General features: G+C 34.8%; 5 protein-coding genes and 1 pseudogene across 6 annotated transcripts; 1 reads left to right on the top strand and 5 right to left on the bottom strand.

The window, feature by feature from the left end:
- Positions 1–1421: 1421 nt before the first annotated feature.
- Positions 1422–3931, bottom strand: LOC110808391 (protein TILLER ANGLE CONTROL 1). Of its 2 annotated transcripts, none has more exons than XM_022033880.2 (5): positions 3835–3931; positions 3695–3740; positions 2769–3457; positions 2268–2382; positions 1422–1646 (listed from the first exon to the last, which is right to left on the bottom strand). In XM_022033880.2, the coding sequence occupies exons 1-5, from the start codon at positions 3838–3840 to the stop codon at positions 1630–1632; spliced, it is 873 nt and encodes a 290-aa protein (XP_021889572.1). In that variant the 5' UTR covers positions 3841–3931; the 3' UTR covers positions 1422–1629. The 2 variants fall into 2 exon arrangements, with proteins under 2 accessions (XP_021889572.1, XP_021889574.1); XM_022033882.2 differs by having other exon boundaries at positions 1422–1643.
- A 43990-nt stretch (positions 3932–47921) lies between these two features.
- Positions 47922–49926, bottom strand: LOC110808402 (serine/arginine repetitive matrix protein). Its single transcript, XM_022033895.2, has one exon. The coding sequence runs from the start codon at positions 49827–49829 to the stop codon at positions 48345–48347; it is 1485 nt and encodes a 494-aa protein (XP_021889587.1). The 5' UTR covers positions 49830–49926; the 3' UTR covers positions 47922–48344.
- Positions 49927–51893: 1967 nt separating this feature from the next.
- On the bottom strand, positions 51894–53392 carry LOC110808388 (plant/protein). Its single transcript, XM_022033877.2, has 4 exons — positions 53090–53392; positions 52720–52980; positions 52457–52616; positions 51894–52263 (listed from the first exon to the last, which is right to left on the bottom strand). Exons 1-4 carry the CDS (start codon positions 53279–53281, stop codon positions 52085–52087), a joined length of 792 nt encoding a protein of 263 aa, XP_021889569.1. The 5' UTR covers positions 53282–53392; the 3' UTR covers positions 51894–52084.
- Positions 53393–55327: 1935 nt separating this feature from the next.
- On the top strand, positions 55328–57309 carry LOC110808396 (P-loop containing nucleoside triphosphate hydrolases superfamily protein). Its single transcript, XM_088219922.1, has one exon. The coding sequence runs from the start codon at positions 55497–55499 to the stop codon at positions 56961–56963; it is 1467 nt and encodes a 488-aa protein (XP_088076048.1). The 5' UTR covers positions 55328–55496; the 3' UTR covers positions 56964–57309.
- Positions 57310–57704: 395 nt separating this feature from the next.
- LOC110808390 (uncharacterized) lies at positions 57705–58607 on the bottom strand. Its single transcript, XM_022033879.2, has one exon. It carries the CDS (start codon positions 58473–58475, stop codon positions 57906–57908), a length of 570 nt encoding a protein of 189 aa, XP_021889571.1. The 5' UTR covers positions 58476–58607; the 3' UTR covers positions 57705–57905.
- Positions 58608–66348: 7741 nt separating this feature from the next.
- On the bottom strand, positions 66349–68032 carry LOC110808397 (cytochrome P450 71B37 pseudogene; annotated as a pseudogene).
- Positions 68033–72089: the final 4057 nt, after the last annotated feature.

The raw sequence follows: 72089 nt of genomic DNA, 5'->3' as shown, positions 1-72089 counted from the left end.
GTAATTTATCATTTTTTTTTTAAAAAAAAAAATTATTTAATTATAAAAATAAGGCTACTTATTTGTAGATTGGAAAGTTTATCTCTGGAAAGATCGCAGCTTTTAATCTTATAATGGAAGAGAAGGTGACACCAGCATGAAATGAGAGACAATGGGCCATTTTTCATGAAAATTTTTCCTCTCTATTAATTTTCTCTAATGATATTTAATCTCGTTGATGAAACACGTGACATGTATATATGTAATCATAAACAAGTGATTATATTAGTAAAGTTAATTATGTAACCATAAATTTAAAATTACATAGAGATAAACTAAGTTAAATTATAATTATGTTATATAAGGGTAAAATTTAAAATATTATTATCTACTTAGGTTTTATCTATTTAAAGTTAAAAATAATATTGAAATTTTAATAACGTAAAAGCTTTAACTTAAAAAATATAATATTAAGATATTCTTATCTATTTAAAGTTTAGAATTTCCATGATATTAAAATTTTAGATTGAACATATAAATTTTATAAAGATAAAATTTAAAATATCATAATCTATTCATACTTTGGATTACAAATATATTATTATTAAAATATTATCATCTTAAAGTTTAGTATTAAATTTTTTAATTAAAAATTTGCATTATTTAAAAATAAAATTTATAATATTATTATTTATTTAGAAAATATTTTATATCTGAATTATTTGATATATATTTGATTTTTTAATTCAATTTAAATAGAAATAACTTTACATACTTATTAATCATTTATATAATAAATATCTTAATAAATTTATAACTAGAGATAAAAATCTCATATTTATATATATATATATATATATATATATAGATAGAGAGAGAGAGAGAGAGATTGTCTTTTTGTGTGTAGAAGAAGGTGAAAAAAAAAATGTCCAGTGTGGATACTATTTTTGAAAAAGAATTAATCTTTTTAATCTAATGTTATACTAGACAACACGTAAAATTAACTATAATAATTAATTAGCGTATGTTTAAAATTAGAGAGATTCATTTATATTTTTTTTTTTAAATATAAATGGTTAAATAAATTAAAAAATAATATAAAAGCCTAAATAAAAATAAAAAAAAAAAGGAAAATAGTATACGAGCTTTTGTTTTTATTTAACCCCATAAAAAATAAAATTGAAAGATGAATGAAATATAAGAAATTGTTTTTGTAATTTAAAATTAATAAAACAGAGTCTCTCTCACCACCAAAGACAAACTTGGGTTTAGGCCTTAATGTTCATCATTTTGGAAATTCGTTTGACGTACGAAATTAGACAAGCTTAATTAATATATTGTTTTGTTATAACATTAATTTAAAATATTTAATTTATAAAAAGATGCATTCAAAGGTCAGAAAAATAAAAAAAGAATGAAAATGTTGTGAATGATACGACAAGGAAATTAAAGCCAAATCAATAAAAAGAAGAGAAAAATTACACAACAAAAAATCACATGCATGAGTACATACACAACAAATTAAAACCCATTAACGATATATTAATGTTCTTTTTAAAAATAAAAATAAAAATAAAAATAAAAATACCCAGCAACCAAACACGGTCATAGCAGATGATGAATAATTAATAGGTTATCTTCCCTTGGACCTCAAGCTGTACCATCTGCTGCAACACACAAATAAGCTTGATGATGATGATGATGATGATGATAACCAATATATATAAATAAAGGTGACTATATAATTATGTATAATGGAGAAAAGGGTCCTACATATGATTTGACAAGTAAGGAGTAAAGGAGACAAGGCATGGACCCAGATGGTGAAAAACACAAATTGCATGCGTTTGGTTGATTACATGTTGGATTTTATTTTGTTTGAGCCATCCGGGATGTCTAGCCCACCACTACCATCATTGGACCATCATCAGATTCAACCTCACCTAACTCTTGTACCTCACTAGTACGTACAACAAGAAAACGTTACCCAACATACACACACACACACACACACACACACGTATTAGCATCATCTCATATACACTTCTTAAATACATTCAAAATGATTTTTGAATTTTTTCTAGTAAAAACTTCATATGTTTATTAATTATATGACATTCATGGTGTTGTTGTCTGGTTCAATGATTAGATGGTCAATCTTGGAATATTTAAATGCACCTAGCTAGCTTGTTGTTATAATAAAAAATATATAACCTAATTGAATACATATATATAGACACACGTTAATTAATGATGAGATTAGAAGAAAATTGTTGATTATGACAGACCTGGAGGTTGAAGAAGAGAGACAGTATCAGCGGAGAGAAGTTGGATGTCATTGGATTTATGAGACTTGCCTTCAAGCTCTGGGTGGATCTTCCTCTTCAGCATCCTCTTCATCATCTACACCCAATAAACAAAAATATCTCTTATTTCCGTTATTATGTAATATATATATTCACCATTCTCGCACAGCCATTTGTATATTATTATCTATTAATTAAGACCATAATTTGGTTCAAGTCTTTTCAATTCCCCTTTTTCTTTAACTTTTCAAAGTCCTTAATTCTCTCACGATGATAACAAATCATTACACGTTAAAAGAGATTATTAAATCACTGAGACTTAAAGATATAGAATTAACTTTTTACAAAATAATTTATGAAAGAAACACTATTGGAATAAATTAATAACATATAGTCGTGTATATGTAATTTGAAAGAAAAGACATGCATATAAGTACGTAGACAAAAAGATAGAGGTAAAGGAAGGGTATAAAATCAGCTCACTTGTTGAATTTTCTTGATGGGACGTGAATCGTCTCCAACATGAGGAATCAGTTTCTTAGCGAAGGACAGTCCATTCTTGGTTCGAATACACGCTTTCTTCGTCACCTCGAACTCATCACCACCTTCAACCTTCTTCTCCATATCATCAGAATCCGCCATGAACAGCTCTGCAAGTGTTGTTCTTCTCTTCTGTACTGCTTGTTCAATCTCTGTCGTCACATGCACAATTGCTCCTAATTCAACGCTCATGATTAACTCATCACCTTTTCTCAACCTTTCTTCATCATCCATATTCGATCTACCTTCGTCGAATGTCCTCAAAATTAATGGGTTTACTTCTTCATCTTCAACCTTTCTGCTTTTGTTGTCTTCTTCTTCGTCTTCGTTGTTGTCGTCGTCGCTGATGGAAAATTGGTCTGCATCTTCATCATCATCATCTTCGGCGGGATGAGTATTTTCTCCTTCATTGTAATCCTCATCAAGTTCTTCTTCTTCGTCGCTCCCTAAAAAGAAATGTTGTTTTTGTTTGTGGGTATTTTTCAAGGGATCAAAACCAAAGGTGCCAATTGTCAGAATGCCATCTTTCCAGCCTTCAAGCACATCGACAAAGGCTACTTGTTCTAGTAAGGCTTGTGTATTGTTGTCAATGGCGATTGATTCAGTCTTCTTCACATTTTTAGCAAGCCCATCTGTCCAAAACAGAAATAAAATAATCTTAGATGAGAGCAGACTAATGCAAAACAGAGTAGTGATAATAATAGGCCTTTCATATAATGAATATATTCATTATATGCATGATCAAATACCATTCTATTTTAATAATGAATAATATATGGGACTTACCGTAAATCCCATTCAACCCAAATAGAAGAAAAAAAAAACCTTTTTAATACTATATATGGAGTTGAAGTTAACAAAGTTCAAACCTTTGATCACGCTCTGATGCAGCCTCCTTTGAACCCAATTGAAGATCTATTGACAAACAAAAGGAAAAGCATTAAGTTTACGGGCGGAAGAAAATTTTTGAGAGAAATTGTGTAGATTATGATGCAAGTTTGTATGTAACCTTCATTTTGTGTGATAAGCCGAAGTTGTGTTTTGGGAAGGAGCAGATATTGGTACAGGAGGAAAATGGTAGGCAGTCAAAGATAAGTAAGTAGGGGAAAATGGAGATCTGAAGCGGGGACCAAAATGAGTGGAGTACTGAGATGGTGACACGTGTAAATGTGGAAATGTAGGACCCACAAAATAGGCCTGTCTTGTGGTTGCATGGCATGTTTCGTGGAGTCTCCATTTTGGGTCTGGTTGGCTTGATCGATATGTCGAAATTCTCCAAATCATCTGTACAGACACTTCATTCCTCTTTCTCTCTCTCTCTCTCTCTTCTTTCATGAACATGCAGTGAAAGATTATTATTTAACTAATCTTTCCCTTTTCATTGATTAATTGTTTTTTTTTTAAAAAAAAAAAATTAATAGGAATTTGCAAATCCTAAGTTAATTTCTACTTCACAGGTTTTCTCTATTGCTTCATGTATATTTGTTTGTAGTAATTTATATTGCATAGTCTATTATTATTATTATTAAGTACAGAAAGTATATATTTATGTTAGAAAAATTAATTTCTTAAGCATGTACAATCATAAATAAAGTAAAAACATAAAAAAAAAAAACAACACAATATTTTATGTGATTCGACAGTATACCTATATTTACAGACAAGACTAACAAAAAAAGTATTCTATTATAATAAAAAAAGAGTACAACATTTTTAAGTTAGCAAACTTATATATAGGGAGGCTTTTAGGATTTTTTTATATCCCAAAAATACACATAATATTAATTTTTATGATAATTATAAAAATATCATCATTATTAAAATATCAAAATTTAAGCCATATCAACAAAGCTTCCTCTTGGCTTGAATTCTCTTCAACATCAAAAGAAATGATCTTCTTATCGTTATGTTTTGCCATGATGCCTAGTCGAGGGCACTAGTGAGTATTACATACTCCAACTAAGTCTAGGCAATGCCTAAACTTGTTAATTGGGATTACCTTGGTCATCATATCCGCGAGATTCTCCTGTGTAGAGACGTTCTGCACAACTATAATACCCTGTGATACAATGTTCCGGATGAAGTGATATATGACATTAATATATTTTGTTTGCTCATGGTACATCGAGTTCTTAGTGAAATGTATGACGCTTTGACTATCATAAAACACTGTCAACTTTTTATGTGTTAACTTAAGATCACTCACCAAACCTTACAGCCAAATAGCATCTTTTACTACTTCTTTTAGAGCCATATATTGAGCCTCTGTGGTAGACAAGGCTATTATAGCTTACAATGGTACCTTCCAGATGATAACACTTTTAGATAGAGTAAACAGATAATCTGTCATATATCTCCTCTTATCCAAATCCCTTACAAAGTCTGAATCCATATAGCTTACAATTGAGTCATTCATCTTAGGTTTGTCAAACATTATACCTATGTCTACTGTTCCCTTTAAGTACTTTAAAATTCATTTAACTATTTGCCAATGTTATTTTCCAAGATATGCCATGTATCTATTCATTACGCTAATTATATGTAAAATATCAGGAAGAGTACAAATCATGACAAACATGATGCTACCTATGACACTCGAGTATGGAACACTAACATATGCTTCATGTCTTCATCTGTCTTCGGTGACATGTTTACATACAACTTGAAGTGAGTACCAAGTGGAACAGTTATGGGTTTTGCATTGGTCATGTTGAAACGTTGTAGTACCTTTTCAACACATGATTGTTGAGACAAGAAAAGTTTTCCAGCACTTCTATCCCGAGTAATCTCCATTCCCAATACCTTCCTTACAGTACCTAAATCTTTCATCTTAAATTCTTCACCCAATCGCCTTTTCAAAGTATCAATCTATGATATGATATGCTTTTAACAATAATAAACATGTCATCTACATACAATAGCAAATAAATAGCATAATCATCTAACAGTCTCCTGTAATACATGTAATTATCATAGACACTACGAATGAAACTATTCTATCCCACTACTGTATCAAATCTCTTATACCATTGTCTAGACGACTATTTTATATCATACAAAGATTTCTTAAGTAGACAAACATATTTTTCCATACCTAGAATAACAAATCCCTCGGAATGACTCATATATATCTACTCCTCCAATTCACCATGTATAAATGCAGTTTTTACATCTAACTGCTCCAACTCTAAATCATGAAGAGCAACCATAGCAAGTAAGACTCTGATGGAATTATGTTTCATAACTGGAGAGAGTACTTCATTAAAGTCGGTCCCTTTTCATTGAGTAAAACCTTTAGCTACTAATCGAGCCTTGTATCGATGTGTTTATGTCCCCATAATGCCTTAATTCTTCTTGAAAACCCATTTACAGCCTATTACCTTATGTTTCTTTGGTAATGGCACGAGTTCTTAAGTCTGATTCTTGTGAAGTGACTCAATTTCTTCACCTATAACACCAATCCATTAATTTACATCTAAACTAGAAATAACTTCACTATAACTTCTATGTTACTATAAAATAATTGTCTCTGCTACTGCTAAGGCATACGCAATTAAATTTTATACTTCTTACGGTGGTCTAATATGTCTTCTCTTCTTATCTGTTGCAATGCTATAAGACTCATGTTGATCACTAGTACTATTTTGTACTTTGTTTGACTGAGCTGCTAGAGTCTCAACTTTTACCTCCACTTGTTCTTCAACACTGAGATCTAATTCTGCTATTGCATTCTCTTTCTGATTGCCTAGTAAAGTAGACTCATTAAATGTCACATCTTTACTGATAATAAATCATGAAGGCTTTGAATCACTGAACTACAACTTGTAATATTTCACTCCATATGCATACCTTAGAAATATGCATTTCTTCGCCCGCTCAAGTTTATCATCTCTTACATAAGTATAAACAAGACAAGCAAATACTCTCAATTAAGAGTAATCAACAGGTGAATCAGATTATATCTCAAAAGGAGTTTTGCACTCAATATATGTCGGTGTAGATCTATTAATTAAGAAAAAAGTGGTATTCACAGCTTCTACCAAAAATTTTTGTCCCAAGCTTGAATGAGACAACATATTTCGTACTTTATCACAAAACGTTCTATTCATGCATTTTGCAGTACCATTTTGTTGTGGTATTCTAACACAAGTGAGGTGTCTCATTATTCCTTATGTACTGCAGAAGTCATCGAATACATGATTGCAAAATTACAACCTATTGTCAGTCCTCAGACATTTAATCTTTCTCTCTGTCCGTTTCTCAATCATGGTCTTCCATATGACAAAAGTTAAAAATGCATCTTCCTTAAACTTCAGAAAGTATACCAAACCATCAAAAGATAATCATTAATCAGAGTTATAAAATACTTGGTACTATTTTTTAAGGGATTTTTGTATGGACCCCATAAATTAAAATGGATATAATCCAACTTATCATTGGTTTTGTGTGTTGCCTGTTTGTTGAACTTTTGTTTGTTTCCGAAACACATAATGTTCACAGAAATCTATAGCTTCTTTTTTATAACTGTTGAACGAAATTATGTTTACCCAACACAAAAAGTCCCTTGTCACTCATATGATCTAGGCACATATGCCATAACTTAGTCTAATTTTGATTACTATTGATAATGCTATAGTAGTTTCCTGTGAAACTGTATTGCCTTATAGAGTACATAATTTAAATTTCAAACTGCCTTTCATGAATACCATTGAGCCCTTGCACACTTTAAGAATACCATTCTCTACATCAAATCTATACCCTTGAGAATCCAGGGTAGAAAGAGAAATCAAGTTCCTCTTTATCTAATGAACATGCCAACATTCGATGGTTCTGATAGCTCCATCAAACATTCTTAATCTGATGTCACCAATTCTATTTATAATCAATGGACTATGATTCTCTATGTACATAGTGCCATTCATCTATTTGTATGTAGTAAACCAATGCTTGTGGACACATATGGAATGGAGCACCAGTATCAAAAATCTAAAAATTCTTTCCATGATAAGAACTCACAGATAAGACTTCTCAAACACTACTGCTATCACTATCATTAAAATTATTTTCATAAACTAAATTAGTAGAGTTCTCTTGCTTCTTTCCTTTTTTTTCTTTCAACTTGGGACAATCTCTCTTAAAGTGACTCTACTTCCCGAATTCATAATAGTTTGCCTTCTTAGCTCTAGATTTTAGTCTACCCCTTGATTTATTTTTTCTTTGTGTTCTTTCCCTATTCACCAAACTATCTCTTTCTATTCTATACTCTGAGAAGTTCTTTTTCAACTCCTTTAATTTTAATGCGTTACTGACATTATCCAGTGAAATACTGTTCTTCTTATACAATAGAATGTGAACAAAAGACTCATAATACTGGTAGTGAACACAATACAATTAGAGCCTGATCCTCATTATCAATTTTGATATCTATATTGTTCAAATCTATAATGATATAATTAAATACAACAAGATGCTAGTGAATGGGTATACCTTCAGTTATTTTCAGATTATACAATATTTTATTCAGATAAAGGTAGTTTGTTAGCGATCTTGTAGAGTATAATTCTTTTAATTTCTTCCATGCAGCTGGAGGAAAAACTTTCCCAGCAATTTTTCGCAGAATATTATCAGTTATACTCATGAAAATCACATATAAGGCTCTATCTTGCAGATTTTTTTTTTTTGCCTCTTTCATTCCATATGGAAATCTTTCTTTAATTGCCTTCCATAAACCCTTTAGTACTAGTGATGATTTCATTCTAATTTTTCATAAACTGAAACTCATTTTACCATCAAATTTTTTTACCTTATACTTCGTGGATGTCATTTTCAATTCATAAACTGTGCACAAAAAATAAACAAATAGATAGAAATAATACTGTAAGAAAAAATTAAAAATCACTCACAGGAGGATACCACTAGATAGAAAACCACTGTATGTAACTAATAGATCATCTCATGCACCTCCACAGGCCGTTACACATTCAGCCATCGGAGCTGCCACCACCACCACCAGCCATCCTTTGTCGCCATTAGAAATTTCCAAAAAAACCACAGAAAATACTGGTAGTTCCAAACTCAGCACTGATATGGTGAAATCGCACCGAGGGACACCAAAAATAACCTTCGCACATATCGGGCCACCGTGCATCTTCTTTTTCCCTGATTAGCTTCCACTACTTGATCTCTCTCCGGCTCTTCTGGTTTCACTGGTCGCCGCATGTCCTCGCCAAACTAAGCTATCATCGCTGTCGCTGGTCTTGAGGAAAAGAGAAAGAAACTCAGTTATTGTTGGGTTTTGTTTTTTTTTTGTTTTTTTTTTCTAGTTTCCCAAATTCTTTTTGTTACTTTCTCTCATAACAAAAATGGTTTCTCTCCCTAACCTAGTTTAAATCCAAGCTCTGATACCACTTGTTGAAAAAATTAATCCATGAAACATGCACAATTACAAACAAAGTAAAAGAAGAAAAGAAAACAATAGAAAATTTTACGTGGTTCGACAATGTGTCTACATCTATGGGCAAGATCGACAAAAAATTTTTTTTTTTACTAAGATTAAAAAAGAGTAAAACATCTATAGGTTAACAAATCTGTATATAAAGAGGCTTTTAAGGTTTTTTTATGTCCCCAGAATACATATAATATTAATTCCTAAGATAATTACAAAAATACCCTCATGATTAAAATCATCAGAATTTAAGCCATATCAATAATTTATCAATTAAATGATATATGCAAACTAATTATAATACAATACAAATAATCTCTAAATAAAAAATATGCAAGAGCACAAATCGAACTTGAACTAACAATCTTTTGAAATATACCAACTATTAAACTAACTAATAATTATTATATCACATACTTTATTATGTCAAAAATATGCAATGCATTTATTGATATATAGATATAAGTTGATGCCAAATTAAATATACATATTATGCACAAGAGTTTAAATTCAAAACAATAATTTTTTTTACAATAATAATAATGATAGTCTTATCAAAGAATTGTGTTCTTTTGAATTTTATATCTCTATCTATCTCACCCCTAGATCTCCCTGATTCTCATAGTTCTTAATATATTTTAGAATATGTTTGAAATAAATCTAAAATTTTTGTGAACAAATTTACATTTAAGTTAGAAAAAAAAAAATTAAAAAATTTATCCTTCCAATTAAGAAAAGAAAAACCTAATATTTCTAAAACTTCATGTATAATTTGACCAAAGGGCATAATGCAAATATTATTTGATTGATATTGAGAAGGAAATAAGAATAATTAATTTTTTTTATTAAAATGGTAAAAAATACCTTATTTTTTCATTAAAATGGTAAGAATGCCTGATTTTTTCATCAAAATGGCGAGAGCAAAAAGAAGGATAAATCAGTTACTTTTCTTAATTTAAGAAAAAAATTTGACTAATACTTAAGGCAAATTAAATGAAAGAGAAAACTTTCTGTCAATTAGGTCAAAAGTTAGAGACTCCTTTTAAAGAGGAGAAAGTTTACAATGCACTTCTGTATTGTGATAACGATGATCCTTGGACTAAACGGGTCTAAATATGAACTTGATCAATAGTAAATATTAGTAATTTATGAAGAGAATGCTATTCAATTTTGAGAGAATTTTTATGCAAAGAGGAAATTTTAAAGTCCTTGAATGATTTCTTTATTAACTTTTTATCAAAGAGAGGCAATCTCTTGTTAATTAGTCCTTATCAACTTAAACATTTTGGATTAATTTTTGTATAGGTGTTATTATAAGATTTTATTAGAGATTTTAGGTAATTGGTTGAGCAGGTGATATGGAGTATGGTAAGTGAGTCCTAATTTATAATAAAGGGATACATATGTTGAATTTATTAACAATAATATGCCAATAAGCAAATTATATGAGATGTATATAGAAAATTGTTGCAATGATCTCAAACCCAAAGATATTGTAATTATTATTTGAATGATAATAAAGGTAGAATTCCATTGGTATGATTATGTTACAATTAAATGAATATTCAAATTCATACAAATAATAAATATCTATGAGCTATATAATGAAAATATAACCATGATAATGTCATAAAAATAACACCTATCACAAACAAACCCTTGCAAAACCTGCTTTATTGGATAAAGATGATGACAACAAGTTATAAAATGAGTGAATAAACAATAAGAATATATCAAGATGCAAGAAAGAAGATGAAAGACAAAATCCTAAACAACTTCCTCTAGGGTTTTTTGTAGTTGTTTTATTTCGAAATGAAGGAAAAAGAATATATATATATACATAAACCGAAATGTGTATTCTAGCGCCACATATACAAACAAATCAATCTTCTAACCCTAATCGAAAATGAAACCATTTGCATAAAAACAAATATATACATCATACATAAAGACACAAACATGCCTTTCCCCAGGTACCTTCACCCAATTTTGACATTCCGAGGCTCAGTGATTTAGCTACCTTTAACACTCCCGCCACAAGATGGAGAATCAATGTTTCTCATTCACATTTTGAACATGTACAAATATAGCAGTGCAACTGGAAAGGCCTTAATAAGAGTATCAACTACTTGTTGTATGCCCATAACTTGTTATGTTCTTGAGCTTCCATCTTGAATCCTCTCACAAATCAAATGACAATCAAATTCTATTTATTTTGTTCTTTCATAATAGTCTAGATTGGTTATGATGTGCAAGATAAATTTATTATCACAATATAGAATCACTCTTTGTGTGTGCCCTACTCTTAAATCTAACAACAACTATCTTAATCACATCCCTTCACAACTTGTTGCCATCATTGCTCGATACTCATCCTCCACATATGATCGTGCCACAATTATTTATTTCTTTGATATCTATGAAATTAGTGACTCTTAAAGAAAGATGCAAACACTTGAGACTATTTACATGTATTAGGTTATACACCCTAGTCAATGTTAGTAGGCCTTGATTTGTAACTTCAAAAAAGATGGGTAAAATAGTCCCTATCTTCCTATTCCTTTCACATATATGAATACCTTATAAACAATATTTAAGTGATGATAACAGGTTGTTCTATGAACTAGTTGAACAATTAGACTGAATATAAAAAACATGGTCTTGTGAGCGTTAGATATTTTAGTTTGCTTAAGAGTCTTCTATACATAATAGGATCAAAAATTAATTCACTAATCACTCTTGGCAGTTTCACATTTTGATATAATGGCAGCTTTAAAGATTTTACACTCAACATATCAGCCTCAGTTTAAAGGTCCAGAGCATATTTTCATTGACATATATGAATTTCATTATTTGATTCGAAACTTCTTTTCCTAAAAAATATTTGACATTTCCTAGTTCCTTGATTTTGAACGTCTCGTGCATCACCTATCTTAGAGCTTCTATTGATTTTAAGTCATTTCCTACTACAACTATGTCATCATATAAATTAACGCAATAGTAAATTTTTCTCTGTCATTTTTTATAAATATGTTGTAATTAGCCTTTGATTGTTCAAAATCTTGTTGAAGGATGAACATAGAGAATTTTGCTTACCATTAATGTGAAGCCAACTTCAATCCATATATGTTCTTTATTAATCTACACACTTTTGATCTTTTTTTATTGGGGTTGCTAGGTGGCAATTTCATAATACATTTTCACAAATTTTCATGTGGAAATGCATTGTTAACATAAAATTCTCGAATATGCCTAAATGATATCCTTTTACAACTGCCAAGGAAATAACTAATTTCATAGTGATAATCTTGGCCACTGTTGAAAAGTTCTCGTGATAATTCAAGTCCTCTTCTAGATAAAACATTTAGCCACTAACCTTACCTTAAATATCTTTATTGTGCCATTAATATTGAATTTAATTTATACACCCATTTATATCCTATTTCTTTCTTTGTTGGGTGATAAATCTATGACCGTTTAGGTTTATTTCTCTCAAATGCATCAATTTCATTCTATATAATATTGATCTAATTCACATCTTTACAGGCCTCTTCGTAGAACTAGGCTCTCATATAAAATTTTTGTGTTTACTCCTAAACTTGTTATAAGCGATACAATATGAAGTAGAGATTAATGTGTATATGGTTGCCTTCCACTTCTTTAATGGCTTTGAATGGTCACCTAAAGCCATTGTTTGTTGACATATATAGTCTTTTAAATAAGGTGGTGGTCTTCTGATCTTGTTAGACTTCCTTATGCTCTCCGGCGAGATGGCTTCATCCCCATGATATCTTGATGTCTTATCAATACTCTTTTCATCTAAGGGGGATATGAAGGCCTTGATGTCTCTTGAATTGCATGATCCCTGTTCATTTCTATCTCATTACTCCTGAAGTTCATATCACTGTTAGTGTTATTAATCAGATTAGCCTCCTAAGGGGTTGATAGCTCTGTACTATGTGGATTTGTGTATCCTAAATTATCGTCTCTACTCTATTATGATCTATATGGTATTACATATTTATGAAACACCATATTTCTTAAGACAAATACCCTTCCACTCTCTATATCCAACAACTTATATCCCTTTATACCAGAGGAATACACAAGAAACACATATCTCCTTATCTTGGATTAAACTTGTGTCTATTAGTTGTTAGTGTTGAAACAAAGGCCAAACACCCTAACACTCTCAAATGAGTGTATGTTGACTTTTTTTTGAATAATAATTCAAAGGATGTTTTATATGAAATTGTAGATGAATGGATTCTATTTAGAAGATATACTACAATAAGAATAAAATTATTCCAATCTTTTAACTCAAACTCTGAGACTTCAATGCCCTTGTAATATTCAAAATTTGTTAATGCTTCATTTCAACCCTACCATTATGTTGAAGAGTCTCAACACAACTTGTTTGGTATATAATCCCTTTCCTCAAGTAAAAATCTTGCATCTCAAATTCTTTTCCATTATTTTTTATTCTAGTACTGAATTGTGTCTCCACCCAAGCATGAAAGTTTTGTAAGTAATACCTCCCTTAAATTAAGTATTGAGTAGAAACATCTAATTGCATCTAGTATAATCATCCACAATATAAAAAAAATCACAATAGCACATTGTTTATGTTTAACAATCCTTGAAATATCACATTGTTTATGGTTAAAAATCCTTAAAATGCATGGAAAGAAATATGAACTAGGCAATGTTGAGTGGCTAAGACGGTAATACCCGAGATCAAAATTCTCTTTTAGATTGTCTTCAGGTATTGTATATGTGGTCATAAATTATCGGTTCTTCAGTAAAATGGGTCATGTGTTGCTGCAATTAATACAAGTTATGCTCCAACCTACCCACTCCAATTGTTTCCCTAAGTTAACAGGTCTTGTATTATGCAAATTTTAGATGAAAAAATCAGACAACATTTTGAGTTTTTTGCCAATATCCTGGTTGATATTAAGTTGAAACTATAGATAAATAGACCACATAACATTATTGAGAACTAATGCCTCCATATTCTTATAGTTCCAACACAAGTACTATTGATTCTTTCTCCATTTGACAATGCCACAATAAAAACAATGCTAATTATATCACTTGTATACAAATGTAACGTGCACAGAATGTGATCTGAATTCTCGTATCAATATCTAAGAGACTATTCCTCATTCTTTTGACTCTATAGTATAAATATTATGGCAAAGGGATATATTAGATAATCCTAAGATATTGTTGTTTTTGCAGAAAGAAGGTATCATATGTGTTGAATAGTTGTTTTGTTGCAGCAAAGCCATCATTTGTGCATATTGTTTCTGTGTAATTACTACTTGTTTTGCAGTCCTTGTTTCTCTAACCATCGAAGAGGTTAAAACTTGGATAAAACTTGACACTTCTATCTTCCCATTCAGTTTGTGTCCTTTGGAATATACATACAGTTTATAACATCTTTCCACACTATGGCCAAGCATACTGTAGTGATATCACATAAGTTTACTAGGATTCACCTTGAAGCACCTCTTAACCGAGTGACCTATAATCTTATAGTGTGTGCAGTAATAATTTTCTTGATTGGAGCTAGAGACTCTAGGGGTTTTGTTTAAGTCTCTAATTCTAAAAGCTAATACTCTGTTAGGTAAATTATTCGGTGATAGTTATTTGCGTTTCTCTTCTTATTGCACAATTGAATATACTTCGTTTTAATTTTTTTGTTTATTTTGGACATTATCAATTCACTATCATAATCTTAATCGAGATAAAACAATTTATATATATATATATATAAGGCTCTTTCCCATATTATTTTAACAATTTTTTAAGAATATAATTCTATATGCATGAAAAGATAATTTATCTTAAGTTAGAGACTATATAATAGAGTTGAAATTTTCAATAACTTATAAGTGATGCTCTATTGATGCTGTGTTAATCTTCAATAATAAATTTGACTAAATTGAAAAATGACATTAGATTGTAGTTTTGAATGTTGACAAGTAAAGCACATGTGTTATGCTTCACGGAATAGTATATTTACACTATAATTAAGGAATAGAGCGTGATGAGATAGTAGTAAATTTGTTTTTATACGTCATAGGACAAGAATTTGCAGAATATCGAGAGTTGAAGCAACCTTTTTAATTTGTTGCTGTCATGAAATTAATGCATTTCAAATCATTATATGTTATTTATTAACTAATAAGACGGATGATGTAAGTAAATTAATCAACTATTCCTGCATATGCTTGATCTGTCGAGTAGCTCTTGTATCAATACAAGAATGAATTAATTGCGTATGAAATGAAACATGGCTACTGTTATATATATATATATATATACACATATACATACATATTATAAAGTTTTTTTCAAAGGGAAAATATCTCATCGAGAGAGGGAGAAGGAGAAATTATTAATCTTGACGTATTTTAAAGGTCATTTTCTTTAAAAATAATCATGTAAGTAATCAGAATTAAGCCGCCTAACTATTTTCCATTACTTTGGATAATATTGAACAAAGGATCCAAGTTAACGAAAAAAGCTTAATTTGCATTGTAATAAGAATTTTCAGATAAGCTAAGCATAATAAAAAAGGGATACCCGTAAGCTAATTAATCAAGGTATTGAATAATAAAGAGAAATGAAACTCTTCAGTGTGTGTGTGTGTATATATATATATAACCTTTTATATGGTGGAAATATTATCCTTGTTATATGGTCCTAGCTAAAAAGACACATGGTTTCCTTTCCTAACTATTTTTTTTTTCCCATGTGAGTATTTCATGCCTTGTAGTTAGTGTGGGACTATAAGAGCACTACAGTGACTCCCCTTCTAAAACTCTTCTTCAATAATTCTGCTTCATCTGCTTATAGATCTACCAAGCTACAAAGGTGTTTGAACTAATTTTGTTCATCCATGGTTAAAATATATTTTTCAACGATAATAAAATATTTGGATGAAGATCATAATTCTTAAAAGCTCATGAATATTTAGAATCCATTTAAACAAAAAAAAAAAAAATTTAACAGCAGTTTGCCTAATATTTTGTTAAAACTTGTTGTCAAATTAATGATTCTTAAGTAAAATAATTTTAACGGGAAAACAATACATATAAAATTAGCAAAATTCAAAAATTATATTATAAAATTAATAAACAAATATTGTAAAAATAAGATAAAATTAGTAAACAAATATTACAAAAATAAGTAGTTGGAAAAGATTAATTATATTTATTACAAAAATGAAGTGCTCCCATCTATGAAATATTAAACTTAAAAGATTTATTTTCTTTAAGGATAAAAAAAGCTTTATGAAGAAATATGGTAGCGAAACACCACCACCAAAAAATTACAAAACATATCTGCAACCCAGCTACAGCAGAACAAGAAACAAGAAACAGCCTACAGAGCCTGAAGTTTATTGGTATGAGTTTCCTGTATTTGACTCTTTGCTATTTGTCTGGTTATTGCATGGAGCTAAAAGTATTTAACCTAATCAAAGTTGGTGTCTTGTTAAAGCAAATACCTTCGTCCTTCTCTCCGTCTCCACCATAACAATGTGCTTTGGATTCTCCTTAAAGCAAAAATTGATAGTTAAAATGTAGGGTCTCTTTTGGTCACAACCAAACCTTTTCTTTTCTTTTTCTTTCACTCACAAACAACGAAAGCTTATTGGGAAACTGTAGGAAAAATAATTTAGTAGAGGAGATAAAATTTTTATGAAAATGTGAGGAACACTCTACAGAGAACAAAGAACTTGAGAATCTGAAAATTACTTAATTTTTCATAATTAAATCTACTTATGTATAGGTTCTACACCCAAAAGCAGAAAAAAATAAAAAAATATAATTGGATAAAATTAAAATTTAGATCAAATAATAAAAAATCTCATCTAAATTTAATGTAAATAAGATAACAACACATCTCATCTAAATATGATAAGAACAAATCTGATTTTGAATTAGTATTCTTCAAAGCTAACTTGCTGGTGATCAAAAGGATAATGAAAATTGTTTTTCAATCTGAAAAATTGAAATTGATTTTACAAATTCCATCTGGCTTGCAGTCCCCATTCTTTTACAAAGCTTTTCATCTATTAGTTATTTAATTTGACTTTGTTAATTACTTGATATATCATGAGCTTTTCCTCCAAATGATGATGAAATGATATTTAAAGTAGATGGATCGTGAAGTCATCATAGTAAAATGTTGTTCTAAACTGTTATCCGAAAAGAAAAAAAAAACAGATCAAAAGGCATTGCGATTCTCATTTTAAGTAAAAGACAATAAACTTATCGTGATCAATGTTGAAGCATCCATCATCACAAATAATATAATCTCTTAGATCGTTTGTGTTTGGTTATAGAAGTATTTGTTATATATTGCTATATATGTGATCATAATTATCTATAAACTCAATTATGTAACTGGTTGACAAGCCATATTTATCTGAATATTAGTGGTAATCAATCAATGAAATTAAGAAGAATGAGCAGAATTTTTACAATTATTTTGTTGAAATAATTTGGTTGTAGCAAAATATAAGATGGATTATCCAATCATTTGATATGAGATTCTTGAAGATCTTTACACGGATATACAAAATAAATAGATGAGATTGAAGAAAGGAAAATTCTTGAACGTATGGTGGCAATGGCTTAGTCTTCTCTAGCTACATAAATTATTTGCATTATACATATACAGGCTACAACCATTCTCATTGATGGAGTGAACATGCAAGATGACAAGCAACATGGTCCTTTTTATATATTTCTAAGTGTATAACAACTTAATGACTAACTATTTATGCGACAATCATATTCCATTTAGCGGTATTAGAATATTATATATATAGTTGTCTACTTGTGGTAGTTATTCCTTAAACTCGGGTATATATACATATAACATATATAATTGATAGTACTTGAGTTTTAATCATTTGAGCATTTACACTATGTTGTTTTGGATTTTTCCCATTTTGAAATATTTGTTCACTTAGACCTTTTTGGGATGATAATTGAACTTTTGTTAAAAGTTAAATTCAACTAAAAGGAGAACAGCAAAAACTGAAGAACCAAAAAAGAATAACTTATAACAATTGAGCTGTTGATATAGAGCTTCTATAATGTATTAAATCACTAAACCACCAAGTCCAAAGAAACACACACAAACCCATGATTTCATATAATAGATTTTATTACTTCTTTCACTGTTCTAAAGATTAGGACAACTAAAAATTACCCACACAAAAAATATTCGACAATCCTCTCCCGTAAATTGAAGTTTCAAACATGTTTAAAAATGATATTCAAAAGGGCAAACATCAAATAACTTTTTAAACTTTAAAAATGATGCCAACTTATGGGACTTTATGAATACATCAACAGTATGATCTTCACTTCTATAATATAAGAGATCAGTTACATAATCCTTCATAAGGTCCCTCAAAAAATAAAATTTCGCATCAATATGCTTGCTTCTTCCATATATAATAAGGTTTTTGAAGAACTTGAATTATTGTGATAATAAATTATGGTGGCTCATTCTTACTTGAAATGAAGCTCTTCAATTATCTTTCTTAACTGAATAGCTTGACAAGTACAAGAAATTGTAGCTTCAAACTTTGCTTTAGTTGTTAATAAAGTAACAATTGTTTGCTTCTTTAAAAAAATAGCTTCATAGCCCATGATAAAAGAATATCTTGTTGTCTCACTGTAAACAAAGTCAATTTAATATTTCTTTTATCTCTTTTGGTAGAATAAACCAAACACAGTTGTTATATGCAAGTATCAAAAATTTCATTTTGCTGTATAAAAATGCATCTTCCTTGGACATTCCATGTATATGTTAATGAAGCTTACAACATGAATTATATTAGGTCTTGTTATGGTTAAATATATCAAGCTTTCTACAATTTACTTGTATAGATTGTTGTTCGCCTTTCTTTTTTCAAAACCTCTTATAAGTTTCAAGCCAACCTCAACTAGTGTGATAACAAAATTGTAATTCATCTGAAAGCAATCTAAAATTTTTTATAGTTTTTTTTAAGAAATAAAAATACTACCTGAAATTTGCAATACTTTTATGCTAAGAAAATAATACATATTTACAATATCAGACATATCAAATTCAAGCATTATGGATTACTTAAATCTTTTAAACATGAACTATCATATTCAATATAAATCAAATTGTGAACATATAAAAATATGATAAACATATTCCATATCTCCAATTTTAACAAAAAATGAATACTTGTATAGATATTTTTGAAGCTATTCTTTTTAAAAAATAACCTTTGATACGATTATACCAAGCCTTTGGACCTTATTTTAATCCATATGCATCCTATTTAAGTTTATACACTTTATACTTATCTTCAGACTTTATATAACTATGAGGTTGTTTAATAAATACATAATCTTTCAAATCACCATGTAAGAATGCTTACTTCACTTCCAATTAAAAAATAGACCATGAGTTTTGTGCTGCCAATATGATCACCAATCTGATTGTACCATGTTTTGCAACTAAAAAGAAGACTTCTTTAGAATTAATGCCAAACTCTTATTTGTAAACTAAAAAGAAACCACCCACCATAACACGATCATCTGTAGAAACTGAAAGTAACGGCCCTAGAAATTAACAAGGAAATGTATATAAAGAATATAAGTGTGGAAGTGAAATAAAAGGTTCTGCTTAATATCCCTTACACAATAACTTAAACATACTAACAATACCGAAAATAAGTTCTCTAAAGGAAAATACTGAAAATGAAAGAGTATAAAAGAAACTAATAAACATCTAGATAACTACTCGCCGTCTTCTTGTAGATCGGGCTCGGGAACCAAGTTCTCATGATCTGAAATGGTTAAGTAAGGAATGAGCTACACTAGCCAAATAAAGACATCACACTATATCACTGTCACATAAATAAAGGTTGGTAGAAAACCAAAAATAACCAATGGAGTACAAGTTTTAAGTAAATTTATTTATCAATAATCAAACCATTTACCGTCCACTTACTTCAGTGGGATTTATAAAAACGACCCATAGAAATAATAATATCATAAATTCATACATAATTTGTAATATAGTACATGTCATACTTTTATATTTCAATATCAAACGACAGTTGCCCCCCTTTTTTATCAGCCTACTAGTATCCATTTGGATCTATATGGGTCCCTGCTATACGTGAATCATTCTCTTAACAAACTTAATTTTCAGGGCTGTCCCCATACCTCGTCCGGTATTGGCGCCAAATAATAAACTTTAATACCCCGTCCGATATGAGGGTGAAGCGGGCCATCCTCATACCCTATCCAGTATGAGCACTAAAACATTTAAAGTCTCCATACCCTATCCGGTATGAGACAACGTTCCCGGTAGGGTTCCCTATGGAGCCGGTCCGTCCACCATCTCTCAAGATATCTAGTGAGGCTGTCAACTTATCCATTTATCAATTCACATACCTTTTCTATTTTTTTTTTTAGTTTTCTATTTCTCACATAAACATGAATACTTAAACAAGTAACAAGCATCCAACGAGGCAAGCATATCATCAGATTCACAAAATCAAGCCATAATGAAGTAAACAGTGATTCATGCATTCAAAATCATAGACTAAATAAATCAGATACCATACTGCATTTAGACTGTAAAATAAATCAAACAGGAATTGACAGAAAAATATATCCACAGTTTTATAATTTATTAAACTTTAACCCTGTGATAAAAAATAGGGTGAGGGGTCCTTATCCGATTCGAAATCGAAAACTGAATTTTTTTCACTGTGCCTATGGGCAGTCCCTGAGTTCTCTGAATTTTCTCTCAGAAACTGAAATGCGCTTATGGTACCTACACATATCCCAAATAACTCAAAAATCATACCTGAGGCCTATTCGACAAATTTTAGAATTTCGGCACGGTGGCTCCGCCATGCTCCGGCGACGGCGCCGCCGCAAGCAACGGCGATCTACCTCGGCTTGGCCGTTTTCGGCCATTTTTGGTCGAATTCGACCAAACTTGTATTGGTTTCTGTGAGAAAACACCCCTAGGGTCCTCGGTGGGCCGAAAAAATACCGAAAATCAAAACTTACCAGCGGCGGGGCTCTCCGGTGCGGTGGCTCCTCCGGCTCAAGTCGCGACTTGGTGTTTTGCTCCGGTCAACCTGTAGAGGAAGGAACAATGGTCATAATGGTGTAAAAATTACATCAAACGGGAATCGGGAAGGGCTTCATCGGAGGTAAAATCAAAAAAACTCGCAGTGGCGCCGCTGGGCTTCGACGGTGTTTTTCGGCCAATTGGCCGGTGTTTTGGCTTTAATTTAGCATAGGTGGGTTTAGAATCGAATTCTGAGCCAATGAGAAAATTTTTTACCTCGTTTGGAGGCCAGAAAGTGCTCTGGTGCGGCGGCGGGTGGCAGCGGTCGGCTCCCCGGTGGCTGGGCTGTCTTCTCCAGCGAGGGCTCTGGCAACTAGGGTTAGGGTTTGGGTGTGGATGAGATTATTTATAACCTTCCGCTTTTAATCTGAGCCGTCTATCGCGATTTAATCTGGACCGTCCGATCGCGATTAAAACGGAAATAAATTTGGGCCGTTCACCACGATGCAATCTGGGCTATCCGTGCGCGATTCAATTTAGGCCGTCCGTGCGCGTGCAATCTGTGCCGTCCGTGCGCGCTTTTGATCTGGGCCATCCGTGCGCGTGGGAATGGATCTTAGCCGTTCGATCGTGCGCACGCAGATCGCCCACGTGGCTCTCTTCTGCATGGCCTCCCGCGTCAGCGTCTCTACCACGCGGCGCGTTCTGGTTGGCTGGGACTGCTGACCGGGCAGCTGACGTGGCGTAATATTTTTAAATTATATTTTGACCCCCAGTTTTCAAATTTTCTTTCAAAAATAGCCCTAAAACCCAAATTTTCACCCCTTTTTTTCTAGAATTGCTTTCAATTAAATCTCTAAAATAATTTTACTCATTTTTATTATTACTATTATTATTATTTCTATTTAATTAAATTAAACTAAATTAAAACCATATAAAAATTCATATATTCATATAAAAATTACAAAAAATCAAAATAAAATAATACTAATAATAATAATAATAATAATTGGGGTGTTACACTTAATATCAGACGATAGCGGTAAAAATTTGTGAGATACTGTGGTTGGAGTATTTATTAAGGTAGGTCAACGATGGTGATAAAAATTTGTGAGGTAGGTAGGCTATGGCAGTAAAATTTAACCATACGCAAACAACAGTTATGTTTGTGATAATAAAGTTGCGATGCATATTGCAGCTAATCTAGTGTGTCATGAAAGGATAAAATATATTAAAGTGAATTGTCACCTGATTCATGAGAAAATATAGGAACTCTAATAATAGAACATGTGAATAGTGTTAACCAAGTTGTCAATGCCATGATTAAGGCCTTACCCACAATATTATTGATGGAAGTGAGAAATATCTACTCTTTATCTTGTATAGAGATGTTGAAGAGTATAACACATAGCGTGCAAGAAACAGAATGAGCGAAGATGCTTGGGCGTGCAGTGACGCGTGTGTAAATTATGTGTGGGTGTATATGTATACATGTATTAATGCCAAATGATGTTATTTGCATTTCAAGTTAGCATATAGATTTGACTCAATGCGGATAAAGAATATATATATTTTCACCTTCATATAAATGTTCATTTTCTTTATTTTCGAAATAAGAAAAAAAGAGGATAAACTTTGATACTCTAGATCTAGGGTTTTGCTCTTTCAAACCTTCATCGTCTTCTTTGTTTGTTAACAATTTACTGTGATTTACATGAATTTTCTGTAATTTATTACCAAGATCCAGTGCATAAAATCTTTGAGAGGCTGAAAAAAGCCGTAGGAAAAGAGCAGATAACATGGTTGAGACCCCAAAAAACAAGTGTGAAGAGAGCTTATAAAAGAAATTAGTTGAAAGTGATGAGAGAGAAATGGTAGAGCAGAGAGTCTAAGTGTAAAGCCCGGAACCCCAATAACGCAAACCTACTTATACCATTCTTCATCCAATGCGCCCATAAAACATGCACATGCACAGCTCAAAAGTTTAACATAAAATCTAAGATCTCATATAATATATACAACATTTATATATATATAATATGATGTCAAAATATAGAATTTAACAAAACGAGACGATAAATCTAAAATATGTACAAAATATACACCAGTTGAGATACTTTCATTAGTCCTACTCGTCCGACAATTATTTTGGTTCTTCTTACTCTGAAAAATATTATGGTGAAATTTAATGAGTTTCACCAACTCAATAGATATTTCTGTTATTGTAAAATCTAGATCAGACATCATGCAAAAACACACAAACATGTAACAGATGCAAAATAAAATTTTCAATACAAAATTTATTTATGATTTTTTACAATATTCTTAACTCATAATTCACAATTGTTTCTGACATCGAAATTTCACATATTTCCAATTAGATTTCTTATTTACACTCGAACTTTTATAGATATGCTCAAAATAACACATACACTCAAGAAGTAATATCTAAGGTATCATCACGTGATACTGTTTATATCATCATCGAGGAGAGGCGAAAAGGATCCATCAATCACATAGATAACACACACACAAAATCTCACATTGGTCACAACAGATATGTTTGCTAGGTAACCCACACGCTCACAAATATTTATCCACGTCTAGATTAGGTTTCACAAAACTATCCATGTGTAGGTTCACAATGCTTGCTGAGCTTTAGCTACACACGTACCTTCCCCCCCTCAATTAAGACTAAACGACTAAGGTAACCAGGGTTCATACACTATTCACTCATGTCCACTCCTTTTTCTAATTTCTTATTATTTCCCTTTTATTACATCTTTATTTTAAATAAATCTTTATTAACTTATTTCAAAACTATAATTACTCTATTTTCTACTTTTTATTGGTTTTCTTATACTATTTTCTTTCTTTTTAATTTTTCACTAAATTGATGTTTTCTTTTAACTTATAAATTTATTTTCAAGTTTTATTTCTTTATTATTTCTTATCACACTTTCAAACATTTATAACATGTTAAGGTTCCTAGATAAGCTAAGGTTCACTTGTCACATGTACATAATTAAACGAAACAATGTCTAATTACGTAATGACTAGGAAAATCAAGTGTCCTAAACTCATTCCTAGCAGTTCCCACTACTCAAAAGATGTATAGGTTCTGTTCTTCATCACAGTATCAGTACAATACTTGTTCAATGCTTAAACACACACAAATCAATAATATGCATGTCTACAATTCAAAATTTGAATATAGGTTCAGAAGAAGGAACACTTACAAACTCCATGCATAATAGCCTTCTTAAATTTGCTTGAATGTCTTGATTTCACTGTACCTATATGACACAAATTAATTATTTCAATTTACCTATTAAACTGAGGCTATATTTGATCGGAATCATGGGTTCCAGTGATAACCTGACAGGAAGCTCGGCTCATCGCGTAAGGGTGAACAATCTGCTCCCTTGTGGTCCCTATTTTCAAACCAAGAAATATTGAGTTCCTGTACCCGAGAAAAACTTCGATTTTTAAGTGTGCTAATGGCTAGGTCGAGCTCGCACAGCCAGCCGGTCATCGACCACCTGACCCCATCAAACCTACAACAAAAATAACAAAAAAAGAGCTCACCTGCATCAGCGTTGCGTGAGATTTGATTTTATGAGCCAGGAGTATCGTGGTTATCTCCCGGTCACGACTCTTCTTCCTTTTTCCTCCTCTAGCCTACACTTTTGCGGCGTCTTCCTTTTTGTTCTTCTGGTTTTTTCGTGCGCCTCCTTATCTCGTTGTGCTCTCTTCTACCTCTCGGCTCAGCCCTCACTTCCGTTCGATCTCTTCTTTATTTTCCTCTTTTTCGTCCTCTGCTCTTTCCCTCTCTCCTTTCCTCTTCTCCGATCGCACTCTTCCTCTCCCTCTCTCATTTTTAGCTCATCTCTTCGAATTGGAAAAAAACCCTAAATGAATTTCCTAAATACCTAATTCCCTAGCCATTGGATCTTACTCGAATCAATCTGAGTTGCTCAATCATTCTTGATCAAGAGCCATCGAATCCCTCAAATGGTGTAACACTTGGTTCTGAAATTTAGTACAAGATTAATTTTAATGTTAAATTAGGAAAAATAGATGGAGGATGAAATTAAAAATAATTTTGAAAAAGGGGTGAAAATTTGGGTTTGATGGGTATTTTTGAAAGAAAAATCGAAAACTGAGAGATCAAAACACAATTAAAAAAAAATGTGCCAGGTAGGATCGCCTAGTCAGTAGCCTCGATGAAACAGAGTGCGCCGCGTGGTAAGGCACGCTAACTCGGTGCCACGCGGGAGGCCATGCTGGCAATCCAGGTTCCCGCGATCAGACGGCCTGGATGCATTCCTGCGCGTGTGGATAGTCCGGATCCGTTCCCTCCTCAGGCGTAATCGGACGGTCACGATTAAAAGCGATAAACAGTCCAGATTCGTTCCCTCTTCAAATGCGATCGTACGGTCAAGATCAAATTACGATGAACGGTTCAGATTCATTTTTTCTTTAAATGCGATCGGATGGTCGAGATCAAATGCAATGAACAGTCCAGATTTAAGGGAGACGGGTATAAATATTTTACTTCACACCGAACCAAAACCTTAGCCGCCTGCCCCCCAATGGAGAAGAAGAACCAATCGTCGGATAAGGGAGTTGTCTGCCATCTGCCGCTACGCCAAAGCCACCTCCGACCGCCAGAAAGGTAAAAATTCTCTTATTCGCTCGGAATTTAATTTTGAACACCCCCATGACCAAATCAGAGCAAAAGGAACAACAGATGAGCCGAAAACTGCGGGTAAAGCCCGGTGCTGCCGTTATAGTAAAAAGAAATCGCCTCCGATGAGCCTCTTCTCATTTTCCGTTTCATACGATTTTTCCACCATTGTGTTCACTATTATGTTTTCGACAGGTTGATCGAAGAAAAACACCCAGCCGCGAAGGTGAGCCGGCCGATCCGCCGCACTGAAAAATTTCGCCGCCGGTAAGTTTTTATTTTTGTATTTTTTTCGGCCAACCGAAGCCTCTTAACGTATTTTTTCGCATGAATGAGTATAAAATCAACCAAAATCGGCCAAAACTAGCCGAATATAGCTAGTTCGAGGCAAACCGCCGTGCCGTTGTGCCAAAATTCTGAAATTAGCTATAAAAGATTTTTAACACCGATTTAGAGTTTTTTGGGTTATTTTTAGGTACGTGAAGCGTGTTTTTACCTCCACATAAAAATTTAGGAAACTCGTGGATCGCTAGTAGGTGCAGTAGAAAGTTCAGTATTTCGAACACCGATTTGAGTAAAAATCTTTCACCTTATTCCCTGTTATGGAATTGAAGTCTAATTATAAATAATACGGTATTTTGCGTAATTTAAAAAACTTACAAGTTACTAATGGAGCCGGAACTGATTATTTATTACTATTTTTCTGTTTTAACTGATTATTTGATTTTACAGTTTTAAATACATGATAATACACTAGAATTGGTAAAATAATTCAGTTGTGTTTTCTTGATGCATGTATTGCTTGTCTTGCATGATTTATAGTTAAATTGTGAAACTGAAAATTAAATATAAACGAAATTGCTTGGTTAAGTGAATTAATAAAACGGTTGTCTTACTGGATATCCTGGGAGATGGTAGACGGACCGGGTACATAGAGAACCTCAGCGTCAACGTTACCTCATACCAAACAGGGTATCGAGAAATGGTATTTTTGGCACTCATACCGGATAGGGTATGGGGACGGTCCGATTTACCCTTATACCGGACAGGATATTGAGGGATGGTAGCTTTGACGCTCATACCAGATGAAGCATTGAGGGATGGTACTTTTGGTACTCATATCGGATAGGGTATAGGGATGACTGATTAGTTGACAAGTTTTGTTATGGGTTCACAAGTGGTGGGACATCCCTATGGACCTCCAGGGATACCAGTAAGCAAATAAAAAGAGAAAGTTATTATTCTGACTAATTGAATATGATATTATGATGTTGTCTGTATTATTGTCTCTATAGGTCGTTTTAGAAATCTCGCTACGGTAAGTATGCAATAAATGATTTTATTTATGATAAATGAATTTACTTAATTTAAGAGCTCCATTAATTATTTTTATGATTTTTACCAATCTTCATTTTTGTATCGGTAAGTAGTGTGATATTCTTACTAGGTTAGTGTAGTTCACTCTCTCATTACCCATTTCAGATCAAGAGAATCAAGATCCAAATCTCGATTAATAAGAGAGTTGTGAATAGTTCACCACCTGAACTCCCTTCAAAGGGTAGTGAAGGTTGTCATAGGATACCTAATTGTTTACTTTTTATTTATTTCTTAATTTTTAGCTTTTTCTTTTAGAATGGTCATTCTCTAATCCTATTGGTTATTTTTAAATTATTGTGTAATGAATAAAAAACCTAACTCTATTATTTCGCTTCCACATTCAATTCATGTCTTTCTCTCCCTTTCAAGTTCCGGGGCATTACAGATGGTGTGATCTTGACCATCCATTTTTTATTTATTATTTTTCCCCTACAACTTTTATGTAATTATGCTTTTAACCCCCTTTTTTTGTAGATGCATTCACTTAAGCCTTTTTAATTTAATAAAAATCCATAATTTTTGAACTTTTCTTCAATTAAACCCTTAAACCTTAATTTAATTAATTTACCTCAAGATTTTAACTAATTTATTTTTATTCACTTATTTACAAATTTACACAATCTACATTAAGGACTGGATATTATAGTAAGATGAGTGTTAAAATTAATGAAATATTAGTAATTACTAAAGATTCTATGTGAAATATTTTATGAGATTTTTTTATCGATATAAAAAGAATGTTATGTAACGACCCCGGAAATGTGAAAATGAAATAAGTATTTAAACACATAAAATGCGGAAGCGAGATCAAAATTTCAGTTAACATCCCTTACACGAAAATCAAAAACGTACTTAAAATATAAAAGATTAAACTAACTAAAAGAGAGACTCGAAAATAAAACTATGAGTATGACTACAGAGTTTCTAGGCATCCCCTTCGTCGTCCTCCTGCGGAACGGGCTCGGGAACCATGTCTTCCTGATCTGAAATGGTTAAATAAGGAGTGAGCTACACTAGCCCAGTAAGAACATCACGATATCTCACCATCACGGAGGTAAAGGTGGGTAGAAAAACACAAAAGACCAATGGAGCATGATTTACAACAAATCCTTTTATTTATGATAAAACCTTTACCATCCACTTACCTCGGTGGAATTCATGAAACAATATAAGAAAACAATAACATTATCACAATCATGGAATAATATAAGCTGTAAAACATAGCACTTATCACGCCTTTTGTAATTCAATCATTATACCACATATCCTTTTCTCATTTACCAGCCTACTAGTATCCATGGGGGTCCCTAAGAGTCCCGCTACCCATTAACCTTTAACATTCATAATCAGTTTCCAGAGCCGTCCCCATACCCCATCCGGTATGGGCGCCAAAACCATAAACCTCAATACCCCGTCCGGTATGAGGGTGAAACGGGCCGTCCCCATACCCCGTCCGGTATGGGTGCCAAAACCATAAACCTCAATACCCCGTCCGGTATGAGGGTGAAACGGGCCGTCCCCATACCCCGTCCGGTATGGGCGCCAAAACCATAAGATCTCCATACCCCGTCCGGCATGTGAGACCACAATCCCGGTAGGGTTCCCTACGGACCCGGTCCGTCCACCATCTCCCAGGATATCTAGTCAGGCTGACCCCATCATACAATTATCAGTCTACACAATCTTTCATTTTCCTTTTCCTCAATAAGCATCATCAATTCACATTTTAAAAAAGCAAATCGTAATTCATGCCAAACAGACAACATACAGTATCAGTTCTTCAGTCATTCAACCCATAATTAATAAAACAGTAATATATGCACTCGAAACTATGAAATGAACACATCAAACCTCATAATGCATTTAAAGCTGTAAAACAGGCCAAATAACAGTGAATCATCAATCACACTAGACTCGGGCTCCATTAGCAACCTTAAGCAATTTCACACATGCGTTAATTTAAGAAATACCGTTTTATCATTTTGAACTTTAATACCGTGATAGGAAATAGGGTGAGGGGTCCTTACTTGTTTTCGGGATCCGAATACGATTCACAGTGCGCCTACAGGCCGTCCCTAATTTTCCCTGAATTTTTCCCGGGGAACTGAAACACACTAACGGTACCTGCACGTGTTCCAAAAAATCTCAAATTAGGCTCAGGGCCCCTTTTTGGTCAATACCGCAAGCTCCGGCGACGGGGCCGCAGCTTGCGGCGGCGATTCGCCTCGGGTTGGCTGTTTTCGGCCGTTTCCGGCCGAATTCGGCCACACTCGCATCGGTCCCTGCGAGAAAACAACCCTAGGGCCCTCGGGGGGCCAAAAAATCACGGAGAAGCGGAGCTACCGGCGGCGACGCTCTCGGGTGCGGCGGCTCTCCGGCGAGGTTCGTGGTTTGGTGAATCGGCTCCGGTCAACCTGTAGAGAAAAGAATGGTGATCACGGTGATATAAAAATTGCATCAAACGGAGGCCGGGAAGGGCCTCGTCGGAGGCAAAAACCGAGAGGGGGCGCGGCGGCGCCGCTGGTCTTCGACCGCGTATTCCGACCGTTTGGCCGGAATTTTGGCTTCGATTTGGCCACAGGAGGAATCAGCGTGGAAAAACGAGTCGGGGGTATGAAATTTACCTCGATCGGCGGTCAGAAATTTTCCCGGTGCGGCGGCGGGTGGCGGCGGTCGGCCTCTGGTTCGTCTTCTCCGGCGAGCGGCAGGCGGCTAGGGTTTGTGGTCTGGTGTGGGGGTTCTATTTATAACCCCTTGCCTTTTGATCTCAGCCGTCCATTTTGTTTTAATCTGGGCCGTTCGTTTTTGATTGAATCTGGGCCGTCTGATCGCGCGATTGATCTGGGCCGTCCGATCGCGCCCACGCGGATCGCCAACGTGGCCCGTTCCGGAGCGACGTGGTCTTGCCACGTGGCAGGCCCCGGTTGGCTGGGACTGCTGACCGGGCCTGCTGATGTGGCCGCCGACATGACTCTTTTTTTTTTTTTTTTTTCTTCTCGGTCCGGGCGCTACATGTTAACTCTGATTCGATTAAATTAAAATATAATTTATTAATAATTTAAACGAAAATTTAAATTTATTTTCAACTTGGCGTAAATTAATTTTTGTACGGGCAGAAAAATAATTTGGCAGATACAAGGAGGGGTATATTGTGGTTGTTTGCGATTATATGGCACAACCCTCTCCTCCCTCTTCCCCCTTTTTCATTTTTTTTTTATTTTTGACGTCCAAAATCTTTTGGTCTCTATGATTGATTCAAATGGGACTGAAATTAATTACAGCCAGAAATTCCCCCATGTGTTATTGCTATCGATTGATATGATTATATATGTCCTTTATTCCCGGCACATGCAACCCTTTTAAACAACGAAAAAAGCTTACTAATAATCTTTGTAGGCCATGTTTGGCCAAGATCAAAAGAAATGTGAAATGAGTGGGCAATTCAAATTAAATTGTAAAAATCTACCAATGTTAATTAGATGCGGTGGTCAAACGTTGAATAATAAGGGTCCAAGTGTTATTTATGTGTGTGTGTGTGTGTGTATGCGTTATCCTGTTGGCTTTGAATAATTTAATGGGGATCCACAACCCCCATAGAACAAGACCTTCTTCGAGTACTCAGCTGGAAGCCTATACAGTAGTGAATATGCTGTGTGTATATATACACACAAATGGTTCATTGAACAATTGGGTTCAAACAAGGACATGTTCGGTACATAATAATACTTGAGACAACCTTTTTAATACGAAACGTACATCTCTCTGTATGGTTGATGCATGCATGAATCAAATGGAAACCGAGTAATTAATGAACCTTCCCTCCAAAAAGAAATTATTTGGAGAATTTCTTAAAATATAATATCTTTGCTATCAGGACTTGATAAATGCGTTGGAATATAAAACCAAATAAAATTAATTGAATGTCATGTTTAGCTACTGATGCACAGAAAGAAACATCATGTGTGTGCAAATGAGATTCTGTAAATAATATAAAGTTTCCCCATTTCAGTTGAAATCCTTTGTATGCTAAAAATGGGAGAAGTGGAAATCAGTTTAGGACTGAAACGAAGAGAGAAAATTGAGGAAGCGAAGGGAAATATTAGACCTTGAGGGAATTTTTTGGATTATCCTCTATATTTCTTTTAGAAGAGGCACAAATGAGGAGGAGAAAAGAAAAGGAAAAAAAAAAAAAAAAAAAAGAAGAAGAAGAGAACAACAGGCTTAATTCTTCTTCTTTCTTCGGATGAGAACTAGTAGATTAAGGATGTAAAAATCAGAGGTACAGAAGTTAGTATTTACCAGAGATCTAGTCAAAATACAATGAAGAAAGGAGGAAGGATGACACAATCTTGACCTCTAAAATGGCCAACCAAATATGTATTGGCTAACAAATTAAACCTAAATCATTTAATTGGCATGATTTATTTTTTTACGCTAATTATTTTATTACATGGTTATGATATGGAGACCAATGATTTCAAAACTTAGTTACTAAGTTTAACAGGAGAATCGTGAAGACCATTGTTTATATATATATATATATATATATATATATATTTATATATTTAATTACCCAAAACCCTTTTCAGTTTATAATAATTCTATTACTTTATTAATTTTATTTAAGAATGGATATAAAAGTGAACATGATTGTATCTTAGTCAAGACCAATAAATAGCAAGAAAAATTACAACCTAATTATTATTATTTTTTTCTGATAAAAAATGGTTTACTCGAATTTTTAATCAATTAAAACTATTATACTTAAAAGAACTTAACTGTTAATAAAATATTTATTTCATTCAATATAATAAATTTATTAAAATTTAATTTAATTATGTAAAATTTGAACTTATAATTTTTAATTAAAATATAATTAATTTAAATTATAACATAATTACGTAGCACATTTGTGCTTTAAAATATTTTAACTTAAATTATTTATTAAAATTAACATATATTTTGATATCTAATTCTCACTACAACAAGTAAAAAAACTCTAGCAAACAAATTTCTCTTTGGTGAGAAAAGTAAGGCAGGTGGAGTATGCCTTTAGCCATTAAAACAAGTTATAGGCACCAAATACATCAAGTTTGCATTTTTAAAGACAGAATGTTAAAAATTAGTGCATTTTACTTTTTAAATTTGTCATGTCAACAAATAAATTTCCATTTTATATAACATAAAATCAGATCATCGAATATTAATTATAAATTTAATTAAAAAAATTTTATGTAGTAGTTGGATATTACTTAGTTGTAAGTTTTTATATTAGTTACATATTGTTTAGTTGAAAATTTTATTATAGTGATTGTAGATTTTTAGGGATTTAACTTTAATATTTTGCGTATATATTTTGTTTGTATCTGATATATTAATTTTTCCGAATAGCAGTAAATATTTTTCGATGTTTTATTCCCATATTACTATTTTATAAACTTTCTCTATTTATTAATTTATTTTTTAAAATTTTTGTTTCAACAAAGCACAAACTTATTGTCATAAATAGTTACTTAAAGCACACTCTTTCACGATCAACAATCAATTTTTTGTCATCAACTCTTTCTTCTTTCTTTTTTTTTTTTTAAACCTATCTAGTGTGAATAACGATCGTGTGAAAGAAATATAAATTGATAATTTTTGGTTACCGATAATAGCAATGAAATCCATGCATAAATACAAATATATATATATATATATCTAGATATAACTTCTAGCATTTTTTTTTTTTCATTTAGATTGTTTATTTTATTGTTATTTCATTTTAGAAAAATTAATTAAAGTAAATATATATGATTTCTTTTGGATTTTTTTTTAGGGGAAGATGTAAGATTTATATAATAATATATTCTTCACGTATAATAGTTTTTAAAATTAATTCTCTCTCTTAATTTCTTTCCTTTGGAATTTTTTTCCAAGCAGTATCTTGTCCTTTCTAGCTTCCATATCTCTGCTTCTTTCATGCCCGTCTGATGGCGTACCGTTTCATGTATGAGAGAAATGAAGATGAGAGACTGAAAACGATGCAGTTTTGGGATTTCGGCTGAGGGAAAAGATCTGGCCCAAAACCATACAAAGCAAAGTTGGGTTATTTAATTAACATTTTTATTTTCTTATTTATTTATTTATTTTTATTTTTATTTTCAAATAGAACACAACATTTATTATTATTTACGACAGTAAATTAAATTTTCTTCGTTTTTCTTTTTCTATAATTTTTTACATTTTAGGATATATGAATTTGAAATATAAAAATATTAACCCATTTGATAACTATTTTCTACCTCTCATCATTAAAAAAAAAAAAATACAACCTTACTACTTTCTCTCTTTCGTTAATTTTAGTTACAATAAATAAAAATAATTATACTAAAATTAAAAAAATATCCCAAATAATAGAAATTCTAATAATAAAAACTAAAATTCTCATATTGATATATTTTATTTAAAAAGTTTTTAAGTTTTCTTGACGTTAAACAACATGTTTAAATAACCATTAATTATTTATTATTTTTATTAAAATTTTAATATTTATAGTTTTAATTTATCAAATATATTTTTTAATTATGTTTATTAAATTAGCCGTTTAGATAAATTATATGACAAAATAAGCAAATTTTGATATAAAAAATTAATATTAAAATAAGTTGTAACTAAAAGACAATCTAAGTAAAAGATTAAATAAAATATATTTATATTGTATAATTTTCAGTAGACCAGTTTTGAATTTTACAAAATCAAGTATGATTTTAAAATAAAGTGTATTAATTCACATGACAACCGTGTCATTAATTTGATGGTGAAATAACAATCACATTGTGATAACATGTTTAAAAAATTATTTATTTTAATAAATAAATTATCTGAACAGATAATTTAAAAAAAAAAAAAGAAAAATCAAAGATTAATAACTTAATTGCAATAGCCAAAAGAGCTTGAGGAAGGAATAAAAAGTTATGCACCATGTTTGCAATTAAGCCTACAATTTATTATATTTAAATATATTTTTTAGTAACGTATAGAAAGAATTATTATCTATATATTAATTTGTATTTTAATTCAATATTGTCGGGTTTTGGCTAATTCCAACATTTTCTATTGGCAAGCTGAATATGTTATATATATATATTCTAAATCTGTACAGATTAATTTTAGGACTGTAAGGATTCTTGAAGGAACACCCAATTCCTTTGTGAAATGAGAAAAAACAAGCCATCTTAAACTTCCAACAAAATATCAGAAGGCAATTTCACAATTTCAATTTGAGTTTGGTTGTAATGGCCCCGGAATTTAAATGAAAATGTATGTATTAAAAATCTTAAATGCGGAAGTGTAATAAAAATTTTGATTAACATTCCTTACACAATAACAAAAAACGTACTCAAAATATAAAAGAATAAGCTAATTAAAAGAGATACTCGAAATAAAAACTATAAATAGAACTATAAAGTCTTTAAGCGTCTGACTCGCCGTCTTCCTGCAGAACGGGCTCGGGAACTCCGTCTTCCTGATCTGAAATGGTTAAGTAAGGAATGAGCTACACCAACCCAGTAAAGACATCACACTATCTCACTGTCACAGGAGTAAAGATCGGTAGAAAATAAAAACAACAAATGGAGCATAATTTATAACAAACTCATTTATTAACATAAAAACGTTTACTATCCACTTACCTCGGTGAAATTTATGAAAATAACATATGAAAACAACAACATTATAACCATCATAAAATCATATCGACTTTGTAACAGAACACATGTCATACTTTTGCACTTCAATAATCAGACAATAAATTTCCTCTTTTACCAGCCTACTAGTATCCATGAGGATCCATAGGGGCTCCCCGCTACACGTGAACCATTAACATTAATAACCTAATTCCAGGGCCGTTCCCATACCCCGTCCGGTATGGGTGCCAAAATCATAAACCTCAATACCTCATCCAGTATGAGGGTGAAACGGGCCGTCCCCATACCCCGTCCGGTATAGGCGCCAAAACACATAAGGTCTCCATACCTCGTCCGGTATGAGAGACCACGTTCCCGGTAGAATTTCCTACGGACCCGGTCTGTCCACCATCTCCCAGGATATCTAGTCAAGTTGTCCACATTATCCATTTATCAATTCACATAACCATTTTGCCATTTTCCTTGGTCTCAATCATCCAATCATACGTAAACATGTAAACTAGTAATTGATACCAAACAAGATAACACAGTATCGGGTTCACCATAATACCAACCATAATAAAAAAAACCATGATTCATGCATACGAGACCATAAAATAAATACATCAAATATCATACTGCATTTAATACTGAAAAATAGATCAAACAACAACTGACTAACAATGTATCAGATTCGGCCTCCATTGGCAACCTCAATCAATTATACATATCTATAAAGTCACAAAATACCGTTTAATTATTTATTAAGCTTTAATACCGTGATAGGAGGTAGGGTGAGAGATCTTTACTTGTTTCGGGGTCTGAAATTGGCTCTATGGTGCGCCTATGGGTTGTCCCTAAATTCCCTGAATTTATTCTAGAAAACTAAAACGCACTACCGGTACCTACACGTATCCCAAAAAATCCCGAATTCGGCCAAACTTGCATTTGTCCCTGCGATAAAACAACCCTAGGGCCCTCGGTGGGCCAAAAAATTACGAAAAACTGAGACTTACTGGCGGCGGTGCTCTTGGATGCGGCGGCTTCTCCGGCGCGAGTCGCGTTTTGATGTTTTGCTCCGGTCAACCTGTTGAGAAAAAGACGGTGATCACAGTGGCATAAAAATTGCATCGAACGGAGGCTGGGAAGGGCCTCATCGGAGGCAAAAATAGAGGGAAGCTGCGGCGGCGCTGCTGGACTTCGGTGGGATTTTTCGGCTGATTGGCCTGTGGTTTGGCTCTAGTTTAGCCATAGGCGGAGTCAGCATCGAAAAACGAGCCAAAGGGAGAAAATTTACCTCGATTGGTGGTTAGAAAATTCTCCGGTGCAGCAGCGGGTGGCGGCAGCCGGCTCCTCCGGCGTCTGGTTCTTCTTCTCCGGCGAGGCACTGGCGGCTAGGGTTTGTGGTCGGGTGTGGGTGGGGTTATTTATAGCCTTCCCCTTTTAATCTCAACCGTCCATCAAGATTTAATCTGGACCGTCCGATCGCAATTTATTTGGGATTAAATCTGGACCGTCCATCGCGATGCGATTTAGGCCGTCCGTACCTGATTGAATCTGGGTCGTCCGTATGCGTGAGATCTGGGCTGTCCGTGCGCAAATTTGATCTGGGCTGTCCGTGCGCGGGGGAACGGATCTAGGCCGTCCGATCGCACGCACGCGGATCGCCCACGTGGGCCATCCCGTGTGAGCGTTCCTTGGCACGGGGTATGTCCTGGTTGGCCAGGGCTGCTGACTGGGCTGCTGACGTGGCTGCTGACGTGGCACAACTTTTTTAAATTGCATTTTGACCCCCGATTTTTTATTTTCTTTTCAAAAACACCTCCAGAATCTAAATTTTCACAACTTTTTTCCAAAATCAATTTCAATTAAATTCAAAAAATAATTTTACCCTATTTTATCATTATTATTATTTTTATTTTCATTAAATTAAATTGAATTAAAATCTTATAAGTTAAATATATAAAAAATTAAACTAAAATTCAAATACGAAAATAAAAATAATAATTTGGGTGTTACAACTCTCCCTCCCTTAAAGAAATTTGGTCCCCCAAATTTTTCTCTTACTTTTGGTCGAACAAATAGAGATACTGGGCTCTAAAATCTGATTCTAACTCCCAGGTAACCTCACTGGGCGTGTGGTTCTGCCACACGACTTTTACAAATGATATTTCCCGGTTGCGGAGTATCCTGCTCTTTCGGTCGGTGATGCCGACTGGTACTTCTTCGTAAGATAAGTCCTCTTGGAGTGGAAGCGGTTCATGAGCCAAGACATGAGAGGGGTCCGGGTTGTACTTACGTAGCATGGATACGTGGAACACATTGTGGACTCTGTAGAGCTCTGGAGGCAGTGCTAGTCTGTAGGCGGCAGTACCAATCCTGTCTAAGATTTCAAAAGGCCCAATAAATTGGGGGTTTAGTTTTCCCCTCCTGCCGAACCTACTAATTCCCTTGAAATGAGTGACCTTAAAAATCCAAATTTTCACCACTTTTTCCCAAAATCAATTTCAATTAAATCCAAAAAATAATTTTACCTTATTTTATCATTATTATTATTTTTATTTTTATTAAATTAAATTAAATTAAAATCTTATAAGTTAAATATATAAAAAATTAAACTAAAATTCAAATACAAAAATAAAAATAATAATTTGGGTGTTACAACTCTCCCCCCCTTTAAGAAATTTGGTCCCCCAAATTTGCCTCTTACTCTTGATCGAACAAATGGGGATACTAGCCTCTAAAATCTGATTCTACCTCCCAGGTAGCCTCCCTAGGCGTGTGGTTCTGCCACACAACCTTTACAAATGATATTTCCCAGTGATGCCGACTGGTACTTCTTCGTAAGATAAGTCCTCTTGGAGTGGAAGCAGTTCATGAGTCAAGACATGAGAGGGGTCCGGGTTGTACTTACGTAGCATGGATACGTGGAACACATTGTGGACTCTGGAGAGCTCTGGAGGCAATGCTAGTCTGTAGGCGGCAGTACCAATCCTGTCTAAGATTTCAAAAGGTCCAATAAATCGGGGGTTTAGTTTTCTCCTCCTGCCGAACCTACTAATTTCCTTGAAAGGAGTGACCTTAAGAAACACTCGATAGCCTTTCTCAAACGCTTGATCTCTCCTCCGGGTGTTTGCATAACTCTTCTACCTACTCTGAGTTGTCTGAATGTTCTTTCTGATTTTAACTATTTTTGACGTAGTCTCCTCTACCAACTTCGGATCGAACAATCTTCTATTGCCTACTTCTTCCCTACAAATCGGTGATCTGCATGGGCGTCCATATAACGCCTCTACAGAGCCATACCAATGCTCGCTTGGTAACTGTTGTTGTAGGCAAACTCTATCAGGGGTAGATGATCGTCCCAATGGCCCCTAGAGTCAAGGACACAAGCTTGGAGTATTTCCTTAAGTGTACGAATTGTCCTCTCTGATTGTCCATCGGTCTGAGGATGGAAGGCAGTGCTAAGAGACAACTTTATTCCCATGGCTTGCTGAAGGCTACTCCAAAATCGAGAAGTGAACTTGGGGTCCCTGTCGGATTTCACTATCACTGGAACTCCATGCAATCTGACTATCTCCCGGATATACATTTTTGATAACTTGTCCAAGGGATCGGTCATCCTGATGGCTAGGAAGTGGGAAGACCTGGTAAGTCGGTCAATAATTACCCATATGTCATCATGTTCTGAACGTGCCTTGGATAGCCCCGATACAAAGTCCATGGTAATATGTTCACACTTCCACTCCAGGATCGGTAAAGGCTGAAGTAACCCACCTGAGTGTTGATGCTCTGCCTTAACCTGCTGACATACCAAGCATTTAGATACAAAGTCGACTATGTCTCTCTTCATCCTATTCTACCAAAACTGGGGTCGCATGCTTTGGTATATTTTGGTGCTTCCTGGATGCATGGCAAACTTCGAGCTATGGGACTCCGTCATGATGTCTCTTTTTAACTCACTGTCATCTGGGACACATACTCTGTCTTAGAAATGAAGTAATCCATCGGCAGAGATTCAGAATTCTGAGCTCACTCCCTGTTCTGCATCCTTCTTGCGGGCTACCAGGGCGGGGTCGACTGACTGGGCTTCTCTTATTCTCTGGATTAACTCGAGTTGGACTGTCAGACGGCCTAAACATGTGAATCTCTTTAGATCCTGAAGTCGAACCTGTTGCGTGGCCCCAATTGGCCTACATTCTGAAACCATCAAATGGGCAAAGATACCTGCACTTTTTCTGCTAAGAGCATCTGCTACCACGTTGCCCTTACCCGGATGGTATAAGATATCACAATCATAGTCCTTAAGGAGTTCCATCCACCTTCTCTGACGCATGTTAAGATCCTTTTGAGTGAATATGTGTTACAAACTCTTATGATCGGTATAGATCTGAAAGGACTCTCCGTACAAATAATGGCGCCAGGTTTTCAAGGCGTGTATGATTGCGGCAAGCTCTAAGTCATGGGTGGGATAGTTCTTCTCATGATTTTTTAACTGTCTGGACCCATATGCTACAACCTTTCCATGCTGCATCAGAACACAACCCACGCCTAGATAGGAGGCATCACTATAAACTGTATATCCTCCTGATCCACTCGATAATGCCAGCACGGGTGCAGTAGTCAGCCACTTCTTTAATTCTGAAAAACTTCTTTCACAGTCCTCATTCCACTCAAACTTGACATTCTTCTTCGTGAGTCGGGTTAGAGGAGCTGCTACACTGGAGAATCCTTCAACGAACCTGCGGTAATAACCTGCCATCCCTAGGAAGCTACGGATTTTCTTAACTGATGTTAGTTTCTCTCAGCCAAGTATCACTTCAACCTTTTCGGGATTCACTAATACCCCTTCCTTTGATATGATATGTCCTAGGAAGACGGTCTACTCAAGCCAAAATCCACACTTGCTCAACTTTGCATATAACTTCTTTTTTCTGAGGACCTGCAGAACTTGGGCAAGATGGTGAGCACGTTCTTCTATGCTTTTTGAGTAGATTAAGATATCATCGATGAACACGATAAAAAATTGATCCAAGAACTCTCTGAAGACCCTGTTCATCAGATCTATAAAGATTGTCGGGGCATTCATTAGCCCAAATGGCATGACTAGGAACTCATAGTGCCCGTACCTGGTTCGGAAGATCGTCTTGGGGATGTCTTCTGTTCTTATCTTCACCTGATGGTAACCTGATCGCAGGTCTATTTTAGAGAAGACCTGTGCACCCTGCAGCTGATCGAAGAGGTCATCAATCCGAGGAAGGGGATACTTGTTCTTAATTGTAACCTTGTTTAATTCTTTGTAATCAATACACAGTCTCAACGTTCCATCTCCCTTCCTTGCAAAAGTGACTCTGTTTCCTCAACTCTTCCATCTCAATGCGGCTCATGCGGTTAGGAGCAACCGAAATGGGCTGGGTACCTGGCTGTAGGTCTATAGTAAACTCAATTTTTCTGTCCGCTGGCAGACTGGGCAGTTCGTCCGGAAACACATCTGGGAAGTCTTAGACTACCAGAATCTCTTGAATACAAATTTCCTTTTTGGGCTTGCCTAGTCAGAGAAAATAGCAAGATTAAGGCACTAGAAGTTAAAAAAACTTGCCATCAAGGAATAAGTACTAAATGATTTTATTAATTTGTAAATGGCTCCTCATTTGGAGGATTAAATACAACCTTCTTGTTAAAGCAATCTATGGTAGCGTGATACGCCGCCAGCCAATCCATTCCTAATATTACATCAAAATCTCCCGTGTCTAACCTTATCAGGTCTACACTCAGTTTCTTATTTGCTATCTCCACGACACAAGCCCTGTAGATAAATTTTTCTAGTAGTGTTTCACCCCCAGCAGTAGACACAAACAACAATGAATCAAGTTTATCAGGTGATACATTAATTTTGTAAGCAAAAATAGGTGAAACAAAAGAGTGCGATGCACCAGTGTCAAATAAAATATGAGCAATATGGTAAGAGATAATATACATACCCTGTACCACATCCGGGTCGGTGTCGGCATCCTGCTGGGTAAGGTTATAAGCTCTATCCTAGATAGGAGGCCTTCCTTGATTCTGGTTCCTCGGGCATTCTCTTACATAATGCTGGGCACTGCCACATATGCGACAGTGTTGTTGAGGCAGTAGCATGGTCGGTCCCCGTGATCTCTGCCGCAGTGCTGACAGATCTTTCCACGTGCTGCACCTGGAGCCTGAGGAGGGGCCTGGATGGCTGGTCTGGGCCTCTTATTTGGTTGGGCAGGCGCAGTAGGTGCTGGCCTGCGGAACGGAGCTGAGGGTCGGAAACTCCCCGCTGGCTAAGGACGGGTATTGAAGCTTCTTTCCACGATCTATGCCTTTGCTAGAACTGCTGAATATGTCTTGAGCTCCATCTCCTTTAAGTGTCGGATGTGCTCAAGGAGATACTCCGCATGGAAGGTCGCTAAGAACTGCTCCCAAGTGACTGGTGTAGGCAGGGTGGTCTGCTTGAGCTCCCACCAATGACTTGCTTCCCCTACCAGCATGTAGGAAGCAAGGGCAGCTCTCTGCTCAGGAACCACTCCCAAGGTCTTGAAAGCTCTCTCAGTCTCCGCCAGCCAGTACTGGGCATCTTCAAAAGAGGATCCCCCTGCAAAAGTGGAAGGATTTAGCCTCTTGTACCTCTCTATGTAGCCCGGGTCGATCAAGGAATGAGCTGGATCCTGTGGAAGAGGGATTGGGCCTGGCTGGGGATAGACTGGGGGGCCCTGTGGTGGCACCTGCTGATATGGTGGGGGCACCGAATTGTACTGTGGCAGTGCCGGGCAGTACGGTGGCTGGGGCACTGGTTCATACTGCGGCGGTGGTGCCGGGCGGTACTGTGGTGGGGCAAGCTCATGCTGGGGTGGCTCGGGATCCGTTTGCTGTAGCGGTGGCTCAACCAGTGGTAGTGGGGGAGGTTCGGATAACTCCCTTCTCTCCTTTCGACCTTGCTGGGCAGCCATGATCCTTTCCAGCATCTCGAATATTCTGTCCACATCTTCCCGGAGCGAATCATCCCGGGTTGCTCAGTTTAGTGGGGGTCTCCCTCTCCTCATTTCTTTGCACCTGCATTTCACACAGAAAAATTGAGTAACGATTTATCGGTGGGTATTTCTCTAAGCATTATTGTGTAAGGGATGAGTCCGAGGAACGCGGCTCTGATACCAACTGTAACGGCCCCGGAATTTAAATGAAAATATATATATTAAAAATCTTAAATGCGGAAGTGTAATAAAAATTTTGATTAACATCCCTTACACAATAACAAAAAACGTATTCAAAACATGAAAGAATAAGCTAATTAAAAGAGATACTAGAAATAAAAACTATAAATAGAACTATAAAGTCTTTAGGCGATTGACTCGCCGTCTTCCTGCGGAATGGGCTTGGGAACCCTGTCTTCCTGATCTGAAATGGTTAAGTAAGGAATGAGCTACACTAGCCCAGTAAAGACATCACACTATCTCACTGCCACAGGAGTAAAAGTCGGTAGAAAACAAAAATAACCAATGGAGTATAATTTATAACAAACTCATTTATTAACATAAAAACGTTTCCTGTCCACTTACCTCGGTGAGATTCATAAAAATAACATATGAAAACAATAACATTATAACCATCATAAAATCATATCGACTTTGTAACAGAACACATGTCATACTTTTGCACTTCAATAATCAGACAATAAATTTCCTCTTTTACCAGCCTACTAGTATCCATGGGGATCCATAAGGGGTCCCTGCTACACGTGAATGATTAACATTAATAACCTGATTCCACGACCGTCCCCATAACCCGTCCGATATGGGTGCCAAAACTATAAACCTCAATACCCCGTCCGGTATGAGGATGAAACGGGTCGTCCCTATACCCCGTCCGGTATGGGCGCCAAAACACATAAGGTCTCCATACCTCGTCCAGTATGAGAGACCACGTTCCCTGTAAGGTTCCCTACGGACCCAATCCGTCCACCATCTCCCATTATATCTAGTCAAGCTGTCCACATTATCCATTTATCAATTCACATAACCGTTTTTCCCTTTTTCCTGATCTCAATCATCCAATCATACGCAAACATGTAAACCAGTAATTGACACCAAATAAGACAACACAGTATTGGATTTACCATAATACCAACCATAATTAAAAAAATCATGATTCCTACATACGAGACCATAAAATAAATACATCAAATATCATACTACATTTAATACTGAAAAATAGATCAAACAACAACTGACCAACAATGTATCAGATTCGGGCTCCATTGGTAACCTCAATCAATTATACATATCTATAAAGTCACAAAATACTGTTTAATTATTTATTAAGCTTTAATACCGTGATAGGAGGTAGGGTGAGAGATCCTTACTTGTTTTAGGATCTGAAATCGGCTCTACAGTGCGCCTATGGGCTGTCCCTAAAATCCTTGAATTTTTTTCGAAAAACTGAAATGCACTACCAGTACCTGCACGTGTCCCAAAAAATCCCAAATCAGACCTAGGGCCCCTTTTGGCCAATATCGGAATCCCGACACGGCGGCTCCGCCGTGCTCTGGCGTCGCCGCCGCAGGCGGCGGCGGCGATCCGCCACGGGTTGGCCATTTTTGGTCGAATTCGGCCAAACTTACATTGGTCCCTACGATAAAACAACCCTAGGGCCCTCGGTTGGCCAAAAAATCATGAAAAGCCGAGACTTACTGGCGACGGTGCTCTCGGGTGCGGCGGCTTCTCCGGCGCAAGTCGCGTTTTGATGTTTTGCTCCGGTCAACCTGTAGAGAAAAAAACGGTGATCACAGTAGCATAAAAATTGCATCGAACGGAGGCCGGGAAGGGGCCTCATCGGTGGCAAAAACAGAGGGAAGCCGCCGCAGCATTGCTGGGCTTCAGCGGGATTTTCCAGCTGATTGGCTGGTGGTTTGGCTCTAGTTTGGCAATAGGCAGATTCAGCGTCGAAAAACGAGCCAAGGGAAGAAAATTTACCTCGATTGGCGGTCAAAAAATTCTCCGGTGCAGTGGCGGGTGGCGGCAGCCGGCTCCTCCGGCGTCTGGTTCTTCTTCTCCGGCGAGGCACTGGCGGCTAGGGTTTGTGGTCGAGTGTGGATGGGGTTATTTATACCCTTCCCCTTTTAATCTCAACCGTCCATCAAGATTTAATATGGACCATCCGATCGCGATTTATTTGGGATTAAATCTGGGCCGTCCATTGCGATGCAATCTAGGCCGTCCGTGCCTGATTGAATCTGGGCCGTCCGTGCGCACATTTGATCTGGGCCGTCCAATCGCGCGCACGCGAATCGCCCACGTGGCCCGTCCCGTGTCAACGTTCCTTGCCACGCGGCGTGTCCTGGTTGGCCGGGGCTGCTGACTGGGCTGTTGACGTAGCTGCTGACGTGGTACAACTTTTTCAAATTGCGTTTTGACCCCTGGTTTTCGATTTTCTTTTCAAAAATACCCCAGAATCCAAATTTTCACAACTTTTTTCCAAAATTATTTTCAATTAAATTCAAAAAATAAATTTACCCTATTTTATCATTATTATTATTTTTATTTTTATTAAATTAAATTAAATTAAATTGAATTAAAATCTTATAAGTTAAATATATAAAAAATTAAACTAAAATTCAAATACGAAAATAAAAATAATAATTTGGGTGTTACATTGGCTGTATGACTTACATGATTATTCATTAATGTTGGGTATGGTATGATACATTTAAAGTTTATTAATGTTCAAATTTAACTATATTTGGACAATAATCTATTAATATCTGGTTGTAACGGCCCCGGAAACTCAAAAGAAAATACATATAATAATTTAAGTGCGGAAGCGAAATAAAAGATTAAGGTTAACATCATTTACACGATAACTTAAAAGTACTAAATAATATCACAGAATAAGTTCTCTAAAAGAAATACGAGAAATGAGAAAAATAAAGAAAACTATAAAGCATCTAGCATCTACTCGCCGTCTTCTTGTGGATCAGGCTCGAGAACCAGGTCCTCCTAATCTGAAATGGTTAAATAAAGAATGAGTTACACTAGCCCAATAAGGACATCACACTATATCACCGTCACATAAGTAAATGTTAGTAGAAAAATAAAAATAACCAATGGAGCACAAATTTTAAACCAATACATTTATTTAAAATAAAACCACTTACCCTTTTTTCTTAACCTTGGAGAACCTGTGAAAACAACCTATAAAGACAATAACCTGATACATATCATAATTTCATGCATAATCAGTAACATAAAATATATCATAAATCCGTATTAATTAACAATAATTGATTATCACTGTTTCTCGTTTTCATCAACCCACTAATATCCATGGATATCCATAAGGATGTCCCCGCTACACGTGAACCCTTCTTCTTAACAGTCTTAATTCCAGGACTGTCCCCATACCCTGTCTGGTATAAGCACCAAGACATTAAACCTCAATACCCCGTCCGGTATAAGCGCCAAGACATTAAACCTCAATACCCCGTCCGGTATAAGGGTGAAGCGGGCCGTCCTCATACTCCGTCCAGTATGAGACGACGTTCACGGTAGGGTTTCCCATGAACTCGGTCCGTCCACCATCTCCCAAGATATCTAGTGAGGTTGTCACCTTATCTGTTTTCCCTTAGTCCCCGTTACCAAGTTGAACATAATCACATAAATAATAAATATGCACCCGATAATACAATCATATCTTAAATTTCACAATCACACAGTAGTCAAATAAAACAGTAACACATGCATTTAAAATTATAGAATAGATAGACCAGATACCATAGCGCATTTAAACTGTAAAATAAATCAAGCAGAAATCGACAAGGAATAATGTTCGATTTCGGGCTCTATTAGCAACCTTAATTAATTATGCTTATCTATTAATTTGCACAAAATACAGTATTACCATTTATTCGAACTTTAATTCCATGATAGGAAATAGGGTGAGGGGTCCTTATTTGATTCGACGTCGAAAACTAGATTGTCATTACGCCTACGGGCGGTCCCTAGGTTCCTTGAATTTTTTCTCGGGAACTGAAACGCTCTTACGGTACTTACACATGTCTCAAATAATCCAAAAATTAGACCTAGGGCCTACTCGGCCAATTTCAAAATTCTGGCACGACGGCTTCGCCGTGCTCCGCCGGCGGCGCCGTCGCTCGTGACGGTGGTCCGCCTCGGGTTGGCTATTTTTGGCCAAATTCAGCCAAACTTGCATCAGTTCTTGTGAGAAAACACATTTAGGGTCCTCGGTGGGCCGAAAAAATGTAAAAAATTGAAACTCACAGGCGGTGGGGCTCTCTGGTGCTGCGGCTCCTTCGGCTCACGTTGCGATTGGGTGTTTTGCTCCGGTTAACCTGTAGAGAAGGAGCCAGTGATCACAACGGTGAAAAAATCATATCGAACGGGAATCGAGAAGGGTCTCATCGGAGGCAAAAATTAAAACACCTCGCAGCAGCGCTGCTGAGTTTCGGCGGCGTTTTTCGACTAATTGGTCGGTGCTTTTGCTCTAATTTGTCCATAGGTGGGTTTAGAATTAAATTATGAGCAAATGGTAGAATTTTTACCTTGTTTGGCGGTCGAAAATTGCTCCGGTACGGCGGCGGGTGGCAGCGGTCAACTCTCCGGTGGCTAGGCTGTTTTCTCCAGCGAGGGGCTCTGGCGGATAGGGTTAGAGTTTGGGTGCGGATGAGGTTATTTATACCCATCTACTTTTGATCTGAGCCATCCATCGCTTTTAATCTGAACCGTCCGATCACGATTAAATAGGGAGTGAATCTGGACCGTTCATCGCGATTCAATCTGGGCCGTCCGTGAGCAATTCAATCTGTACCATCTGTGTGCGATGCAATCTGGGTCGTCCGTGCGCATTTTGATCTGGGCCGTTCATGCGGGAACGGATCTCAGCCGTTCGATCGTGCATACATGGATTGCCCACGTGGCTCCCTCCTGCGTGGCCTCCTGCGTCAGCGTCTCTGCTACCTGGAGCGTCCTGGTTGGTCAGGGCTGCTGACCGGGCAGATGACGTGACATAACTTTTTTAAATTATGTTTTAACCTCCGGTTTTCTATTTTTCTTTCAAAAATATCCCCATAACCCAAATTTTTACCCATTTTCTCAAAATTATTTTCAATTAAATCTCTAAACAAATTTTTACCCCTTTTTGTTATTATTATTATTATTATTTTCATTAAAATAAATTGAATTAAATTAAATTCAATTAATACATATTTTATATTTATATAGAATTAGTAAAAATTAAATAAAATAAATAAAAAAATAAAAAAAATAAAAAATAAAAATAGTTGGGTATTACACCGGTAATGACAATTGTTTTTATTTGAATTGACATTATAATATAATTATATATTTGAGCAAAATATCTATTTTGTCTATACTTTATTGTATATATATCATAAAATTGATATAATTAAATATATATTATATATATAATATTAAATATATATATATAATAAAATAAGAATGAGAAGAGGTGTGCGTGTGCAGCTCTTCTTGAATCAGTATCAAGTAAAAGAAGAAGAAAAAGAAACCCTAGAGAAAAAGAAAAAAAAAAGAGTAAATCATATCGGACATAATGATTTAAAATAAAAAATGATTTTATAAATAATAAAAAATATTGAAGATATAAAAAAAAAATTATCAAACAGTCCTAAAATCAACAAATAGTTTATTTGAAAAATTAGAAAAAATTATGATTTTGAAAATCATGGCTTAACTAATAAAAAATTATATTATTAGTTTGCAAATGCAAACTAGCAGACAAAATCATACTAGATAAAAAAGCAGACATTTATTCTCAAGATATATAGCATTTTTTAATAGAATAGAAGTGGCTTACAATAGGAATCAACATATAAAAACTGGCTAAAAGGAAATGCAGATACAAACCAATGTTTAAATGGCAGACCATCACTTATTACTTTATATATATATAAATATACGCTCCGCACTCTTTAACTTTTGTGTATATATGTCTGTATCAGAAAACAGAGCATGAGCGATATACTTCAATCAAACTCCGCAGAAGTGGAATAAAAAATTGAAGAATCAGAACCCATAACACCGTTTTGTGATCGCTCTTGTTTTATTCTCATATTTTGCTTCTATTCTCCCTTATAATTTCTTCTTCTCATGACATAATAATTATAGCGTGAAAACCAACCGCAGAAGTAAAACCTCTCTGAATCTTTTGCTCACTCTCTCTCTTCTTCTCTAATTACGACTGCCGCTGCCGTTTTCCTTGATCTTGAATGCTCCATGGCCTGGTTTCCTGGAGAGAGCAAGGTGCACGCCGGGATCATGGTGCTTACACTTGGAATTATACATGATGGAGTTGTTAACAGCTTGCACGTTACTGTTCATGAAAGCGGTCATGGGAAGAGTCCGCATTGCTTTCGCATCTTTCTGGGTTTTGTCCTTGTTTGTCTTTTGGTCATTCCTTTCGTCGCCACTGCTAAAGCTATGCCATGTTTCGCCGCCATCAGCGATTGCAAGTTTAGAAGTTCCCGTCGTCTTCTGGGCCTGGAGATACCGAGGATTACCTTCAAACCCATTTTTCTTTGGGGAGTGGAAAATTTCCATGATGGCACCTTTATTTTCACCTGCAAGCGTGATAACCCGAAACCCTCCTTCCTCGGAATCAGAAGAAGCCTTTTTTCCCTGCCCTTTTTTCTCTTTTGATTCAGCGACGTTGTTGCTCCCTTTGTGATTGGTGGCACCCGCATCTTTCTTGGGCTCGCTTCCAGTTAGCCATGACAAGGGCCTTTCGCCGACGGTCTTTTGAACCAGAACTGTTTTCTGCTCTGCCTCTTTGGGGATCTTGGGCTCATTTTCACGTTCCAATTTGAATTTGGAAGGTGGTAAGTTGAGGGGAGAAGGCGGTGATCCAGTAGGCTTGGGCTTGGGAGATTGCGGTGGAGTTTGAGTTGCGGGTTTTATCGTTTTCGAAGATTGTGTTGGACTTGGCGCCCGAATAGTAGAAAGGATAGTGGTTGCCGTATACCCAACTCTTTGGGCTGGCGCTGATGAGTTCGTGGTTGCGATGGGTTTGGGTGGTGAAGAAGAAGAAGGAGATTGTGAAGGCTTTGGCTTGGGAGGTGTTTGGGCCGAGGAGGTTGTGACCGAAAGCAGTGTTTGAGTTGGGGAAGTTTTGGGCGTCGGTGATGGTTTAAGAGTTGGAGATTTTGCTGCTGGAGCAACAACAGCCGCTGGCATGGCAGCAGTAGCAGGTTGCGGTAGAGCCACTGGCCTTGCTGCTGGTGGTGGTGATGGTGGAGATGCTTGAGGCAGGGGCCTGAATGTGGGCAGTCGAGCTGGGATGGGACGAGTCTGGGCAGGAGAAGGATCAGTGAGTGGTGCAGTGGCAGGTGCTATAGCTGGGGCTGGGATTGGAGCAGCGGCAGGTGCAGGTGCTGGTGCTGGAGGAGGAGCTGTAGCAAGGGCAGGTGCTGGAAGTGTTGGGGAAGGTGGAGGTGGAGCCGTAGCAGGAGCTGGAGCCGTTGCAGGGGCAGGTGCTGGAGGTGGAGGGGTAGGTTGAGCCGGAGGAGGAGCTGGAGCTGGGGCTGGGGCTGGGGCTGGGACTGGGGCTGGAGCTGGGGCTGGGGCTGGGGCTGGGGCTGGAGCCGGGGGAGGGACAGGGACTGGCCTGGCAATGCTTGCCAAACGTGACCAAGGGCGAGACTGTAAGTTTGTCGACATTGTTTCGAAGGGATTAAGGATTGAAAGTGAGAAATGTTTTAAAAAATAAAAGTGAAGAAAGAAATGAAGACGGAGAGAAATGGGAGGGGAATGTTGTTATTTATAGTTAATTAAGGAAAACAGGAAAGGCATCAGATGCACCAAATTGCAGAGACAGCTTGACAAAATATTTACTGACAATTCACGAATGGTATCAAAATTTTTGTAAGAGAAATTTATGAGTTAAAAAACTGTATCAATGGCTGCTTTGTCCAAGATTCTTTAACATTCAGGGGAGAATGTGTCTATCGCTGTCCTTGTCTTCTTCTTCTCCTTGACTTTGCTTGCTGACATTGGCCAGATTTTATTCCCTCTGCCCTTTTTCTTTTTCTTGCATAAATCAATAAACCAATAGAAATTTGCTACTAAATTTTTAAAGGAAAAAAAGAAGAAGAAGAAGAAGAAGAAGAAGAAGAGGAAGAAGAATTATTCCCACTTGTTCACAATGAACTCATGTCTGTGTAAAATAAAAAAATAAAAAAAATTATCTTTGCATTTTTTTTTTTTTTTGTTGTGTGAAAAATCGCACCACTTACAAATGAATATAAATTCTCTCTTGTTTTTTTTTTTTTTTTTCAATCTCCAATCAACATACCTACTTGCCAGTTGGACTAAAATTTTTATTACAATTTGTTTCTAAATTTTTCATCTAAAATAATAACAAACTTTACTTATAAAAAATACCTTCAGTATAATTTGAGTAACATAACATTTCTATTTATGCCGGGTATCATCATTTGTATTTCTTAATAAAATTTTGTTTTTATTATATTTGATCTTTAATTATTAAAACCTTCAAAATCCATTAAAAATAAATTTTAAAAAAAAATTATTTATGATTTTATGTCAAAAATTATTTCTTAATAGTAACATAGATTTAAAGATAAAATTACTAATGAAAAATATATATATACATATATATAACTAATTGTAACATAGAAAATAATGCAAGTATTAAGATAATAATTTACTGCAATAACTATTAATTTTTATGGATCTTAAAACCACATAAATACAAAATCTACAATATCTTGCAAACAAGTAAAATATATTATTTTTTAAAAAAAAAATTTGAGAGAGAGACAATACATATATATATATTATATGTGTTTATATATAATATATGATAATTTAATTAAAAAAAAAAAAGTTACTAAGTTAGCTGTTCATCTATCAAGATATAGCACGCCCAAATTTTGTTGTTAATCTATTAAGACATTAATTAATTTTGTTGTTCATCTTATGATATATTATTACATAAGAGAAAATGAGATACAACTAAATTTTAATGACATTCAATTATCAACTACTATTTAACTGAATATTAGTTACATTTTTTCATTTATAAGACATTATTAGAAGTTATTATATTATATGATGATTGATATATATGTTGTATATATTTAATTAATGAATATATGAATTTACTTTTTTTTTTTAAAAAAAAAATATGATGAGGAATTGTGCTGATCATAGGAATAGGAAGATGGAAAACAAACTATTAAGAAACATATATATTCTGTTAAAACTTGAGAGGAGAATATTATTGATGGTGTGCCATTTGATATTTTGTGATTATTTAAAATGCATAATGTTATAATTTAGAGTATATAAAAATTAATACATATAATGAAACTAAAGCAACACCTGCTCATCAATAATAAAATAAAATTTTGAACAAATACATATGTAATATAATTGAACAATGCTGACGCAATTTGATTAAACAAATAAAAATAAGAACATTAATAATAAGAATGTTTAGTATTCCTCTTAATTTCAGTACGAATGAATTTGATTATCACTTCATAATTATCATTTGTTGCCAACTAAGAGTATTTTATACTTGTGAGGTGATTTTGGATAGTATTAGTATATTCATCAATTACATTTCTTGCTACTCTAACCATATACATTCTGGAGTAGCTATATTTCCATCTCTGTTCTTCAAGAGACAATATTTTTTTAAAATTTTTTTTGAATTTATTTCTATTTTTATTCTTGGTTACTTTACTTAGATGCCCATTGATGGTAATGAGATGAGATAAGGCCAATATTGAACCCAGCAACATTATCAAAACAAAGGCTATGAACTAATCTAAAGGATGGGTATAGAAAAACAGAACAGATAATGGAGGGAAAAAAAAACTGAAGTTGCAGATGATGGAAGAGGCCAAGAGAGAGAAAGTAAAGCGAGGCTACAGCAGCAGGGAACTTCAAGGCCACTTGGTGAATTCAAGCACCTTTAAGACAATCTCAAATCCAGTTGGGATTTGCCAAATGAAGAGCACTACATTCAATGCATTCAACGCAATATGAAGATTTCTAGCCGTCTCACTCCCCTTCTGCATTGCAGGTACCAGAGCTGCCGCCGCTGCCCATAGCACCGTAATTGCTGCATTTCCATTCAACAACCATTTCAATTCTCTAATAATCAAATATCAAATCCCCGCAAATGATTATTTATTCAATCACAAGCAAATAAAAAATGCCAACATTCTCAATTTGGATTTTGCCCAGTTTATACGTGTTTATAAGGAGAAGGGTTAAATTAAAAGTACAAATTGCAGAGGTAAAAAGGTGTTTACCTGCTCCTGCAAACAAATGGGGACCTGGAAATAACTTTCCTGTCCTAAACCATGTGTTGAGTCCTCCACCAACAGACTCGAATACTCCAAATCCTAACAATATTGATCCTGCATTGAAGTGTCTGTCCCTGTAAGATCCTTTGAGCAACTCCTTCCTCTCCTGAATTTTGTATCATCAATGACCCACATCATTCAACAAATATCTTGGACATTTAGGACAATGGTAAGATTTGTCAAAGCAATTTAGTGAGCAGTAGAAATACCTCAGTAAGTTGCTGAATTTTAAGGTCAACAGGAGAAGGTGGGGATTCCACAGGAGTTCCTTCAGGGGTAACAGGGGTAGGCTTTAGTTGCTTCTTGAGCTCATTGATCTCATTCGGGATAGTCCGCACTCGCCTCCATTGCCAGCCCAAAAAGCCTGCCCACAAGGTGTACACGAACAAGCCACCCATGACAACAGGATGTATAAGCGCCAAGGTCCTTCCCTCAAGGATCCCAAACTCTCCACCAGCAGCAACTGCATCCTGTACCCATGCCATAATTCATCACAAATAAACGGATCGCAAACATCCAGGAGTGTAATCGCTAAAGAACAAAAGAGTTGAGAAAGAGGATGAAGGAATTGGAACTTGCCTTTGTATCCAAAAAGAGAGGTAATGCGACGGTTGTAAGAGGAAGGGAGATTGACTTTGCATGATGAATGGTTTGAAAAATAAAGGGCTTTTGTAGATTTGTTGGATGGGAGAGAATGGGGATTTTGGAGTTAGAAGTTTGAGGCTTTGCGGGAAGAAGAGGGAAGTTTAGAAAGCTGAGCGTGGTTGCCATGCTCTTTCTTCCTCTATCGCCGTGAGAAAAAGAGTGACGAAGAAAATAACAAGATAAAGAAGGAAAATTGAAGATGAAAAAGGTGATGTGGACCCAAAAGAAAGAGGCAACTAGAACCTTTGACATCAATGGCGAAAGATTAACTGGTCATTGGGTTTTCATCAATAAATCTCGACCGGTGTTTAACAATCTCTGATTCATGTAAAAGCAAGCATTGATGGGGCATATTAAAAATATGGCCACAAACCATGCCACGTTTTTAACGAGACAGGAGGAGAGATGGGAGAAACAATTTTATAAAATATATATACAAAAATTTTTAATTCAACTTGAAACGCAGATTTTTATTAGAAAATTGTATCAAAATTTCAACGAAAAACTAAATGGTACGACAAAAAAAATTAGAAACTTTTACGAATAGTAAAACGATGTGTGATTAATTAAATTTAGATTATCTTAGTGAAAGTTTATACATTTTGTTAATTTAGATAAATATATTCATACTTTTATGAAATTATTCGGATTCAAACATTTTATAGAAAGAGCAGCCCAGGGAATAATGTTCAAAACATGCATGTAGATGTGAGAACTCCGGCAACATGTATGTATGTTCACTGTACAATCGTTACAGTGCGAGCGGTTTTAGGAAAACTCTCACAGGACATAATCATGCAATTTAATCGAACGGGCTGGGCTCTGTATTGGGCTTGTTTGGGGTTTTCCATGTCCAGCTAAGGAATAAGCCCAAACAAAAGGGTGGCATTTGGCACAATTTGCAGATGTCATCATTTATAAATAATAATGATGTGGTTGAGTTAGAAAATGAATTTGATTAAACCCTACAAATAACACAATTAATCTCATTTTAATCACAACAAATTCAACATCAACACGGGATATAACTCTATTTTTTTATATATAAAAAAAAAAAAAAAACTTAAATTAATTTATATACACGCGTACATATTATATTATATTATATATATGTATATGTTACAATTACAGCCCCCCACATTGAAAAAACGAAAAAAAAAAAAAAAAAAAAAAAAATTTTCGTACTGTATTATTCCCTTCCAAAATTTAAAACATCGTTGCCAATATATTTTGGAGCATTCGTTTGTATGAAAATTGGGAGAAACTAAAGAGGTTTGGATTTTATTTTAAGGAAAGAAGAATAAATAAAAAATAATGGCAAGGGTAATTCAAAATTCTTGGCCACCTACGGATACTCTGGTTTTTTTCTTAGTTTGTTGCCTTTGGGCCCAATTGATCGAATGGGCTCACAAAATCGGGTCAAGTTGGCCCAAAATTGACCCGACAATATTTTATACCTAACTTTTTCATTTAATAAAAAAATAAGAGTATCAGATATGCAGAATTTATTGATGTCATGATTATGGTGTGGATTCCGTGGGAATAAAAGTGTTTAAAATTAAAGATAACGAAGAAAAATTGATTAAAATTAAATCGTGTTAACCTCGGAAGTTCAACTTCGTGTAAAACCGTCTTTGTCTTTTATACATTATATCTAATTGACTTCCCCAATATTTTAAGGTTGGGGATATAAAATCAGCCACTTAATTTTTATTTTACAAGCAAAATTATAAGGGAAAGAAACGCAAATGGGGCGCTTGAAAGTTTTGCAAACTGTGTGTAATTTTGTTGACTTTTTTTTTTTTTTTTTTTTTTTTTGCAAACTGGGCTTTGTAACTCTACCGTACTGGGTAGAATTTAGATTTTAAAAATATGAAAAAAGGGGATTTTGACCTCTTTCTTTTAAGTAAGGTGTTACTAAAAAATTGAATTAACTTTTTAATTGGTCACCAAATATTTTAATTTCTGCCCAAATAATCAATCATACAACCTGACGATTAATTAAAAGATGACAGAAAAGCAAAATCAAATTTAACTTTCCTTTCCTACTTCACTCAATTTAACATTTCTTTTGTAACCCGTAAGCTTAAATTTAATACGTATATAAAAAAAGAAATAAAATATTCCTTTTTCTACCTCCTTTTTGACTCATAAAATAAATCATCTATTTAAAATTTTTCTCAATTCATCGTCATCGCAGTCTTTTAAATCCTCTTCTTTTTCTCTCAAATTCTCCTTTCGGATTTCTGTCTAATAAACATGCTTCTTCTAAACTTCCTTTTCTCTTTTAATTTCCCAATAAATTAGACCCAATTCTCTCTCTTTCACCCCCCCAGACACCATGAAAATTCTTTGCAATCTCATTATTTTCTTCTTCTTCGCACCCACCCTTCTGTTCTTGCTTCGGCTTCTTTTATTCAAGACCGGCTTGATTTATGTTGTCAAGAGATTGTGGAGATGCATCCAGGATTGCTTTCATGTTTATCAGTTCTTCAAGGTCCCCGAGTTCAGCGAGAACTCGCAGGACAACCAGCTTTACCACAAAATCTCTATTTATCTCAATTCGCTCACCTCCATTGAAGACTCCGATTTCACCAATCTGCTCACTGGCAAGACGTCATATGAGATCATTCTACGCTTGGATCCCAACCAGATCGTCGAAGACCATTTCCTTGGGGCTAGAGTTTCTTGGATTAACAGTCAAGAAAATAGAGAAGAAGACATACCCAATAGGAGTTTTGTGTTGAAGATTCGAAAGGTCGATAAGCGCAGGATTCTCCGTCCTTATCTCCAGCACATACATACTGTAAGCCATGAACTCGAGCAGAGAAAGAGAGAGCCAAAGCTTTATATGAACGTCCAAATAGGGAAGAACGTACGGTGGAGATCTGTTCCCTTCACGCATCCTTCGACTTTCGAAACTATCGCCATGGAAACAGATCTAAAGAACAAGGTAAAATCCGACTTGGAATCATTCCTCAAGGGCAAGCAATACTATAACCGACTCGGCCGAGTCTGGAAGCGAAGCTTCCTTCTGTACGGTCCCTCCGGCACCGGGAAATCGAGCTTCATTGCAGCCATGGCCAATTTCCTCTGCTACGACGTCTACGAAATAGACCTCTTCAAAATCTCGGATGATTCTGATCTCAAGATGCTTCTGTTGCAAACGACGAGCAAATCGGTGATTGTCATCGAAGAATTGGATCGTTTCTTGGCTGATAAATCAACGGCTGTGAGTTTGTCGGGTATATTGAACTTCATGGACGGAATATTGAGCTCATGCTGCGCCGAGGAGAAAGTAATGGTGTTCACGATGAACGGCAAAGATCTCGTTGACCAGGCCATACTTAGACCGGGACGTATCGATGTGCACATTCATTTTCCTCTCTGTGATTTCTCTGCTTTCAAGACTCTAGCCGTGAGTTACTTGGGGGTGAAGGACCATAAACTATTCCCTCAGGTAGAGGAGATTTTCCAAAACGGCGCCAGCTTGAGCCCGGCTGAGATCAGCGAGCTCATGATCGCCAACAGGAACTCGCCGAGCCGCGCGTTGAAATCGGTGATCAACGCGCTGCAAACGGACGGAGATAGGAGGGGGATAGGGGGAATCCGACGACGGTTTTGTGAAAACTGGTCGAGAAAATCGGCGGAGGAGGAAGTGGAGGAGCCGAGCAGAGTGTTCTGCAAGGAAGGAGGATCTCCTGCGGTGAAAGAGTTTAGGAAATTATATGGGTTGTTGAGGATGAAAAGTGGCAACAACACAAAAGCTCGGTCGTTCGATTTGGCGTCATTTCACAACGAAGGTTGAGGATTTTGATATACCAGGGCACTGGAAATCTGGGATTGAAGTAGGAGGATGACAACTCTGCACAAATACAGATAATTTTAGTCTGACAAACATGGATTGTTAGATATTCCAAGTTGGCAACAGATTTGGGTTGCTTGTTCCATTTACTTTTTCCTTTTTAGACCTTGGAATTCTTGCTCTGGCCATTCATGATTTGACTCTGTTGCCCAAAGAGAAAATGCTATTTATTTTATTCTTTCTTTAAAAAAATGCTGGCAGAGAGATATGAATTATGATGGAAAATAAAACAGGAATCTGAAAATGCTATTGTTCTTAATATATGTTCAGCAGATTACTGTGACTGATACTCATCTGGTTTTTTTATTTTATTTATAATTTAAGCTCTTCTTGTCTCTTTCTATCTACCTCTAGGATCAAATCAATACCAACCATGTTGTAATTGTTCAAAAATCAAATTAGTTTTTTGCAATCCATTTCGCTAACTAATAAAATCCAACCTATTAGTATATTATAAACAGCAGGACTACACATAACCAGTAACAAACAATTGAGAGAAAGATGAAACAGATTAAGATATCTTTTATAATATTTTTGAGATGCTCATCATCCCATTACAAAATATACCCAAGAAAATAAAGTAAAATAAAATAATGCAATAAAACAAACCTCAACAAATGAATGAATTGCGCAGCCAAAAAGAGACGGCCAATACAAACAATAGGCATCGGATCGAGAGAAAGATGAAACAGATTAAGATCTCTTTTATAATATTTTTGAGATGCTCATCATCCCATTACAAATATACCCAAGAAAACAAAGTAAAATAAAATAATGCAATAAAACAAACCTCAACAAATGAACGAATTGCGCAGCCTAATAGAGACAGCCAATAAAAACAATAGGCATACGATTATGCTATACCCAGATATTTAAAATATGAAATTAGACTTGGAATGGCCATGGCCAGTCCTTCAAATCCTCCTCTTGTTGTACCTTGGCACTCCTCATAGCATAAGTATTATTGCCATTAACATCACCTTCCACATACGTATAGTACTTCAAGAAGAAAGCCAGCACCAGCACCACCCATTCCAGGCAAAATATCACCACGCACAACCCACCAGCCAACTTCAAAATCAGAGCTCCGTCTTCCTCCCGCACGTACGACTTGAGGTTTCCCAGAAAATCTCCTGTTCTTGTGAAGATTAGAACCGACGCTGACCCCTGAAATATTGCAGTTAGCACTGTGGTCACCATGTGTGCCGCGTACCATCTGTTTTTTCCTCCCGAAGAGGCTGCTGCACAGCCCGATACGGCACCGGCTATGGTCAGGATATGGAGGAGAATGAAAAAGAATCCACAGAGAGAAGGCAGCAAGCGAAGCGAGAGCGTCAAGAAGATGCAACTGGATGCAGCACCGAGGAGAATATAATTGCAGAACAAGAAGACCTTGTGAGTGTGATAGTGCGATCGAGTGATGGAGCCTTGATCGACATTCATGGAGAGGCCCATTTGGGGGTTTTTTTTGGATTCTGATGAAATTTGATGGAGGGTATGGAAAGTTAGATTTTTGGCAAGTGATTGATTGGAATTTGAGTTGGTAATTTTGCGTTGATAAGGCAGAGCAAGGGGGTTTAAATGCTGAACATGTAGAGACACAACGGTCATATTTGGTAATATACCAAATATGACCGTTGGAGGGGCATTTATGGACCCACATAAAAAGAAGAGAGTAACGGCTAGTTCAAAAGTGTGTACATAGAGCACGTTCATTGTGACAACGGATTTTACTCTTTTACGCTGTATATACAGCTGCACTGCAACTCCAACCAAATCTCTATTACTCAATTATTTTTTTTGAAGTTTAAATGAATAATGGAATCACCAATTATTCAACTAATAAATTACTGAATTAATTTAATATTTACCCAGTTACTAATAATGATAACAAAATTTACCCATTTCAAGGGACTAATATTTAATCTAAATAATAATTATAATAATTAATTAATGTGGTAGTGAGATTAGGAGAGTGTGAGGATAATGAGATAAATCTTAAAAGATGAATTAGCAGCCCACTAATTATCTCACATCGTTTGGATTATTATACGAAAAGGAACTTTATTTAATTATCAGTCGGTGATTACGCTAATGAATTTTAAATCTGTACCCGCTAAATTAATTAGCCATCAGTTGTAATGTAATTTATAATTAATTTACATTAATTTAATTGCAACCAAGTATATGGATATGTACCAGTACTACATAATTTATAATTATTTTTGTTGGCGTGATTAAATAGATTTGTTGCTACGGCAAGTAACACTGTAAATTGTTATTAGTTTTTTCACACACGTTAATTATTATCATTAGTAGGAAAAATAAATTTATTATTATTTAATTATGAACCTAAAAGAAGTTATATCTTTATTTTATAAAATTTATTATAAATTATTTATGAATTTTTTTAATTATAGAAATAGTCACTTTATATATATATATATATATATATATATATATACATAAATTAATTGTTAACATTTAGCTGATAAAGCATAAAGAAGTTGAAAAAAGAAAAATAGAAGAGAAACAGAAACAAAGACAAAGAAAGTAAATCTCTCAAAACTAGTTCTGAATATTATGATTAAAAGTAAAGAAAAAGAAAAATTAGAAATGGATTTTGCGATGGATTCAATTTTCTTTTTAATGGCACCTGTTGCAACGGTCAGATCCGTCGAGAATTACTAATGCTTATAACTATTACAGTAACTGTCACTAATGCTGCCATGATGCATTTACTATTTTTATTTTACATTTTCTTCTTATCTATGAGATGTTGGCTGTGGCTATTTTGTTTTTCAAGTTGTCGCAACTTTTCAGCAACACCTGCGTTAGTGCCGGACTAGTAATGTAATAGTTCATGAACCTACAACCTAGCTAGCTAGAAGGTAATAAGAAAAAATATGTGTATAAGTTTAAGGCGTAAATAAATATATGCAAGTTAAAGCTAAACAAATCAAACTAAAAGAAAACTAAAAGTTTTTAACGTGTATAAAAATAATTGTACTTTTATGTAACATGAGAAAAAAATTAAGAAGTTTGAATCAAAATAAAACCAAATCAATATTTACTGATAATGAAGACATTCAAAGAAATCGGCAAATGAAATACTACACAAAGTAATTCTACACTGTAGATTTAGGAACATGTATATGTATGTTGGGAAGATCACATATAGGCGGTAGAAACAAGCTGTAGAGGGATCTTCTTATGGATAATGAGACCAGGAGCTTCATTTATGTTTATATCTTCGTTGCTCATCCCATTTGGTAATTTCTAATCAAAATGATATAAAAGATTTGCCATTTTTTCAAGATCTGACATCTCAAACTTTGCCATTATATGCTGTTTAAATTGTATCAACAGCTTTAAGTCTCCTCCTATGACAACAAATCATCAACATATATTGACACAACAAGCTGATTGTTTTCATCAAGGCCCTTCACATAAAGAGTTGGTTCAATTTCACTCCTCCTAAAACCCATGCTGATCAAATGTGAATCAATTCTGATGTAGCAAGTTCTAGGAGCTTGCTTAAGCCCATATAAGATATTCTTTAGCTTGTACACATAATCACCATCGTCAAAAACCTAAAACCTTGTGGCTACTCTACATAAATCTCTTTTTTCAAGACTATTAAAAAAGATGACTTTATATCTAAATGAAACAGCTTCCAACTTTTCTTTGCTACAAGAATTAAAAGTAACCTTATTGTTTCATATCTTGCAACTGCTACAAAAGTATTGCCAAAATCAACTCCTGCAAGCTGAGCATATCCCTATACCACAAGTCTAGCTTTATACTTGAAGACTGACCCATCAGCATTAAACTTAGTTTTGTAGACCCATTTTACCCCTATTACATTCTTGTTCAGAGGTCTTGATGTGAGCTCTCATGTTTTATTCTTGCAAATTAGTCAAACTCCTCCTATATAACCGTATTCCATTTAGGATGCTTTAAGGTTTCATCAAAGTTAGATGGTTCTATAACTGCTAAGTTACATCTCTCATAAATTTCAACAAGTGACTTTGTTTTCTTAGTAGGAGTATCAGCAGTAGGATCTGAATCAACATCATGGTCGCTTCGTTCATACTGAATTGAATTACACGAACCTGATGTAGACTCAAAAATAACTGAGCCTTCCTTAATTTTTTTTTACTTTAGCCTGTTTCTTTTCCCAATCCCAAAAAACTTATTCATCAAATCTTACATCCCTACTGACATATACATTACTAGAATACACATCATAAATTCTTATAACCTTTGGCTTATCCTGTATATTCCAAGAATATACCAATTTGAGCTTTGTTATCTAACTTGGTCTTCTTCACAAAAGGAACAAGTGTACAGTAAATTGAGCCAAAGATCCTCAAGTGCTTTGCTGAAGGCTTTGAACCACTCCATGCCGCAATTAGAGTTTTTTTTTTAACTAATCTGGTGGGAAGTCAGTTAAGTAGATAAATTGAAGTATATACAGCTTCAACCCAAAATTTTTTGGGCAATTCCTTTTTTGACATCAAGCATCTAGCCATCTCCATTACTGTCATTTTTTTTTCTTTCTGAGACCCCATTCTGCTTAGGTTAATAAGCAACAGTAAATTGCTACAACATACCACAATCATCACAAAACTTCGTGAACTCAGCTGAAGTATACTCACTACCATTATCAGACCTTAAGTTTGTTATCTCACATCCAATTTGCTTTTCTATATATGATTTAAAACACCTGACCCAGGTCATCCTTGTAAAATTGTCTATAAACAAAATAAAATATTTATTGTAGCTTAAAGAAGCAACACTCATAGGCCCACAGACATCAGAGTGGATTAGTTCAAGTTTTCTTGTTGCACAAATAACTCTACTAGTTGGAAAACTGGTCTTATGCATTTTACCATACTGACAAGCTATACATACTTCTTCTCCACCAGAAATAACAGGGATATTACTCACCATACCATTCTTTTGCAAAAACTTTAATGCATCAATGTGATAGTGACCAAAACGTTTATGCCACAACCATATTTCATCATTTTTAACAGATAAAGCAATTTGATTCACATGTTTCAAACATAAAATATTACTATTATTAACCTTTTTAACTCTCACAACCTCAACATTTGCAGCATCATATACATGGTAACAATCATTTTTGAATAAAATTGAATATTTTTTGTTTTGCATATGAGCCATACTCAATAATTGTTTTTCTAGACTAGGAATAAATAAGACATCAGTAATAAATTTTGTACTTTGTTTAGTGTGAATTGACACTAAACTTTTGCCTTGAGCTTCCACAATCATCTCATTTTCAAGTTTCACTTTGGTTTTGTAGCTAGAATCTAAACTAAAAAATAATCTCAAATCGCTAGTCATGTAGCTTGTACAACCACTGTTAATGTACCAAATATCAATATCGGGTACATAAAGATCTTGAGTAAACATAAATAAATGGCTCTCCTGCTGCATTTGATTCTCCACAAAGTTAGCGTGTTGTTGCTCAGTAGACTGTTTTTGTTATTGATGTGAATTCTATGATTTTTATTTCTTTTCCAACAAACTTTTGCAATGTGTGTTGTCTTTTTAGAAACTTTACATTACAAATTCTTCTAGCATTTGCTCTTCATATGCCTACTCTTCCTACAAAGGCTGCAAACAAGAAGTTTTTCTTTTTTATTTGACTCTTTTAAGCCTTACTGCTATTTACTTTTAGGCTCAAAAGATTGACCAACTTCTTTTAAGGTTATAGCAACTTGCTTTTTCTTTTGTCTACCTTGGAATGCATTTTCTACAATACCATCGCTTCTAATAGAAGTTCTTTGTTCTTGAGCTTGCAACTTGCTTATCAGCTCAGCTAGTGACAGCTTTTCCATATCGCAAGTTTCTTCAATCATTGAGAGTTTTGATTCAAACTTTTCTGAAAGGCTGATCATCATTTTTTTTACAACTCTTTGATCCTTGAAATCCCTTCGAAGCAATCTGATTTGATTCTCCAAATTCATAACCTTGGTAGTGTAGTCTTTAACACTTTCACCTTCTTGCATCTTCATCAGCTCAAACTTCCTCTTTAATGTTAATAATTTTACACCTCTCACCTTTGCACTTCCAGCATCCTCCTCCTTTAAATAATCCAAAGTTTTCTTTGTCGTTCTAAAACCAACCAACTTTGGAAAAATATCTTCTGATACAGCTGAATGGAGAATGGATAGAGCTTTAAAATTCTTCATGGAGCCCTATTTTGACAAATTTGTGTTAATGTAGGATTTTCAGGTAAAGGCACTCGAACATAATTCTTCTCTACAGCAGCCCACAAGTCATAAACAAGCAAATATGATTCCATCCTTACAGCCTAATAATCATAATTTTCTCCTATGAATACTAGTAGTACAGGTAAATTCATATTCATGGTCATTTTTTGTCAACTTGATGATGTTTAATCAAAGAACAAGCTAGCTTAACTCCTCACAGTCTACAAGAACAACAACTCTGATACCATTATTGATATTAGTTAATTAAATTTATGAAAAATAGAAGAATATAGAAGAAAATGAAGAGGAAAAATTACAGAAAAATATGAGTCTTCTGGTGCGAGGAAAATGTTTCGTAACATACATTTTTCCATTAATTTTATACATATATATATGCAAAATGGAAGAAAGAGTTTACAAACTTCAACTAATCCTACCAACTCTGATATATATCATAATTTAAGCAGAAAGACATAGAGCTGAACAAAAATGTAGAGTTCTATTCCTATTTGACAGTTGTTATCAAAAGCTATCAATACCAGAAGGAAACAGTAAACATAAAATCTGGAGCTGAAATGACAAAAAAAAAAACAACTCCTTGTTCCATGGAAAACTCAATCTTCAATAAATATAAATTGCGGGTAGAGTTAAAATGGTATATTCACCAATGAAAATTATCAATTTTATGTAAATTTAAATAGATGGGATCAGAAAAAAGGCCATATACATACCTTGAGGATTGCTTTAATATGACTTCTAGAAAGAGTTACAGAGCTTTATTATTTTTGCAGCTTCTCTATCTTGAAGAGCGCATCAACTATGTCCTCTTTCCCTTCTTCTACCTTTTTTCTCTCATGCTTCTCGATTATTTCTTGTAGAAAAACATCCATTTCCTATACACTCTTCTGGAGCCTACTATGTAGCCCCGTGAGCCTATCAATGATCCATCCAACACAAGGAAAGAAATTAGAAGCAGAAAAGATTCCCAGAAGCGATATCACCTCATTGAGCTTCTCTTGAAACACGCCGCTTTCGTATTTATTCTCCTCAAAGCTATCTCCAAATGTGACCCTCTAGAGCACATTCGTTGAGGGAAAACAACTTCTCTTTTATATCCACAAGGGAGTTAGAAATAGCAGATTGAGAGAGAGATTGAATGAGTAAAGCAACCTCTTCCTCTCTGATGAACTGAAATGACTGAACTCTTTTGTTGTTGAAAAACTAGTGAATGCTAATCTTGCGCATCTCCTTCAAGTATTCGTTGTAAAGAGCAAAAGCTATATCGAGAAAATTGTAAGAGAAACTGCCTGTAGCTAGCAATTTGGGTCGGCTACAAGCCTTGGTGTCGTGATCTATGAGAATCTACCTTGCTAATTCGAAGAGAAGACGACGACAAAGGGTACATTTCCAAGCTTCAATAGTATTACAGGCACGATTCCATTTCTTAGTAACAAGATTCCATATCTTTCATCTTTGGATGTGACGGTGATACCATGATCCAATAATTAATACATATTAATTTTTAATAATGTGTTATTTATACATTAATAATAATATAATTAATTTTTTTAATAAAATATGTTCGAGATATATTATTAAACGTAAATCTATATTATTAAATGTTGGAAGTAACAAATAGTTGGTTCATATTTTATTATTTAACTTAGTAAATTATTTCCATTGTTCTAGAAATTGAGAGGATTCGGATTTGAGATGTCATGGGTATCTTATTAGATTTTGACATCTAAACCGTATGCAAATTACCAATTTAATATTAAATTTTGGTCCAAATTTTATAGATTTTTTTACTACAAGATACCCACCCTAATTTTCATATATATTTTTTTAACATTAACATTGTAAAAGAAGAATAAATAATTTGAGGTTTGTTTAGGGAGAAAAAAAAAACAGCTTATGGTTTATGGTTTATGATTTAAGGAAAAAATTACAACGAAGGGCAAAATCAAAATTCTAATCTTATTTAAATAAATAGAATAAAAAAATTGGATAAACTATATTAGTTAGTGATAATAATAAGCCACAGTCACATATAGCAGGAGAAAAAAAGGAAAATATTGAAACTCATATTTTCATCAATATTTGATAATTGGTCTTTTATTTATCTACTTTTAAAAAAAAATGTACGTATTAATGGATAGAGAATTTACATATAATTGTTTTTTAGCTGAATAAATTTTTGGGTAAAATTTAAATGGTATAAAAATATTTTAATACTAAAAATAATTAAAAATTAAAAATTAAAAATTATATTAAAAATTAATGTACTCATTTTCATCGACAAATAAATAGATTTGGGTAAATGAAAAATTCTTATAAAGCATTCTGCCATGACTTATTTAAAGCCACTACTTTCAGCATTATTTATTTATTTATTTATTATTATTTTTCTACCCAAAGAGAATTGCTGGTATACCCAAATATTTTGAATGTAAATCCACCATATTAACTCAAATAGACTAATAATAAAACTGTACTTCCACTGATTTTTTTTTTTTTTAGAAACACTATCATAGGGCTTGCTTATCATTATCAAAATAAAAGTTTATATGCACTGATTGTATATGGTATACATACCTTGATATCATTTGATTAATATACTTCTTATATTTTTTTATTCCAAAAAAAAAAACTATTCGATCGATATTTACAATATCATATGAAGATATATTCTAAAAATTCTCACATTCTTATCATTCTATAATTGAAACAACAGAAAATATAAATCCTGAAATTATTATAGAGACTATTCAAGAACATGAAAAACAATTGATCATTTAATAGTGATATAATTAGTTGATGAATCTACAATCTAACTAGAAGATATATGCAAAAATATACGTACAATCTTTTAGGCATAAATATATATATGGTTAAGTTTAAGGCTAAAAAAATTAAAATTAAAAGTAAAAACTATAATTTCCTAAACATATATAACATTACTTTAAAAGTAATATTTTCATCTAAAATGACAAAATTATGACATTTGAATTGCAATAAAACCAAATTAACATTTAATGCCGAAAAGCTCACAAATTAATGAAATTTCGATCCAAGGAATTAAGCGAATGGGAAAAGCTCACAAATTAATTCTACAGTGCAGACCATTGAGAACAAATATATGTTTTGAGAAGATCAGACATGGGAAACAGGAACACGCACAAGATTGGTCTTCTTCGGAACAGTGATGCCAGGCGCTTCGTCCACGTTGATATCTTCCTTTCTCAACCCTTCTGGTAATTTCCAATCAAAATGATCTGAAAGATTTGCAAGTGCAAGCCGCACCATTTTGTATGCCAGGTTGATACCTGGACAGCCTCTGCGTCCTCCACCGAATAGTAAAAACTCAAAGTGCTGGCCTTTGAAATCTCTCTGGCAAATACTCTTATGGGTCCTTCCAAAACTTGGGATCACGTCCGGTGGCCCACACGTTAATATGGATTCCGGTCTTTGGGTATGTCTTGTAACCGTTGACCTCAAACTGGGACATGACCTCCCTTGGAACTAGAAGTGGAGCTGGTGGGTGAAGTCTCCAGGTCTCTTTCACCACCATGTTCAGGTATTCAAGTTTTTCAATATCGTCTTCTTTGGCTTTTCCTTTGTTTCCGATGACACCTTTAATCTCAGCTTGTACTTTCTTCATCACTCTTGGGTTCCTCATAAGCTCTGTTAATGCCCATACAATGGTGATTCGCGATGTATCAATTCCACCCACATATACATCCTGACACATGTACATTAAATGTTAATGCATGCAGCAGCCAGACTATATAAACTCATGTATTTTTATTATTAATGGACATTAATTATAACGTTGTTTAAACTAAGGAGATGGAATCAGACAAAGGGTATATCTACCATGAGGATTGCTTTGATATGAGTTCTGGTGAGAGTAACAGAGCCTTGTTCTTCTGCTGCTTCTCTAACTTTTACAGTACATCAATGAGATCCTCCTTCCCTTCTTCTACCTTATTTCCTTCATACTAATCAATTGTCTCTTGCAGAAAATTATCCAGTGCTTGTGCACTCTTCTGGAGCCGACCATAAAGACCTGTGAGCCTATCAACAATCCATCCAACATAGGGAAAGAAATCAGAAGCAGCGAAGGATCCCATAATCGATGTCATTTCGCTGAACTTCCTCTGAAACGTGCTCGCATTTATTCTTCTCAAAGTTGCCTCCAAACGCAACCCTCCAGATCACATTCGCTTTCAGGAAAAACAGCTTCTCGGTTAAATCCACAGGTGACTTGGAAGCAGCGGATTGAGAGATTGATTGAACGAGTGAAGCAATCTCTTCCTCTCTGATGTACCTAAATGACTGGACTCTACTGTTGCTGAAAAGCTCATGAACGCTAATCTTGCGGACCTCCTTCCAGTATTCGCCAAAAGGAGTAAAACCTATATCGAGATAATCGTATGAGAAAATGCCTGTGGCTAACAATTTAGGTCGGCCGCAAGTCTCGAAATCGTGAACTTTGAGAATCTGTCTAGGAGTTTCGGCTGAGGAAATGACGACTAAAGATACATTTCCTAGCTTCCATCGGACTACAGGGCCGTATTTCTTCGACATTTGCCACAGAGATTGATGAAGAAGTCCGCCAAGTTGGCGCATAGAACCAGTGAGGGGCAGCCCTGGACGACCTGGAGGATCCTGCTTCTTTGATTCCATCACTTTCTTCATCACTACCAGCAGAACCGAACCATTTAAACTATGCCCTATGTTGAGTTTGTTTTCTGACCAACGAGCACTTGTGTTCAAGAAAATGAGGAGAGCACCTAGGGGTCTGGTAATTGGGATAGATTTAAGCATGCCTAGGGCTTTTTTACACATGATGAAATAGATTTAAAATTCTTTTAATGAAATTAGAATCTCTAGTGATATGTATTGGTTCAACAAATTTATATTAAATTAAATTAAATTAAATAAAAATTTATAAATAAATTTCAACAATTTTTTTGTAATATTTATTCTAGAAATGTCTTCACTTAGTAGGATGCAGCCAAAGCTTAGAGTATCTCATCACATTTGCAAAAAGAAAGCTTATCATAATTTTTGTGCATGTTGATTTTTGTTATTTTATTCTTTTGACGAATAATTATTCATTTATATTGTCTTTGGTGTTAGAGAATTTTAAATTTGAGATTCGATTGATATCTCATTATATTTTAAGGATGGAATTATATATAGAGTGATTGAGAAGTAATATATATTCATATATAAAAGTTTACATTGACAAAAAAGGACTCGGTTCATCATAAGCTCTAGTGTACCTAAGTAAACCATGGGCTTAAAGATTATGACCTGAGTCATCATAAAACCAATGTAAATGTAAATGAGCTATTATTGGGTTGAGTTATTGCACATAAAAAGATGGATAATTTAAGAGCTCGAGCCCATCATGCATATACCTATCCATGTTTTAGAGGCATGAGACAACTCTAATTCTTTCATTTTCACAAACAGATCTCCAAAACCCTCAATAATGGTTGTTAATATAAAAGGTTTTGATGAATGCACAGGTGCATGTAGGGCGTCGTGGTGTTGAAGGACTAAACCAAAAAGGGCTCTTTGTAGTTTTATAACATTTCGACAAGTAATTTCCTTTTTTGGGTACCCCCATACATTCTTGAAAATTGTGTGACACTTGATGAGTCTTTGATATATTGAATTGGTAGAGATAGGTGGTTTTGACTAGTTGAATGCATTTGTGATGATTGATTTGCAAATTAATATGCATACTCTGATTTCTCTAGAGTAGAGATGGTCAATCACAAAGAATACATAATGAAGTATTTGTTCTGCTTGTTGTGCATACTTAGTGAGATTTGTACATTTAAATAACAAGTAGTAATGTGATCCATTCCTCGACCACAGAGAATAGTAGATGATGTGCTATATTTTTATCATAATTTTAATACATTTTTTACTTAATTTTATAATAAATTTGAATGAAATTTGAGTTCATAATTAATTTATAAGCTAATTTTTTTTAAGCAAGCTACATCGTTGAAGAAAAGAAAAAAAGAAGAAGTCCAACATGCTCATCTTATGAAACTAGACCTGTGACATCTCAAGTGCTAATTAAGGCAAATGGGTGTCAGATATAGATTCAGAATAACGAGTATATGATAATATTTATGTAGCATAATCAAACCTTAACAAAGCTCTTACAGATATATACATATATATATATATATTGTTCCAAATACATACATCACTGATGCCAGAAATGGCTACAAAATACAAAACATAAGGGCTACTTCTTTTACTATGCTACTAGAATTTATCAGAGTACGAAAACAAACATACACTTAGACTTGTGGACCCTAGGATCCTCATAGACTTCCAAGGGTATATCTGCCTACAGTTCCTTATCTGGAGAGGGGAGATAAAAAGAGTGAGTTTTATATACTCAGTAAAAAAAATAATATTAAATTAATATCATAAGATTTTAAAAGTTTATTATTTTTTCTTACCGTTCAGCTTCCTCGTTCACCTAACTCATCATTAGAAAAAATATTTATTTGAATATCAAAATAGTACGTCAGCACAGAAAATCAAATATACATATATCATGCCAAAAAATAAAAAAAATCAAATAAATCATGAAACACAGATTTTTTGTGTCATACTTCGCAAAATCATTACAAACTTTCATCTCTGATGGTAAATACAGATACAGATTTCCAACTACCCAAGTAGAATGACAAGATCAGATACAGATATGGCAATTTGCTTAGGCCCACTTCCGGTTGGCCAAACTATGGTACGATCTATGACCACGACTATACCAACTATAGTGGTCCTAATATATTAGTTTATAATCACAACATTATTTAGCCACGGGTGACCCCTATAGATAGTGTGATACCACTCTCGTCAGAGGGCACACCGTCATCCATTAGGAGCGGTCTTCTTACGTCTTTCTAGACCAGATAGGGGAGGGAAAAACAGATACTCTGAAGGGCAAGGGGAACAGATATCCTTCAGAGATAAAAAGTCTAACGAGACACTTGATGCAATATGTATGTCAATACAGATACACTTCAGACCATATAGGCTTCATTTCACTTTTTTTTTTCTTTTATTTTACTTTTATTATCACGGATCACATATTATGTTTATTATATATAAATTCATCAAGTGTCAGTAAATCACACAACATGCTTGAAAATTAAAATAATTCGACTCATTTGAACACAGAAGCATACAAAACAGATAAAATAACAACCACATTAATTTACTTGTCTAATAATACTCCTTAAAATATTGAAAGTAATACTAAATTCCTCACAAAAACCTTGATGTTTTCTTCTTTACCGTTTTTCCTTTCCTTCTCTTCTTTTATCACTAATTTACTCTCTCTCTCTCTCTCTAAACTTTCAAAAAATAGAACAAATAGAGGTGTGGAGAAAAAGGGAAGGGGGATGATAATTTATAGAATTTCAGAACCATTAGATTCGCACCAGGTGGCGAAATCTGATGAAGAGAGAGGAGAAAAAGATTCTTGGCAAGAAAAACGGAGGAGAAAATTTTCCTCCACCGGCGGCTGCGGCACAATGCCTAAGGCGGCGTGGCACCCAAGGCAACAGTGGAGCACTGTCTGAGGTGTTAGAGCCCGGCTAGCGCGCTACGAGTTAGCCTGCGTGCATGCAGGGCCTTGGCGCACTGGGCGTCGCTCGCGCAGGCCTACTGCATGCAGGCCCCAGGCTCAGAGGGCCTGTCCGTGTAGGCCTGCTGCACGGACAATGTGCACACAGTATGCGACACCAGTCCATGCGCGAAGTGACGCGTGGATAACCCACTTGCTTGCGACAAGATGCGCGTGCAGATCTTGACCCTGCGCTGTGCACGTGGAGGGGACGTGTACGCTGTGCGCACATTCTGTGCACGCTTGTGTGTGGAGGGACGTGCGTGTTGTGCGCATGTCTCGTGCGTGCTAGTGTGCGGGTGGGACGTGTGCCTTGTGCGCATGCCCAGCATCCGTGCGGGCAACCATTTCTCACAAGATTTTTCCCGCTAGTAGGTTTTCTCTTGTTTCGCCGTTTTTTGATTTTTTTCTAATTTTTTTTTGAAATAAAATAAAATAATTTAGAATAATTTAAAATAAAATAATAATAAAATAAAAATATATTAAAATCATGGATCTCAAAAACAGAGTAAATTAATTAAATTTAAGGTGGACAAAAATCCGAATGAAGAGAGTTTCTAAATCATTTTTAGCACAGTGATAGTCGGGGTGTTGCAAGACCCATAAAAAAAGAAATTGTAAGAAGAAAAGTAATAAATAGTGTAAGTTTACCACCTTGGTTGTAGTAGCAAAGAGATAAGGTTAAACAAAGCATATTTTATTAATTAATAATACAAATTTAGATAGAGAACTTATGTGTTGAAATTATACAAATTTTGTTGATAGGTGTAAGAGCTAATAGTTTATTTTTACTTTACAACATCACTTTTAAATTTTTAATTGACCAAAAACTACAAGAAATAAATAAAATTTCAATACTATCAAGCAGAACATATGAATGTGGTGGAAAAATAAGCTCTTTAAGTGTTTTTTTTTTTCAGTCTTTTACTTGAGGATAAATAAAAATTTAAGTTTAAAGGTATTTGATGTGTTACATTTTTATCATAATTTTGATACCCTTATTACTTAAATTTATAATAAATTTAAATGAATTTTGAGTTCACAATTAGCTTATGAGCTAAATTTTTTTATGCAGGTGCATTGTTGAAGAGAAAAGAAGAAAAGATGAAAAAGTCCAATAGGCCCAGCTCAAGAAACCACACCCAGATC

The sequence above is a fragment of the Carica papaya genome, chromosome 5, assembly GCF_054855325.1.
Source record: "Carica papaya isolate Zhongbai chromosome 5, ASM5485532v1, whole genome shotgun sequence".
NCBI classification, from domain to species: domain Eukaryota; kingdom Viridiplantae; phylum Streptophyta; class Magnoliopsida; order Brassicales; family Caricaceae; genus Carica; species Carica papaya.
The sequence above is the reverse complement of the archived record's forward strand: the minus strand, read 5'-3'. Positions and strand labels throughout refer to the sequence as shown.

Coding starts and splice junctions, on each gene's coding strand:
- LOC110808396 (XM_088219922.1), top strand. CDS start 55,497: ATGAAAATTCTTTGCAATCTCATTATTTTCTTCTTCTTCGCACCCACC.
- LOC110808388 (XM_022033877.2), bottom strand. CDS start 53,281: ATGGCAACCACGCTCAGCTTTCTAAACTTCCCTCTTCTTCCCGCAAAG. Junction 52,981..53,089: donor CTCTCTTTTTGGATACAAAG/GCAAGTTCCAAT, acceptor GCATGGGTACAG/GATGCAGTTGCTGCTGGTGG. Junction 52,617..52,719: donor AAATTCAGCAACTTACTGAG/GTATTTCTACTG, acceptor TACAAAATTCAG/GAGAGGAAGGAGTTGCTCAA.
- LOC110808390 (XM_022033879.2), bottom strand. CDS start 58,475: ATGGGCCTCTCCATGAATGTCGATCAAGGCTCCATCACTCGATCGCAC.
- LOC110808391 (XM_022033880.2), bottom strand. Junction 3,458..3,694: donor GCATCAGAGCGTGATCAAAG/GTTTGAACTTTG, acceptor TGTTTTGGACAG/ATGGGCTTGCTAAAAATGTG. Junction 2,383..2,768: donor CCATCAAGAAAATTCAACAA/GTGAGCTGATTT, acceptor TATTGGGTGTAG/ATGATGAAGAGGATGCTGAA.
- LOC110808402 (XM_022033895.2), bottom strand. CDS start 49,829: ATGTCGACAAACTTACAGTCTCGCCCTTGGTCACGTTTGGCAAGCATT.